The 72,089-nt window shown below is 35.4% G+C and overlaps 1 protein-coding gene across 1 annotated transcript; it reads left to right on the forward strand.

Annotated features, from left to right (window-relative positions):
* Positions 1-29,091: 29,091 nt before the first annotated feature.
* Positions 29,092-34,818, forward strand: LOC131806267 (odorant receptor 30a-like). The gene is made up of 5 exons (XM_059130233.1): positions 29,092-29,341; positions 33,980-34,124; positions 34,185-34,284; positions 34,362-34,571; positions 34,717-34,818. The coding sequence occupies exons 1-5, from the start codon at positions 29,092-29,094 to the stop codon at positions 34,816-34,818; spliced, it is 807 nt and encodes a 268-aa protein (XP_058986216.1).
* Positions 34,819-72,089: the final 37,271 nt, after the last annotated feature.

A 72,089-nucleotide genomic window follows, 5' to 3' on the forward strand; every position in this document is an offset into this window, starting at 1 on the left:
TCATATTTCACACATCACAATATTCTTATCCTGGTGTAAAATTGATATATATCGATCCACTTCATCTGGTATCTCCCCCACAAAGGGTCAAGTTTTTGAGTATCCATTAAGCTCATAAAACGCGAAATTAACATTCGATTCCATTCAGATTTGGTATATCTCAATATTTCCATTAACACAAGATTTTTTATAAAAATGGTATAGATCGAACCATTTCTTCTGATACTTCCCCCACATATGGTTCAAGATTTTTTGAAAACAAAACGCTCAAAGAAAGCAAAATGAGCATCTAACTCTCTTCAAATTTCACACATCCAAATATTTTTGCTAACTTAAGATCTGTTGTGAAGATTATATATATCTGCCAACCCCTTCTGGTATCTCTCCCTCAAAGTGTCACAATTTCCAATACTTATATCTGTCATAACTTGCAAAATAAGTCGACGATTCTTTTCAACTTGCTATATCTAAATATTTATCTTACTCAGAAATATGATATGAATATGTAATTTATCGAAATGTATGATCTCGCATAGAATTGGATATAAAAGTTCGATTTCCTTCAAATTTTGCATATACCAATATTTTTATCTGTCCTCTTATCCTTTTATCTGTTCGGTCCTCTATATCTGTTACCTCACGTATATTTTCACATTTTCCAAAAATTTGAACACATTTCATGTAAAGTATAGGAAATAGTCAATATGGTCCAAATCTGGCACGTTGTAATATTTATATCAGTCTTTGGCCAGATACGAATTGGTCAATATTGGCCAACTGATTCGGAACTTCCCCCAGAAAAGGTGAACAGTTTGAATAATCATAAGGCAAGGCTGGGGGTATACATCTTTCGGCAAAACCGACTGATACTTTTTAATTTGTTAAGATTAGGATTTTATGATATAATATTTGTCCTCCTTGTGACGTTTCTAGTTTTGTGCAGTTTTTTACTTAAACGTTGTACTTCTTAATTATACCATACACCAAATAGTGGTAAGGGTATTATGTCTTTGTGCATTTGTTTGTAACATGGAGAAGGCAGCGAGATAGACCCATAGTTACTTTTGAGGATCTCCATAGAATCACTTTCTGAGTTGATTTATGCATGCCAGTCCGTCGGTCCGTCTGTCCATGTATTCTTGTGAACAAAATGCAGGTCGCATTTATTAACCGATTGAGATAAAATTTTCCAAACAACATTTGTTTGGCCCAAGGACGAACCCTATTGAAATCGGAGATAATCGGTAAAAATTTAGATATAGCTGCCATATATATCTTGTAATATCAGCCCGAATAGTATGCAATTTTGTACATGCAAATAAGTATGCCAAATTTGATCGAAATCGGTTTAGATATAGCTATAGCTCCCATATATATTGTTCATCCGAATTGTTATTTTAGTCCTCCGCAGCAGTAATATGCACTCTGTAACAACAATATTTGGGGAAATATATCAAATGCAGCTCAGAAATACCTTTGCTAAATTTTATCGAGATCGGCTCAGATTTGGATATAGCTCCCATAAATAACTTCTTCCGATTTACCTTTTATTGTGCACCAAACATCTAATATTTTTCCAAATGGGATGGAATTTGGCACATACGACCGATGTGAGTCTAGAAGGTAGTATGCCAAATTTGGTGAAGATCGGTTCAGATATAGCTATAGCTCCCACAGCCGTAATATGCACTCCGTAACAACGATACTCAGGGAAATATATGAAATACAACTCAGAAATATCTTTGACAAATTTTATGGAGATCGGTTCAGATTTGGATTCAGATTAATCAAGGTGGTGTAGGGTATCATAAAGTCTGCCCCGCCCGACTTTAGTACTTTCTTTTCTGGTTCTCTTTATGTTTCAGTTATTTTATTAAATATTAAATCGTCTCTTCCATAGAGATGCATGATTATGTCCAATTCCAATATCAAACTCCTTCCGGCACCTGCACTAATACACACTTTGCCAAACGTTATCAGTGTTCGATGGGAATTGTGTAAACACACGAAACAGCCATCTACACCAACAGCGACATACCAATAATACATGTCCGCCGTTCAATTGGGTTTGTTTTTGTTTCAATTGATCCTTGAAGTGATGCCTCATTGGGGACATTTATGCGAATCACACATTTTTATGAAATTGTAACCGAATGACGGTTTTTACTCGCACATATGAATCGGAAAACCTTTTCTTCTCCATAGAAGCGTGCTGCAAATGACAATTCAGCGATTTTGTTTGTCTTTTGGTTACGTTTATTTAACTTGTCTCCTTTGACTTGTGTTTCGTGACATAGTGGACCGGTGTTGGCGTGGTTTCAACTTCCGCTAAAACGTCGGAGTAAACGTAAACAAACGGAACGGAAACGTTGCTACATGTAATGTGTCTTTATTGTTTTTATTTGTTTCAGCCAAAGGCTTCCTTCAACATTCCCGTAAAAACTACAAAACTTGATGACACACCGTGACACTAGTCCGTGACCTAGAATGAAGCAATAAAAAATCGCAATGAAATGCCATGAATGGCATGAGTTTTGCAATAAAACCCAAGGAGAGTTCGTTGTAGAGGTCCATGGTGATGTGGGTTGAAATGGGGGGAAATTGTGAAACGTAAAAGGATGTCAATGACTCGTTGAATGACAACGCTGTGTACGTGTGTTTGTGTCTCAACAACCAAATTATGTTTTAGTAGTGCAAACAAATGCTAAAAATAGGTCATTTACTTTTTTTGCGAGGGGTGTTTGTGTCATTGACACGAAAAGAAACAAAGAAGTTGTGGAGACATGTTAAGTCACAAGTTCGCAAGAGGTTATTTTAGTTTTGGTATTGGGAAAATGATAAAAAATAATGTTAAGATATTAAATGCAATATCTTTTGGTCTAATAGAACTTACGTATCATTTGAGCCAGTATCAAATTATTTTAATGTACCTTGCAGCACATAGTCTGTTGTCATTCTTTTTGTGACAATAAACTAATTTTCAACATGTAATCATCACATTCATATCTGGTCCTTGGTCGGAAAATCAAAAAGAGTAAAGTAATTAACTGACTGATTAACTTAACCATTCTTCAAGGCCCAGACGAAAGGGCTGAAACTAGAATCTTGAAATTTTGTGTGAGGGTTATTCTTGGTCCGAAGGTGTAATACAAGGTTGCCCATATTCGACGGACCCATGTTTTTTTTTTTAAATCAAAGAAAAAAATAACCAGTAAAGAAAGTCTTAAAGTCGGGCGGGGCCGACTTTATGATACCCTACACCACTTTGCTAATTTAGTAGAGCTGCGCAAAACAATTAAAAGTTTTTATGGGAGATTTCAATCATACACGCTATGATTATAATTATAATTTAAAATTCAAAGGACTAAATATGCCGAAGAATTTGTAGCTTTTAAATTCGGACTTGTATTACCCATTTGGTGCACAATTAATTTGAAATCGGATAAAGATATATATGGGAGCTATATCCAAATCGGAACCGATCTCGATAAAATTTGGCAAAGATATTTCTGAGCTGTATTTGATATATTTCCCTGAATATCGTTGTTACGGAGTGCATATTACGGCTGTGGGTAACAAATACAACAAATCGGATGAACAATATATATGGGAGCTATAGCTATATCTGAACCGATCTTCACCAAATTTGACACACTTCTAGACTCAATTCGGTCGTAAGTGCCAAGTTTCATCCCATTTGGGCAAATATTAGACGTTTGGTGCACAATCAAAAGTAAATGGGACGAAGTTATATATGGGAGCTATATCCAAATCTGAACCGATCTCGATAAAATTTAGCAAAGGTATTTCTGAGCTGCATTTAATATATTTCCCCAAATATTGTTGTTTCAGAGTGCATATTACGGCTGCGGAGGATGAACAATATATATGGGAGCTATAGCTATATCTAAACCGATTTCGATCAAATTTGGCATACTTATTTTCAGGCCTAATTTGGGAGTATATGCAAAAATTCCATACAATTCGGGCTGATATTACGCGTTTGGTGCACAATAAAAAGCAAATCGGACGAAGATATATATCGGAGCTATATCTAAATTTTGACCTGTTATCTCCAATTTCAATAGGGTTCGTCCTTGGGCCAAACAAAAGATCATTGCAAAATTTCATCTGGATCGGGCAATAAATGCGACCTGTACTTTGTTTACAAAAATACATGGACAGACGGACGGACGGACAGACGGACGGACGGACAGACGGACGGACAGACATGCATAAATCGACTCAGAATGTGATTCTATGCAGATCATCAAAAGGAACTATGGGTCTATCTCGTTTTGCTGCCTGTTACAAACAAATGCACAAAGACATAATACCCTGACCACCTTGTGGTGTAGGGTATAAACATTTGGCGGTTGGCAATGTTAATCATTTAATTTGTCCCAAGTAGATTTTTTTACATCAATTTTTGAATATGACATCTCTCAAATGGCCGCCTCTGGCGTTGATGACGTATTGTGCCCTTTTTGCTGCCCTTTCCATCGTTTTTGCCAATATTTCAGCCGGAATAGCGGCTATTTCTTCACGAATGTTGTCCTTGAGCTCTTCTACGGTCCTTGGCTTGTTAACGTAAACCTTTGGCTTTTTCTTTGACTTCTTCTGTTGAATGTAAATTTCAACTATTTGAGAGCGCTCGCGTGGCGTGTATTGGTTCATGGTAAAAATCTGCTTGGACTGACGCTTCAAACGCGGTATGTCATTAAGCGATGTGACATCTCTGTCAAAAGTTATGTCGTTGCCAGATGGGTCCGTCGAATATGGGCAACCCTGTATAACGCTGGGAACGAGAACCAAAAGGTACTAAATATGGTACCCTATATTAAATTTGGAATGATGATCACAGATGAAGCGTACGATGGGTGAATTTCGGACTTTAGGTGTACAAAAAGCACTGAAATATATTACTTTTAGTACTATTTCGTATCATATAAATGGTTAGAGCTTAAAACTTAAAAAATTGGAATGGGTTGAATAGGACATAAGGAGATTGTTTTGGAAGTGTCTACACATGTATACGAATAGTACTAAGAGGTACAAAATTTGACAATTCGAAATTGGAGGAACGGATGGAGCTGGAATCCTGAACTTTGAATTCAACATTACTGGCGGAGAGTAGGTCTGGGATGTGAAAGAAGTTTTCCAAATTTGTACATATGTGCACGAAAATTACTAAGTGGCACTAAATTTAGTTCAACTTAAAATTTGGGAGAACCGGTAGACTTCGAATCCTGAAATTTAAAAAATAACATTTCTATCGGATTGTTTACATATGTACAAATTTGTACTTATGTTAACCACATTGTACTAAATTTGGTTCAATTTGGATTTGGGTAAACCAATAGAGCCGGCATCCTGAAATTTGAAAATAAAATGACTGTCGGTGTATAGAATGGGAATATGGGGTTAGTTTTTGGAAATTGGTACTTATGTGTACTAAAATGTAATAAATTTTGTACAATTTTGATAAGCCGACTTAGCTGAAATCCTGAAATTTGTAATTAAGATTACTTTTGGAGTTTTGGATTGAGTTATATAGGAAGATTTGGAATTTCGTACTAATGTGTACTAATTTGCACTAAGTTTGGTACAATTTGGTTTTGTGATGAATATAGGATGGGAGTATGGGGTTAGTTTTTGGAAATTGGTACTTATGTGTACTAAAATGTACTAAATTTGGTACAATTTTGATAAGCCGACATAGCTGGAATCCTGAAATTTGTAATTAAGATTACTTTTGGAGTTTTGGATTGAGTTATATAGGAAGATTTGGAAATTCGTACTAATGTGTACTAAGTTTGGTACAATTTGGTTTTGTGGAGAACCAATAGAGTTCAATTTCAGAAATTTGAAAATAAAATTTCTACGCGATTCGATTAAAGTATGCAGGTAGTTTTGGAAATTCGCACTTATGTAAACTAAATTTGGTACAATCTGGATTTGTGTAAGTCGATTGGGCTGGAATCATGAAATTTTGAATTAGGAGGGTATATTAAGTTAGACATTCCCTTGGTAACACCTAGGAGTATACATTTTAGATCACACAAAGTATATAGATTATTCATCGGAATAAAAGTCTATGTCTATTTAGCTATGTCCGTCCGTCTGTCTGTCAGTCAGTGGAAATCGCTCTAGCTTCCTCCCAATATTTGGTATATTGATGACATTAGCCACATATCTCAAAAGAATAATCTCAAACTTAGTATTTGCAGTTCATAATAGGCACCACCTTATCTGGCAGATAATTTGCTGTAGAGGTCGACGGTTTAGTTCAGACCTCCAGAAATTCATAATTCTGATGATTTGTGTCACAGTTTTCACCACACCTTCTACCTTCTATGATAGAAATTTGCCTACACAAGCCAACATTTTCGCATAGCTCACATATAATTGAACTTATATTTATTCAGTATTTTAACACCTTTCACCGGAATTATTTTAAATTCGAAATTTTGGGCACTGCTTCCTATCACAGAGAATTTCACATACAAATTCAATTCTTCGTGTAGCCCTCATATTATGGTACCTCCCAATATTCAGTATTTTGTTGATAATATTTGGAGGGTATATTAAGTTTGTCATTCCGTTTGTAACACGTCGAAATATACATTTTAGACCCCACAAAGAATATATATATATATATATATATATATATATATATATATATATATATATATATATATATATATATAAATATATATATATATATATATATATATATATATATATATATATATATATATATATATATATATATATATATATATATATATATTCTTGATCAGCATAAATTCTATGTCGATTTAGCAACGTCCGTACTTCTGTCCGTCTATCTGACTGTCCGTCTGTGGAAATCATTCTAGCTTCCGAACAAAATGAATTACGTTGATAAAATTTTACTCAAATGTGTATTATGCGTGCAGGATTTTTGGTATCGAAATGGGTGATTTAGGTCCACGTTTTGGTATAGCCCCTATATAACGGTACCTCCTTTTTTCGGTATTTTGGTGATTTAAGCTACATTATTCACCGGAAATATTTCAAATTTGGCATTTGAAGTTCGTAATAGGTACTACAGCCTAAGACAGAACATTATCTGTGCAGGTCTAGGTCTTCTTGAAGTTTTAAAGCGAAAATACAGCCTGTGACAGAAAATTGTCTGTTCAGGTACACGTCTTCATATAGCCCCATATGAAGCTACCTCCCAATATTCGGTATTTTGACGATTTTAGGTACAATACTCACCGAAATTGTTTGTGATGTCGTATTATAAGTTCGTAATGGATGCTACAGCCTATGACAGAACATTGTCTATGGTCTTCGCACAGCTCCGATATAAAAGTACCTCCCTATATACGATATTTTGTTGATTTTAGCTACATTATTCACCGTTTATTTCAAGTCTCGAATTTGAATATGGTAATGGCTTATGGCAAACAAAGCCTATGTAGTTTCATGTCGTAGAGACCCCAATGTAACGGCTATATTCGGTGTTTTTAAGATTTTAACAGAATTTTTAACGGATTTTATTTTTTTTTTGAAAATTTCCAAATTCGTTCCAAATGGTGGAGGGCATTCAAAGTTCGGCCCGGCCGAACTTACTGGTTTTTCCTCCTTTTTTTGGTAGGTACAGTTCAACATCTGTGCCCCATGCATACTATTGAATACCCTATTCAGAAAGCTTAGTGGATCCAATGAATTTTTTTATATTATATTCCTACAGATATACCCAAATTGATTCAACAATAATAACCAGTAAAGAAAGTCTTAAAGTCGGGCGGGGCCGACTTTATGATACCCTACACCACTTTGCTAATTTAGTAGAGCTGCGCATATTATAATTTAAAGTTCAAAGGACTAAATATGCCGAAGCATTTGTATCTTTTAAATTTGGACTTGTATTGCCCATTTGGTGCACAACTAATTTGAAATCGGATAAAAATATATATGGGAGCTATATCCAAATCAGAACCGATCTCGATAAAATTTGGCAAAGATATTTCTGAGCTGTATTTGATATATTTCCCTGAATATCGTTGTTACGAAGTGCATATTACGGCTGTGGGGAATAAATATAACAAATCGATGAACAGTATATATGGGAGCTATAGCTATATCTGAACCGATCTTCACCAAATTTGACATACTAGCTTCTAGACTCAATTCGGTCGTAAGTACCAAATTTCATCCAATTTGGGCAAATATTAGACGTTTGGTGCACAACCAAATTTAAATCGGACGAAGTTATATATGGGAGCTATATCCAAATCTGAACCGATCTCGATAAAATTTAGCAAAGGTATTTCTGAGCTGTATTTGATATATTTCCCCAAATATTGTTTTTACAGAGTGCATATTACGGCTGCGGAGGACAAAAATAACAAATCGGATGAACAAGATATATGGGAGCTATAGCTATATCTGAACTGATATCGATCAAATTTGCCATACTTATTTTCAGGCCTAATTTGGTTGTATGTGCAAAATTCCATACTATTCGGGCTTATATTACATGTTTGGTGCACAATAAAAGGCAAATCGGACGAAGATATATATGGGAGCTATATCTAAATTTTGACCGATTATCTCCAATTTTAATAGGGTTCGTCCTTGAGCCAAACAAATGATTTGTGCAAAATTTCATCTGGATCGGATAATAAATGCGAACTGTACTTTGTTCACAAAAATACATGGACAGAAGGAAGGACGGACATACATAAATCAACTCAGAATGCGATTCTATGCAGATCATCAAAAGGATCTATGGGTCTATCTCGTTTTATTTAGCTTGTTGCAAACAAATGCACAAAGACATAATACCCTGACCACCTTGTGGTGTAGGATATAAAATCGGTGAATAATATAGCTAAAATCATGAAAATACCGAATATAGGGAGGTACTATTATATGGGGGCTATATCAAAACGTGGACCTGCACTGAAAATTTTCTGTCATAGGCTGTAGTATCTATTACGAACTTAAAAATGACAAATTTGAAACAATTCCGGAGTCGCTAAAATCATCAAAATACCGAATATTGGGAGGTTCCGTTAAATGGAGGTTATGCGAAGGTGTGGACCTGAACGGACAGTATTTCTGTAATAGGCTGTACTAACACTTTGGTATTTTTTAGTGCCAACCTTACTTTGCAAAATGCTCCAGACACAATAGTCCAACGGATTGGTATCCGGAGATTTTGGTGTTCATTGCGCTTAAGACCGAGTTGTATTATTCAATGTAGCTTTTCCATATCGTATATTAAAAGTAGCAAATACTTTCGAAATATTCAATATCACATGGAACCCTTTATGGTATCTATGAGAAAGTATGGATCTATACTCAGTTTGTGATGATAATTTCGGTGGGATACAAATGTGGAGATTCATTTAATATACCTTTTTCCATTTAACTGGCTATAACAGTGAATTGTTTAAAGGTCAGAGTCTAAAAATTTAATCACAGAGAAATCCTCTGACTTTATATCGTTTTGCCAAAATATAATTTTCGCTATTGCATTTTAACTCTCATAAGTTTGTATGCATTATTCATTAAGTTAAATTCCAACATTTGTACTCCTTATTTTCAGTAATTTATCATCACTCCCGAACAATATATTTCTATTTTGCAATGCATGCTCAAGCAACAGAAAACAAATGGTGAGCAGAGGAAGAATAAAGCATCCTCTAGCTAAGTAAACATGGAATTGCATGCGTGCCTTGTGGCATGAATTTGGGATTTCAAGAGAGAGAGAAAAATATTAACTCATGTTTCCAGAGAAAGGATGTTGATGCAACATCCACAGAAGTTTTAAGCTTTCATAATACAATCGCTGCTGTTGTTTTTCTTGCTGCTGCTTTCGCCATATCATGTGCATCGTTAAGACAGCAAGGCAAAGTTCTGGCATGTGTGTGTGTGTATTTTCACAAATTTGCAATCAGCAAGGACTTAGATTTTCTTTGTGAAGATTTGCTCCAAAAAAACGTTGAAGAAAACAACATCGAAATATCCTTGAAAATGGGGAAATAAAAAAAATTAAGTTTTTGTTTGCGCTTGTGGCAAATGTCATGTTGGGAAAATGCAATACTTTCTGTGTTCCTTGTTTGCAGTATATTTATGGAGAAGTAGAGATATTGGAAAGGATTTTCACAGGGCTGATAAGGATAAGTAAACTAAAAATGCAAATAACAAACTGACACGAGTTTGAGTGTTTGTATGTATTTTTTGTGAGATATGGTGTTATTGCTGTCCGTAAGCTATGTGTGTCTTAAAATTATGAGTTATAACAAGTTAGTAAAGTAAATATTTACTCCTTTTTAGATGAAAATCCATGGATGTAATTTGCATCTTATAAAACAAACGAATTTAGATATGAATCAAAAAATGGAAAGGGGAAATATAAAAACTTGTATAATAATTTTAAACTACACAATTATGTGGGAATGGTATTTATACCCTACACCACAAGGTGGTCAGGGTATTATGTCTTTGTGCATTTGTTTGTAACAAAAGGAAACGAGATAGACCCAGAGTTCCTTTTGATGATCTGCATAGAATCACATTCTGAGTCTGTCCATGTATTTTTGTAAACAAAGTAGAGGTCGCATTTATTTCCCGACTCAGATGAAATTTTGCACAGATCATTTGCTTGGCCCAAGGACGAACCCTATTGAAATTGGTGATAATCGGTCAAAATTTAGATATAGCTTCCATATATATTTTCGTCCGATTTACTTTTATTGTGCACCAAACGTGTAATATCTGCCCGAATTGTATGGAATTTTTCGTATACACCCAAATTAGGCCTGAAAATAAGTATGCCAAATTTGATCGAAATCGTTTCAGATATAGCTATAGCTTCCATATATATTGTTCATCCGATTTGTTGTATTTGTTACACACAACCGTAATATGCACTCCGTAACAACGATATTCAGGGAAATATATCAAATACAACTCAGAAATATCTTTGCCAAATTTTATCGAGATCGGTTCAGATTTGGATATAGCTTCCATATATATTTTTATCCGATTTTAAATTATTTGTGCACCAAATGGGCAACACAAGTTCGAATTTAAAAGATACAAATGCTTCGACATATTTAGTCCTTTGAACATTAAATTATAATTATAATCCTAGCTTGTATGATTGAATTCTCCCATAAAAACTTTAAATTGTTATGTGGAGCTCTACTAAATTAGCAAAGTTATGTAGGGTATCATAAAATCGGCCCCGCCCGACTTTAAGACTTTCTTTACTGGTTAATAATTGGTTTTGGCTTAAAAGCTTTTAACACATGACAATATTTGCGTAGATGAATTTTTATAAAACAAGCTAAAAAGTATCAGTCGGTTTTGCCAACACATGAACTCCCCCAGCCAATATCTACTTGTTTACATATATATTGTCTTGTGCTATAATTATACATGCTACTGACCCTTTCTGTGGGAAGTTCTAATATTGTTAATTTCGGGTCTGACCTAAGTCAAATATAAATATATTAACATATTTGGCCTATATCGATTATTTCCTATACTTTATATGAGATATGTAATAATATTTGAAAAAAAGTTGAAATGAGCGCGATGTACCAGATACAGTGGACCGATATATTCCACTTTATTTAATGCTAATAAAAATATTGAGATATATTACACCAACGTATGTAGTAGAGCTCCCGTAACAAAAAAGTTTATATTGGGAATTTATGTAAAGCAGATCATACCGACTTCGAACCTCATTTGAATGCTTATCATGGTTTTAGAGTAGTTACAATTTGAGTAATATATCAAACTTTGTACCTGCAGTACTAAATGACATTGCTTTACTGTGCGTGATAAGACTTCGATAAGAATTATATTACACAATATTTATAAGGGCGACAGATATACCGAGTTTTATCAAATTGAAATATTCGGCTGAACATGAAACAAGTAAGCAAAGGCTATAGTAGTGCGGGGCCGACCATGTGATACCCTACAACACTACAATATATTAGAAGCCCCCTTATGTCCAAATCCATTTTCGAAGATTTCGCTTTTGAAATTATGCACTGCCCAATTATTACACTTAGAATTTTGGCCAGGGATATTTGCCCAATATTTACGCACTTCGTCGTGCTGTTAGTTGTTGTGGTCCGTTTTCAGCTAAATATAATCCAATGATCATCTAAAATGCTAGTATTCTTCCCTGTCTTTTTCACTTTTTGGTTCATTTGAACCCCTTAATATTTTGCGATCATCTCCAAAAGCAAGAGGTCCCTTTGTATTTCCAAATTTAGTCTTATATATATGATTTTCTTGTCTTCGATATTTGGCAATATTCGTCAACGAAATCAGCATAAAATAGCCAGAAGTTCACTTTTTGTGTATTTCGGATGTCGCCTGTAAGTAATGTTGGTATTTTTTCACACAAAAGTAGTGGTCCATTCTACTCACTGTCCTAAACTAACTTAATGCAAGATTTCGTGTCCTATGGTTTCTTTTTGTTACCTTTATAACGGCTTCAAAATCAGGAGTATTTTTAGTTGTTGGTCTATTTCAACCTCTAAATATATTGCAGACATCTTTAAAAACAATAGGCCTAGCCCTTCTGAGCTTAACCCTACCCTTGTGAAAATTTTTCATGAGAATCGGACGATATTTGCAATACTTATATTATATCCACAACCTGTATTGTAAGGTGAAAAAATATTACAAAGTATTAAAAGTCAAATTGAAAAAAATCGCATGCGATAAAAATATGAAAATATAAAAAAATGTCACAAAATACTACAAAATCTATATTAACATCATTATTGGCATCTTTTAATGCGATTTTTTCAGATTTTATACTTTTATGCTAAGAGGGCATTTTGAATTGACAAATTTCGTCAACATCGGTCCATCCATTCTTGAGATATAAGCATTTTAACTAACATCCCCTTCCCTTGTATATACACATTTCGCTATATATAACCGATATATTTACTATCGGCATCTACGTAACGGACAGAATTGACCCGTTCGTCTATTTGTGATTTCGCCGGGATTAAAAATATTCGCAGTTTAATGGAAAATTTGACTTTTATTTAACACAAACGTCATGGTCTATTTCATCCACTAAATATTACCCGATGACCATCCAAGTTGGAAGGCTTCTGCCCAGCCCTAAGCTCTAGCCCCATGCTAACTTCCGCTTTGATTGGTATATAATTGCGACCTGTAAAGCAACTGAAAAATCAGGAAAATTTTCAGATTTTGGTCCATGTCAATCCCTAAATTTTATGCGATCATCTCCATCATCAATAGGCTTCTATTCTGGCCCTAGCCCCACCTCCATTCTAAAGATCGGGCCATAATTGCGACCTGTAGAGTGATTACAAATTAAAATGGATGGACGGACGGATGGACTAACATAGCTAGGTCGACTCAGCTCGGCGAGATTGGAAGATCCATATATACTTTCCTATGTGGGAAACCAATATTTCGAGGTGTTACATAATTGTTGGCCCAATCAAACTTATAAAAACATAGTGTTGTAGGGTATAATTAGAAAGTACTGTTATAGTGGCTCTTTTTACATGAATGTTAGAAAATCTGGTAAGGGTATTTAAAATGGCTATAATCGATCAGGCACTGAGTAAAATTGTGAAAATACGAAATGTGATAGCGTTTTCTAATTATCTGCCTATTCAGAACCCAAATTTTCTGACTGCAGTTAACTGAAATGAAGAATGTGGCTAAAACCTTTAAATTCTTAAAATTAACCTGTATCATTTTATGGAAACTCGAAAATTTAAAGAACACAGAAAACTTTAATTTTAAAACTTACTTTTTCTAGTGAGCAGACTTTTATTTTAATTATCAACTATGGAGTTGCTGTGTATTTTAGAACCCTAAAAATAAAAGGATATGATACAGATTAAGTTTCATTTATACACAATGTAAAAGTTTTCTTAAGCCAATATTTGAAAACTTTTTTTATTAAAATTTTCATCCCCAATTCGACTAACTCCATTTAAACCTTAAAAAAACATCTTCGTATACATTTTTATGTTTTATGAGAAAATCACCTATTCTGAGTGACACACACACGTAAAAAGGTGACAAAGTAACGTCACACACTAAAAACATTTTAAAATGTTTTAAAACTCAAAACTTGTTCGCACGTCTGGGGACACATTTAATGAAAAGATGGTGAAGTGGTTTACAGCTGAGTTAAATTTTAAATATTTACTCATACGAAAATTTTACTTTACTTCAGTTTACAGCAGCATTTGAGATGCTTAAAGGCACATTAATTGAATAATACATTGATGACGTGCAGTGACGGAGCTAATAAAACGAAATCTTTTACAAATACAAAATACACCGACGGCAGGAGAGAGTCAACGATGACGTTAGATGTCATGGTGGCATTTTTTACGACTAACGTGTTTATCTCTGATTTTAAAAACAAACCTCAGGGAATATAAAAATAGGTGTTAAATCTTGACATTGATGCGTTAATACGTTAATAAACAGTCTATGTAAGACGAAATATAAAATTGTTGTAATACTGAGTGTGTTAACATAATTAAATGAAATATATAAATTGCTAAGATTTGTAGACAGCAATGAGCAAAAAATAAATAAATAAATACATAAAAAAGTAAAAAAGTTGTAAGTTCGGCCGGGCCGAACTTTTAATACCCTCCGCCATTTTGTACAAATTTGGCAATTTCCAAAAAAAATGAAATAAAATCCGTTTAAAATTCTGTTAAAATCTTAAAAATACCGAATGCCTATACGACCTGCATAGGCAACTTTTGTCATAAGTTATTACAATATTTAAATGCGAAACTTGAAGAAAAATTTGTTTATAATGTAGCTAAAATCATCAAAATACCGAATATAGGGGGTACAGTTATATGAGGGCTATACGAAGGCCTGGACCTGCACAGACAATTTTCTGGTATGGGCTGAAGTATCCATTACGAACTTCACATGCGAAATTTTAAACAATCCCGGTAAATAATGTCGCTAAAATCATCAAAATACCGAATATGGGGGGGTACCGTTATATCGGGGCTATATGAAGACGTGGACCTGTACAGATAATTTTTTGTCTTAGGCTGTAGTATCCATTACGAACTTCAAATGCCAAATTGGAAACAATTCCGGTGAATAATGTCGCTAAAATCATCAAAATACCGAATATCGGGAGGTGCCGTTATATGGGGGCTATATGATAGCTTGGACCTACATGGCCCATTTACGAACTTAACCTGCCTACTGGCAAAATATATACATGTGTGCAAATTTTTAGTCTTCTATCTCAATTTATTGGAAAGATAGCGTGATTACAACAGACAGACAGACAGACATGGCTAAATCATCTTAGAATTTTACGCTGATCAAGAATATATATACTTTGTTGGGTCTGACATGAGTATTTCAAGGAGTTACAAACGGAATGACAAAATTAATATACCCTCCAAAGTATGGTGGAGGGTATAAGAATAATTGAAGTATTCAGCAGATTATGAGAGTAGAGCTAAAAATAGAAGACTTTGGTGCCGGCGTTTCGAAAGTTTATCTGTCAAAGTAACTTAAATAGATGGAGCAAGTTCCCACCTTTCCACAATTTCTGAAATTTTTGGATTAATATTTCTTGGAATCCGTTGATTTAAGGTATGTGGTGTTTTCGGCCGCATTACATATAACAATGGAAGAATTGATTTCGTCGGAAATTGTTTCCATTCTAAATCAAAATATCCCTCACTTCTTCATTTTTTGGGGAAAGAAATAAGAGAAGAAATATTCTAGATGAATTTTCAATGTGAATCTCTGAACAATAAGAAGTAAAAAAGCAGCTAAGCTCCACCATTTGAAAGGAACTTGAAAATTAAAAAAAAAAAAACTTGAAGACGTAATCTGCTTACGAAATTTTGTCATAGGCTATAGTACCCATTATGAACTTTAAATACGAAATTTGTTACAATTCCGGTGAATAATGTCGCAAAAATCATGAAAATACCGAATACTCGTATTTGGAGGTACCGTCATATGGGGGCTATAAGAAGACATGGACCTGCATACAAAATTTTTTCCCATAGGTTGTAGTAACCATTAACATCTCCCAATACGAGATTTGAAACGGTTGCTGAAATCATCAACATACCAAATATCGGGAGGTAACGTTACATAGGCTTATACGAAGACGTGGGCCTGCAAAGACAATCTCTTGTCATAAGCTGTATTACCCATTACGAAATTCAAATATGAAATTTGAAACTAATCCGGTAAATAATGTGTCTGAAATCAAGAAAATACCGATTATCGGGAGGTGCCGTTATATGGGGCTATACGAAAACGTGGACCGACTTACGAACTTAACCTGCCTACTGGTAAACTATGCTTGTATGCAAAATTTTAGCCTTCTATCTCAATTCGTTCGAAAGACGGCGTGATTACAACAGACAGACGGACATCCCTAGATCGTCTTAGAATTCTACGCTGATCCAGAATATATATACTTTGTAAGGTTTATTATAAATATTTCGAGGAGTTACAAACGGAATGACAACGTTAAAATATCCTCCACAGAATGGTGGATGTCATAAAAATGTGTATACCTTAATATTACTTAACTTACAAAGAAACTTGTTATACCCTCAGCCGTACGGCAAGAGATATATATCATTTGGTATGCCCAAAATGTGCCTCATTGAAATAACGGTTTTAGACCCCAGGTCCCTTCGAACCAAATCCGTTTCAGGACATTTGGAGACGCTCTTGAGGCGTCCGTCCGTCCGATTGGCTGGCTGGTGCGTACGATAACTCTCAAAGGAAGTTGTCGTCCAGTCATCTGTCATAAGTTGCGAAACAAGTCAGCGATTCTTTACAACTTTGCTATTTCTAAATATTTCCAATTTTCCAATAATCGAATATTGGCTGAGGGTAAACATCTGTCGGCAGAACTGACTGATATTTTTTAACTAGTTAAATTAAAGAAAAGCCAGACAATCCATCCCTTATTAAGCATTGATTACAATCTGTTAAAACTCCTTCGTTTTATTTCCAATTTCCCGACAATTGCTTACTTAATCTCTGAACAATGATTCTAGCTTCCTCGCCGTGAAGCTATGCGAGCATATGCCCCACGATTTCCTCTTTAAAAGATTTATTTTCAACTTTAACGAGAAGTTATGTGACTGGAACGTGTTAGGAATTCCGAAGCAATTGTGATGCCCCCCGGCAGCAGTGCTAGAAAATGCTCGCATTCACTTGCGGTTTGAAATTCATTCACATTACAATTGGTTTTGGATTTTTTTTTTTTCAACGGAACCATTGGTCAGGGCGGTTTAGCCGCAAACCACCCAGAAAGTTGCCATAGTCGGACAATTGCATAGACGAAATTTTAAGCTCGTCTAGCCATAATTGTTGCATGGGAGAGTAGGACTTGGTTATTTTGTAATATTGTGTCTACATGACTGGGTGTTTCATACATATTTACAATGGCTTTGCTAATTCGTAATATTTAGCATTTCAACGTGGAATTTTGTACAATTCTGGCCTGAGAAGAGAAGTTGAATAACATGTGCCCATTTAAAATAAAAATGAATGCATTGCTATTTAGGCAGTCTGGAATCGATGGTATGAAATATTGCATAAATTGTCAACATACCGAATATCGGAAGACTACTATATAAAGGCTACACTTAAATGTGAATCGAGATAATCGTAGACACAATGTCTAAGCTCTAGGTCAAATATTGTAGAATGTATCTTGATTTCAATAAAAAACTGCAACAAAGTCAAAAGCCATAATTGTTACATTTTTTACCCTCCACCATAGTATGGAGGGTATATTAAGTTTGTCATTCCGTTTGTAACACCTCGAAATATACATTTTAGACCCCACGAAGTATATACATTCTTGATCAGCATAAAATTCTATGTCGATTTAGCGATGTCCGTCCGTGTAAGTTTTTAAGCCAATAAAACCGTCACACGCTGCCCGAATGTTGCTCTCCAGTATTTTGGCCCATTCCCGCCGAAGCGATTGCTTGAGGTGATCGACACTTTGGTATCTTTTAGTGCCAACCTTACTTTTCAAAATACTCCAGACACAATAGTCCAATGGATTGGTATCCGGAGATTTTGGTGGCTATTGTGAGCTGGAAATGAAGCGAGGGACCTCATTTTGTAACCATTTTTAGGTGGCGCGTGTTGAGTGCGATGTTACTGAGTCCTGTTCGAATGACCAAGGTCTGCGTCCAAAATGTTCGGTTGCCCAAGGCTTTAATACACCCTCCCGAATATCCGGCATTTATTCTGATGCGGAGAGCGACAATTCATTGTTATGCCGGCCACACCATCACCATGGCCGGCGCTTGAGTTCTGATGGCCAATCGAAGGTGCACAATTTCAGCTGACCTCTTCGGCAAGTAAACACGATCATTTTGTTTGTTTCCAAACTGCTGAACAACGAATGTTTTCTCATCGGAGAAAACCAAATTCGGTAGATCACCGATTTCGGCCAAGCGAAGCAACTCTTTAGCTCTTTTGAGTCTATTTTCTTTCGGTTGCGGTGTAAGTTCTTTCACTTTTTGGAATTTCACTGGCTTTACCCCGAGCTCATTTTTCAATATTTGCCGAATGGAATATTGCGATATATTCAGCTCACGAGCAATTTTTCGGCCAATGCGACGCGGGTTTCGATCAAGTCGCTTCTCTACTTTTCGAGCCATTTCTGCTGATGTTGATGTTGACGTCGGGCTACGCTTCCAGTATCACGGTAACGAGCGATGGTACGAGTCACAAAAGGTTTATTCACATTTAAATGCTGGAGTGCTCTAACGATAGCCACTTGTGGGTTTCCAGCCAAATATAAAGAAATCACACTCACGCTTGAATTCCATCACGAATAACTTTTTTCTGGAAAATTCTCAATAAAATGCTTCAGTACGCTTGTAAACAATATAATGAGCTGTCACTGGAATAAGTTTAACATCTGTCGGACGAGGGGCTTAGAAATTACAGCGGTCTGAAGTTGGTTGCAGTTTTTTCATCTCACACTCTATATGTAAGAAGTATGGCATAAACATGCTGAATATCAGAAGGTACCTCCATATGGGGGCTTCTCGAAATCGAGGATCTAGGTCATCCTTTACAAAATACAAAATATTTTGTGAAAATTCAAAGCTATGAGTCCAATAATAGAGTAATATCTGATGTCCACATACAAACGGACATCACTTAGTCAACTAAATTAGAATTCTTAACCGTCATTCTTAATGACATTCAAGAGTTCAAGAGAAGACTTTTATTCGTCCTGGGAGAACTTTTTCTCTTTAAGAACATTTATCCACTTTGCTGCTCGATTTTATATTATGGAATGACGAATGACCATAATATTCGTCCTTGTTTGTTTATACATTCAATACCCATTCCCTTGCCTTCCTTCCTTCGACCAACATCTCTTATTCTTCTTTACACAATTGCTTATTTTGAAAACCGTATTTCTCATTGTGACATTATCCTTATGTTTACCATCGATTGTCCAGACCATGGCTTGTGGTGTGGGAGAATATCCATGCCATGGCTTTAATAATTCACAAGAATATTTATTCTCATCCGTTTGTGAATATTAAATTGAGTGCTTAAATAAAGGAAGACAAATGTGGGAGGGTATATTGACCAGGAAAACACTCAACCTTGGTGGTGGTAAGTCAATTTTGTTGAACGCCTAGCAGAGTCTAGACAAATATTATGTGAATATTTTAAGGCAAGGGATTACTGAATTTGTTGGACAATCATTGATAAGTTCCTTCGAAAAAAGGAAGTTCATTAATACCGAAAACCAGTAAATCATTTGCCTCAAGGAGGGACAAGTGGCGACAAAGTTAATTTATTCTAAATTTTTTTGGGGAGGTATTGATATTTTACCACGAATAATAGTCTATATATGGTTAGGATAGGTTAGGTTAGAGGATGCGCTCTACTCAGAGACCTGCTGGTCCATTGTCATCCTAATTTAGAGAGAAGGCAAAAGGAAGAAGAGAAGTAAAGAGATAGTCTTATCAAAAATATTGTATGGAAGTAAGGAGTATTCACGAAGAGATTATCGTGTCGTCTTTAGCCATTTTAGTCTTCTGGCAAGCTGAAGAATTACTGGTGGCTAAATTTCGGAGAGTGAAGACAAATCATGGAGAATTTGCTTATCCCTGAGCCTCTGCCTGACTCCAAAAAGAGTTGGACAATGGCAGAGTAAGTGCTCCACAGTTTCTATCTCCTCCTCGTCTTAACAAAGCCTACAATAGTCAGTATCGTCGCTCTCTATCTAGAAGTCATGACCTTAATAATACAATAACCTGTGATTAAGCCTACCACAATTTTTAGGTCCGATTTCGCCATGAAATTCAGTGCTGGTCATCTTCTTTCAGAGATCAGCGGCCAAATTCTCTTGGATGCCTTACAGCCCCTTACATTTAGCCAGTTATATTTAAATTTCCCTGAGTAATATTTGTGTATTTCCTTCACCGAGCTTTCAATCTTTAGATCAGTTGACTCGGACCAACGTTTTGCCAATTAATTTGTTGATTCATTGCCAGAAGTATTACTGTAGCCAGAAACCCAACAAAGCTGGATAAAGGACTTTACTTTTTCCTGAATATTTCTGCACTCCAGATGTGCCATAGATTTAATGGTGGATGTATTTAGCGCTTATAGGATCGCTTGACTATCAACTATCGACATATATAGTCACCGATCCGTTCAGTTCAACTGTTCTATCCATCAAAAATTCTACGGCATTCCTGATAGCGTAGATCTCTTCTTAGAATGCGCTAAAGTCTTTATTAAATTCAGGCTTTCGCAGAAATATTCGCAAAATGTTCCTGCAGCGGCCGTTCCACTTTCCATCTTAGATCCATCGGTAAAATAGCTATACCTCTGAAAGGAGGAGTATTCCGGGTCCAAATGTCCCTGCTAGGTATGTGGATGTCCAGTCATTGAAAGACATAGTCTATATTAAACAAGTAAAAATGTTGTAAGTTCGGCCGGGCCGAACTTTGAATACCCTCTACCATACTAAAATACTGCTAAAAACTTAAAAATACCGAATGTAGCCGTATATTAGGGTCTATACGACGACGTGGAACTGCATAGGCAACTTTTGTCATAAGCTATTGCAATATTCAAATGCGAAACTTGAAAAAAAAATCTGTTTATGATGTAGCTAAAATCATCAAAATAACCGAATATAGGGAGGTACCGTGGGTGTTATAAAACGTGGACATGTACAGACAGTTTTCTGTCTTAGGATATAGTATCCATTACGTACTTCAAATACCAAATTTGAAAGAGTTCCGGTAAAAAATGTCTCTAAAATCTTCAAAATACCTAATATCGGAGGTACCGTTATATGTGGGTTATACAAAGACGTGGACCTGCACAGACAATTTTCTCTCTTATGCTGTAGTATCCATTACGAACTTCAAATAACAAATTTGCAACAATTCCGGTAAATAATGTCCCTAAAATCGTAAAAATATCTCGATTCGTTCGAAAGATAGCGTGATTACATCAGACAGCGAGACGGACATCGCTAAATCGACATAGAATTGTATGTTGATCAAGAAAATATATGCTTTTTTGGGTCTTACATGAGTATTTCGAGGAGTTACTAACGGAATGACAAACCTCCATAGTATGGTGGAGGGTATAAACACAGAGTAAAGTAATTGACTGACTGGCTCAGCAACGCCTAGACGAAACGGCTGAAGCTAGAATTTTGAAATGTTGTGTGTGGGTGTCAGATTTTGATCCGAATGTGTCAGAAAGGGTTGGAATTTGGGAAATTCGTACTAGAACGGTACGAAAAGTACCAAAAGGTACTTTTCCCTGAGGAAAGTGTACGAAATGTACTAAAAGGTACTAAATTTGGTTCAATTCTAACGAATGGAGCTGGAATCCTGAAATTTGATATTAAAACTACTGGTGGAGAATATAATTGGGATCTGGAGATAATTTTCGAAATTTGTACTTATGTGCAGGAAAAGTGCTTAATGGTATAAAATGTTGTAAAAATTCGATTTGGGCGAACCGATGGAGATGGAATACTGAAATTTTGAAAATAAGATTACAATTGTATTCTAGAACTGAGAAATTTAGGTAGTTTTGAAAATTTGTACTTTGTACAGGTTTTTGAAAAACCTGACTAGAAGCGTACTAAAAGTACTAAAAACCATTAAATTTTTTGAAGGCATACAACTAAAATCTTGAGATATGGTATGTGGTATGTGTTTTTGGAAAAGCTGGACTAAGTGGAGCAACTGTACTAAATGTTACTTAATTCAGTACAATTTTGTTTTGGTTGAATGGATTGATTTGGAAACTTAAAATGTTGGTTTTGGGGTCTCTGCTGGTGCGTAGGGTTAAGATAAAAAGTAGTGTTCGGAAATGAGTGCAGCAGCTTACGAAAAGTACAAAATAGTACTAAATTAGGTATTACATGAACGGATGCAGCTTGAAATCTGAAATATGGTATTAGGATTACTGTCAGTGTGTGGAGTTGACATGTGGAGATGTTTTGTAAATACGAACTCAAAAATATTAAATGGTACAAAATTTTATATTTGGGTAGTGGATTCTGTTGATACATGGCGGGGAATTTGAAAATACATTCTAAAAAGTACGAAAAGTACTAAATGATATTATCTCTGGTATTTTTGAGGGAATAGAGCTGAAAATCTGAAATTTGGAGTGAGAGTCTTTGATGTTATGTTGGATTGACAAACTAAAGGGGTTTTCATATTCTAACAATACATGTACCAAAAGTACTTAAATTCACAAAATTTGGTACAATTTGGAAATATGTGAACGGGTAGTGGTAAAATCCTAAAACATGGGTAGAGAATCAATTCTTATAAATCGGATTGATTTAATTAAGGAAGTGGTTTTGGAAGTGTGTACCATGTGTAAAAACTGTACTAAATGGCACTAATTTTGGCACAATTCCATTTTGGCATATTGGTATTTGCGTCATTGCTGGCGGGCAGGGTTAGGATAAAGAGTTGGGATTGAAAATTTGTTTAGTAAGCTTACGAAAGGTGCTAAATTGTACTGATATTGTTTGAAATCTGAAATTTGGCATTAAGGTCATTGTTAATGTGTAGGATTATAAATTAAAGTTGGTCTTGCAAATGTATACTACAAGTGTACGAAAAGTACTAAATAGTATGATATTTGCTTCAATTTGGTATTAGAAATCTAAAATTTGGTATTAAGGTCAAAATTCATGTTTATCCTGTGGAGGTGGTTTCGGAAATCGGTACTATGATTGTACGAAAAGTACCAATCGGTACTATATTTGGTATTGGAATAGAAATAAAATTCTGCAATTTGCTATTTAGATTACTAATAGTACCTGTGTTTGAGATTTGGCTGCGGTTTGGAAATCCTAATCGTCCTATATTTGTACGAAAAGTATAGATGGTACTAAATTTTGTATTGGGTGAAGGGATAGAAATGAAATCCTCAAATTTTATATTGAGGTCTCTGTTTATATCTTGAATTGGGTGAAGGGATAGGGAATCATCAAAGTTGATATTGGTATTTGTTGGTCTCAGTGAGAGTTGGAGGTAGTTTAAAATTGTGTCTTATATTTGTGGAAAAAATACTAAATGTTACTAAGCTATTGAGAAATCATTTTAAACTGGAATCCTCAAATGTAATATTGAGGTCTCTTTTGATATCTGGGAATGAGATATATAGTTGGTTTTGGAAGATTGACTATTATCGCTCGAAAAGTACTAATTGGTGTCTAGCATGGTGAGATGTGAATTGTTTTATATTTAAGTACTATATGTTACTAAATACAGTGTTAGGTGAATTTGAAATTCTCAAATTTTGTGTTAAGGTCATTTTCGGTTCCTGTTGTTTATATTTGAAGACGTTCAAATAGTTTTAGAACGAAAAATTGAATGTGGGTACGTTATGCAATGGTTTTACTAATGTCCTCCTCGTTAAATTTAACAAGTGAAAAAACATTTAGTTCGGCAGGGCCAAACTTTTAATACCCTCCACCTTAGGATAAAGGAAACATAAGAGCCCATTTGGCCCCCATATACCAATTTTTAGTCATATTCATGGGAAAATGTGCCAAAAATCATTAAAATACCGAATATGGTAGCTAGCTCGTAAAAAAATGTGTCAAAAATCATCAAAATACCGAATATCGGGAGGTACCTTTATATGGGGGCTATACCAAATCGTGGACCCATACATGCAATGTTTCGCCACCGGTGCTGGAATCCATTATGACCAACAAATACCAATTTTTAGACAAATCTGTGAAAAAATGTGGAAAAAATAATCAAAATACCGAATATCGGGAATTACCGTTATATGGGGACTATACCAAAACGTGGACCGATATATGTCATTTTCAACACCATTCCTAGACACAATACAAATCATTCTGCTAAATTTTGACGCTCTACGTCAAATAATGTGGCCTGTATCATGATTTCAACAGACAGACGGACATCGTTAAATCGACTTAGAATTTTATGCTGATTATGAATATATTACATTATGGGGTCTACCTTTCCAAGGTGGAGGGTATAAAAAGTCCTAACACTTGATGGACTTTTTGCAGTACCAGGCACTTGTTAGTAAGGTATGACAGTTTTATAAATTTTAAGGAATGTTTTCCTCTGAAAATGGCTGTCAAAATAAATTTTTAAAGATTAAAGAGCTCTGTAAATTTTAAACGAAATCGCTTTTAAATATAACAGTTATGTAGGTATTTTTCCACGATTCTAGAACACAATTTTCTACGATTTCCCCGAAATAAATATGTTTTTAATAAATCTTTTTTCCCCACCCCAAATGCGTATTATTTACAACCAACATTTATAAATATTTATCTCCCTCCGAGGTATTAACACCAACTTTGCTAACTACATTGTCTTATTGGACTTTATTAAAAACTAAACTATTTAAATATTTATGACAAACAACGTGATTCAGATGTTTACGAATGATAATAACATTATGCCGGGAAGAAATACTCCTTAGCTTCTCTGCTCCCCAAGCAACAGAAAAACAACAACAAAAAGAAACAACTAAAACCAGGTGTGCCAGGTATCCTGCAAAATGTTCCACTTACATTGTAAATTATTTATAAATATGAAATAACCTAAGGAGAGAAAGGAGAAGAGAAGAAAATCCGAGATTTATTATAACCAAAAAACATGGAAAGACACGACCGCTAAGGAAGAAATTGCAAGATGTTGTGGTAGTTGTTCTAAACAAGATTTAGGTATCGGATTATAGCATATTTTTTGCAGGGGATTGTCTTATGTATAAATAAACGCTATCAAGATTTCGGGTAGTTTATTGCGATAGGTAATATGTTGCCAAACTACATGACTTCATGGCAAGGAAGGATGGAGCCACTAGAAGGAATCCAATTAAAATGTAAAGACAACAAGGAAAATATGTTGCTTACATGGAAAAATTAAATAAAATAAATTAAGGGAATATTTAATGTAAGTCTAGTCTGGACTTAAAAAATCGTAATACACCAACAATCGTGGTTATAATTACGATTTTTTATTGAATTATTTATTTTTATATTCAAACAAGTATAAGGATATGTAATTTGCAGTAAAAATGGAAATCCAGAAAGCTAACTAACATCTACCTATATGGAACGTGTGTTGTTAGGCGGCCCTTCAGGCATATTTTCTAGGCTATGGATTTGAGCTCAACTGAATATTGAAAATACCACGATTGGAAATTTCTTTAGCTTACAAGTAGATTGAAACAAGAAAAAAAACAGTAGATAAAAGACAAAGTCGGCTGGGCCAAAGGCTTAAATCGTCAAATTACCCAATATCCGAAGGTACTGTTTTATGAGGGCTATAAGCGACAGCGACAGCTAAAAAACTCTAAATACAAAAAAGAAAACAAGTAAAAAACAAAACTTTGAATACCATCAAACATTTGGAACGAATTTGGCAATACTCAAAAACAATAAAATCCGTTAAAAATTCGGAAGCTAGATTGATTTCCACAGACGGACAGACGTATAGACGGACATCGCTAATGTTTTATGCTGATGAAGAATATATACTTTGTGGGGTCTAAAGGTTCCCTTGCGGGAGATTCACTATAATTCGGTGGGCCTGTACAGACCATGTTCTGTCACTGAAGGTAGAAACCGTTGCAAACTCTGAATACCAAATGTGGAACAATTTCCTAAAAAAATACAGATTATCGAAAGGTGTCGTTATAGGGGGTTATACGAAGGAGTAGACACAAATCTCCTTGATTTCTACAGACAGACGGACATTATTAATTCGAGTTAGAATTTTACACTGACCACCTATATCTACAAAAGAGGAAAATGTTTGCACGTTTGATTGTTTGTCAGTCCAATATCAGTCCAAATGATGTTAATTATGGCACAGTCTGATGTGTAGAAACATGTGCTTTACATTTTGTAAAAATCGATTCAGGTATAGCTATAGCTCCCATATATATGTTTCATCCGTTTTAGGGTTTTAAATCCCTCAGATGCATAATATGCAAAATTTAGTGAAAATCGGTTCAGATATAGCTATAGATCCCATATATATGTTTCATTCGATTTCATCCTAAAGTCCCTCACATGCGTAATATACACTCCTCAACAATGATATTTGATACCGTACATCACTTGCAGCTCGAAAATACTCTCCTAAAATTTCACATTTTCAGCTGACCTCTTTGGCAAGTAAACACGATTATTTTGGTTGTTTACAAACTGCTGGACAACGAATGTTTTCTCATCGGAGAAACCCAAATTCGACAGTTCACCATTTTCGGCCAAGCGAAGCAACTTTTTAGCTCTTTTAAGTTTTCTGTTGCGGTGTATGTTCTTGCACTTTTTGGAATTCAATGGCTTTACTCCGAGCTCATTTTTCAATATTTGCCGAATGGAATATTGCAATATGTTCAGCTTACGGGCCATTTTTTTACCACTGCAACGCGGGTTTCGATGAAGTCGCTTCTTTACTTTTCGAACAATTTCTGCTGATGTTTCTGTTTTCTTCCGTCCACTTACTTGACGTCGGGCTACGCTACCAGTATCACCGACCGAGTAACAAGCGGTGGTACGAGACACAAAAGATTTCTTCACTTTTAAATGCTGGAGTGCTTGTGCCAAAAAAAGAAGTCAAACTGTCACGCTTGAATTCCATCACGAATAACTTTTTTCTGTAAAATTCTCACCCAAATGCTTTTGTACACAATATCCCTGGAATAATTTGAACAGCTCTCGGACGAGTGGTTTAGTAATGACAGCAGTCTTAAGTTGGTTGCAGTTTTTTCATCTCACCTTGTATATCAAATTTCAGAATCTCACCCAGTGCCTATGTTAGTAACTCTTTTCGTACAATTATAGAACATATTTCCACAAATACCTCCAGATGCGAATTCCAGATACCAACAGAAACCTCAATATTGAATTTCAGGATTCCAGCTACAACCTTCCTTTTATACCTAATTATGTACTACTTTGTTATTTTCGAACCTTAATCACAGACCCCAGCACTGACATCTATATCAAATTTCAAATTTTAGATTCTACCCCTTCACCCAGTACCAAATTTAGTTCTGTTTAGTGCTTTCGAATAATTATAGAACACATTTCAAAAACCATCTCTATATCTTAATTCCAGATTCCAACAGAGACCTCAATATGAAGTTTGAGGATTTGAACCCTATCCCTTTATCCAATACCAAATTTAGTACCATTTAGTACTTTTCGTACAAATATAGGACACAATTTCAAACATCCTCCGAATCTCAAATACAGATACCATCAGTGTTTGTACTAAATAGTACTAAATTTGCAACAATTGGTATTTAGGCTAGATGATAAGAATGGAATACTGAGGTTTAGACTTGGGATTACTGTGGGAGTGTAGGATTATGGTATGTAGGAAGCTTTGGAAATTCGTACTTATGTGTACTTAATAGTGCTAAATTTAGAACATTTAGGATTTGGTTGAACAGATAGGCCTGGAATCCTGAATTTGGGAAAAAAGATTTCTATTGGATTATATGATACAGGTTATTATGGAAATTTGTACTTATCTGTACTTAATGGTATTAAATTTGGTACAAATAAGAATTCAATTGAACTGATACGGTTGAAATTCTAAGATTTGGAAATAAATTAGTTTTGGAAATGTGTAGAAAATGTAGAATGGGGTTCTGTAGAAAGTTTTGGAAAATAGAACTTATGTGAACGAAATTTGGTTCAATTTGGATTTGTGTGAACCGATTGAGCTTGAATAACGAAATTCTATATTAATGTCACTGTTGGTGTCTGTGGTTATGATATGGAGATGGTACTGGAAATATGTACTTAATTTGTACGAAAAGTACTAAATGATAATAAATTTAGTGATGGTATACATTTCCAGATTCTAAATGGAATAAGTAACGAATAAAAAAAACAGTAATTAACGGAGGTATTTTCAACTTGCATAGTAGGGCGTATTGGTATTATCACTACGTATACGCATTTAATCAAAATATTGTCGCCCTTTTTTATGCCTTCTTTTTTGTTTGAAACTTTTGAAATTTCATGTTTTTCTGGTAATTAAAAACACCGGAGGAAGTTAAAGTTTGGTGAGAACTTTTCAAATTTTTAAAATAACTTATTCAAATGATAAATAATTTAAACACAACACACCATGTGTCGAAATACTAACAACAAAGTAGTGATTGGGCAACAATATTCTACCAAACCTCCAAGTGGACAGTAACAGAACAAAAATTACCTCTCTTCTAAACGAGAAAAACAATATGAGAATTTCCATACAACAAAAAGACCAACAAATTTCAAAATACTCTAACAAAATTAAAAATATTGAAGATGTTCCAATGTTGTGGTTCAATGTGAGAATTCTGAAATTTTGGTCAGTCCTCATCGATGATAATTGGCGGCAATATTTTACCTACATTCCCTTCTTCATTTTGAATGTCTTTCAATTGATGGATTTGTGTTTAACGCAAAAAGAACTGAATGACAAAATACACGACATCTACATGACCATGCTGATGTTCAATACATTTTTGAGAACTGTGGTGATGGTAACGAATCGCAAGAAATTCTGTAAATTATTGGAGCATATCAGGCAGATGTATGAGGAGTTGATGATGGAACGTGATGCGGAAATATGTCGAATAATGGAAGACCATACGGCGATGGTTTTGAAAATATCGAAAATAAATCTCATCATGGGCATGCTGACAACGGTGGGATTTACAGTGTTTCCCATCATTTCGGAGGAGAGGGGTGAGTATAGGAAAAAATATTGATTTTTGAAAATAATTCTAAATATAGCATTTAAAATGAAAGTTTTGACTACAACGGGTCCTTTAAAAATCCGGGATTTGAAATATACAATCCGCCGGCCCTTTAATAAGTCCACAATAAAGGCTGGTCTTTTACAAAAACACAATTATATGTGGTCCTTTAAACAACCCCCTATTATAGCTGCTCCCTTTAATAATTCAATATAATAGATGGTTTTTTAAAAAAATTCAATTGTAGGTGGTTCTTTCAAAAATCCTCTATATAGGTATTCTGCAAAAAAATCCTCAATTAAAGGTGGTCTTTAAAATCATATTATTATAGACGGTTCTATAATAATCCAATGTTTTTTATAAATTCCACAATTATTGCTGTTCCTTTGAAAAATCCACAAGTATAGGGGTCCTTTAAAATCCAACTATTATAACTGGTCATTTAAACATTCTTTTTAAAAATTCTCAATTTTAGCTGGTCTTTAAAAAAATCAACAATAGTGGCTGATCCTATGACGAATTTATAAGTATATCTGGTAATTTAAATACTTTACTAGTTGGTCTTAAAAAAAAAAAAACTAAATTGTAGCTGTTTCTTGTAATGACAAGATTTCTTGGTCTGGAATAGCTCGCCGGACACCAGGGGTTCGTATAGGAATTTTATGTGTTGAGACAGAAAGAGAAAGACATTAGTTTGAACTTGATATTAGGGATTGGAAGTCGTTCTTCAACTCGACACCTGGAAAAATACTCGAGAAACGAGACAGGAAATAAGTGCTAAGAATTCAGGATGGATTCAGTGCGAGAGACATGGATAGGTACTCAAGCAGGCTACAGGATATTCAAGTACAATAATCAGTACAATAAGTACTCAAGCAGACTACTGGCTATTCAAGGATACGGTTGCAAGTGACCTTAATAGGTACTCAAGCAGACTACAAGGATCTAGGATACGGTTGCAAGATACCTTTATAAGTACTCAAGCACTACAAGGATATCCAAGTGTGTTTTCTCGCAAGAATTCGGATGGACAAATTGCATTTTATCATAGCGTTTTGTGTAGGCAAAAATGACAAAGGATTTTTGCCGTCACATTCTTTATTTAATTTGCACAATTCAAAATCACCCGAATTTTGAAATGTTGCATTGGGGTCCCTTTTGGTGGTAGGTTTGTGATAAATATATCGTTTTGGAAATGTGTGCAATAATTGTACGAAAATTACTAAATAGTACTATATTAGGCACAATTTAGTATTGGGTGAACAGATAGTGCTTGAAATCTGAAATTTGGTTTTAGGGTCGCTGTTCATGTGTAGCTCGAGGTTGTTTCGGCAATGTGTACAACAATTGTACGAAAAGTAATGACTGTTACTATATTTGGTACAATTTAGAATTGGATGAAGTAATAGGGCTGGAATCCTCAAATTTGGTATAGGTCTCTGTTGATATCTAGGTTTAAGATATGGAGGTGGTTTTAAAAATATGTACTATAATTGTACGAAAAGTACTAAATAGTACAACATTTTGTATTGGGTGACTATATAGTGCTTAAAATCTAAAATTTTATATTAGGGTCGCTGTTCATGTGTAGCTTGGAGGTGATTTCGAAAATGTGAACAATGCTTGTACGAAAAATACTGAATGGTATTTGGTATTGGATGAAGGATAGAGATAAATTTTTGAAATTTGATTCTTGGATTACTGATAGGATCTGTGTCTGAGATTTGGCGTTGGTTTAGAAATTCGTACTATATCTGTACGAAAAATACTAAATGGTAATATAATTGTTATTAATTGAAGGGATAGGACTGAAATCATTAAATTTTGATATTAAGGTCTATATTGGTATTTGAAATTGAGACATAGGGGTGGTTTTGGAAATGGGCACTAAATCGTACGAATCGTACTAAGTAGTGATAATTTTGGTATTGGGTGAAGGAACATAGCTAAATTCAGAAATTTTATACATATGTCACTGTCACTAGGATATTGATACTATGTGTACTAAACAGTCCGGAAAGTACTTAGTGATACTAAAATTGGTATTGGATGAAAGGATAGGGTTGGAATCCTAAAATGTTATATTGAGGTCTCTGTTGGTATCTGAAATTGAGAGATGAAGGTGGTTTGTGAAATGGGTACTATAATTGTATGAAAAATACTAAAAAGTACAAAATTCACTATTGGGTGAAAATATCGAGTTGAAATCCTGAAATTTAATATAAATGTCACTGTTGGTGTGTGTGGTTAAGATACATAAGTGGAACTAAATTGGGTATGAAGTGAATGTTTAGAGCTGGAATCTTGCAATTCAATATTAACTCCTCTGTTTGTAACTAGTTTTGAAATCTGGTGGTGATTTTCCAAATTTTCCACCTGACCTTGCACTGATACAAATATTAGAATTTGCAAAGTTTGATCGAAACATTATGATCCTTCCTCTTTCTTTAAAAAAAATACTTAGAGAATTTGGAATTTACTGCCCGATCTAACTTTGATAATAATATTACGATATACCAAGTTTGGTCCAAATCGGATGCTCCCTGATTTGGATTTGGTCCAAAGAGATCTAGGACTTAAATCGTTATTTCGATGAGACACGTCTTGTTCTTTTCATATGATATATACCCTCTCTAGCCATATCGGTGAGAGTATAATTAATAATGCTTTGTTGGAGATTTTGGCACAAACTTACTCAATGACGACTCTACTTCTAATTCCTAGGTAAGATTTAGACCTTATAGGTCTTTTGGAACCTATAGTTGAAGTTTATGAAAGACAATTCCGTTTAAAGGGAGTTTTTAAACATATTATGAAACAAGTTAGCAAAGGCTATAGTCGTGCTGGACCGACCATGTTATACCCTACAACACTACAATATGTTAGAAGCCCCCTTATGTCCAAATCCATTTTGGAAGATTTCGCTTTTGAAACTATGTCATGAAGCACTGCCCAGATAATAGGTTTAGCATTTTGACCAGGAACATTTCCAGTTTATAGCTAAATATAATCCAATGGTCATCCCAACAAAATTTTTAGTTGTTGGTCCATTTGAACGCCTAAACATATTGCGGACATCTTTAACAAAACAGGCCTAGACTTTCTGAGCCTAACCCTACCCTTGTGAAAATTTTCGTGAGGATCGGACGATAATTGCTATCTGTTATATAATAATAACCCCAACTTGTGTTGTAAGGTGAACAAATATTACAAAATGTACACTTCCATATTATGTCAAATTGAAAAAATCGTATGCGATAAAAAATATCACAAAATACTACAAAATCTATATTAACATACTTTTAGATTTTATTCTTTTATGTCAAGATGTCATTCTGAATTGACAAAATTTGTCAAAAGCTTTCCAGCCATTCTGGAGATATAAGCATTCTAGCTAACATCCCCTCCTTTTGCATATACACATTATATATATTTCGCTATATATATCCGATATATTTACTACCGGCGTTATCGGACATAATTGACCTTTTCGTCCATTTGTGATTTCGCCGAGATTAAAAATGTTCGCATTTTAATAAAATTTTTTTTATTAACCAATTATGGTCTAAATATTAGCAGATGACCATCAAAGTTGGAAGGCTTCTAGTAATCCCTCGGCTCTAGCCCCATGCTAACTTCCGCTTCGCTTGCTAACTTCCGATAATTGTGTCCTGTAGAGCAATTGCAAAATCAGGATATTTTTCAGTTTTTGGTCCATTTCAACACCTAAATATTATGCGATCATCTCCAAAAACAATAGGGTTCTATTCTGGCTCTAGCCCCTCCTCAGTTCTAAATTTCGTATACATAGCAAGATCGACTCAGCTCGGCGAGATAGGAATATCATATATACTTTCCTATGTGGAAAACCAATCTTTCGAGGTGTTACATAATGCTTGGCCCAATCACATAGTGTTGTTGGGTATAAAAAAGGACTAAGAAGACCCCTTTGTTGAATCGCTTGAGAGTTAAAATTTTCTACCAAAATAATCCTCGTTTTTTTGTCTTCTAAAGTCAACAGATTCCAAGAAATCTTAATTCGAAAATTTCCAAAAAAAATGTGGGAGAGGAGGTTAGGTCATATGTGGACTACATATATTAAAACTTCGGCTTATGTAGACAATTGTATGTAGGGATATTGCCTACTTGCTGGGAACACAAAGTGCCAATTTACAGCAAATTCAGTTTTAAATTGTGACATCAACAACCAAAACACCTTAAATCTGGTGGTACACTTATGTGGGGGCTATAACAAACCGTGGACCTACATGGCCCATTTTCAGTATCAATAGTCCTGCGAACACAAAATACATTTGAGTAAAATGTTATCAAGCAATTTTATTTCCTTCAGAAGGTAAAGTGATTTCCACAGATAGACATACGAACGGACGGTCATCACTAAATCGACTGATGCTGATCTAGAACTTGTGGGATTTGAAATTTATGTTTCCACCCATACTATGGTGGAGAGTATAAAAATGTAATATTTTGTATATCTTTTCAGAATTTATTTTTGGAATATATGTACCCTATCTGGAAGAGTATCAAAGTCCCTGGTATGAAATACTACTAACGGGCCAAAGTATCTTAAACCTCTCGGCGATGTGTATTTTTATAGCGTTTACAGCAATGTTTATATCGTATTTCATGTTTGCAATAGCCATTTCAAAGGTTCTACAGTATAAGCTGAGTAGAACTTGTACGGAGGTTTCTTCGAAAATTGTTGAGGGGAAAATTGTCGAGTGCATTAAGTTGCATTTGAGATTAATAAGGTATAAAGTATATAATTTAATAAATTTAAATAAAATATTTAATTTATTATATTTTTTCAGTTTCATTGAACAAATCAATGAGTTGTGTGGTTTTATTGCCCTGATGGACTTTTTGTTATTTGTTATTGTGCTGTGCATTATGCTCTTGTCATTTGTCTTGGTAATGAATTATTCAAAAATTATGAAAACAAATATACAAAATAATTATTTTATTAATTTATTTATATTATTTTCCAGGTTAAAACTGTAACCCAAAAATGCATTATAACAGTTTATATCACCATGGTGTTTACCCAAGCTTTTCTGTTATACTACTTTTCCAATGAGGTGTTCTATGAAAGCTTGGAGATTTCAACGGCCGCTTATGATATCAACTGGTTTGATTACGACGTACATACGCAAGAGGTCTTGAAGTTGTTGCTCTTGAGATCCCAGAAACCATGTGCAGTAAGTCGATTGCCATGTTCCAGAATTGCAAGAATGTCGGTCGAAGAAAATTGCAAAACTAGTATATTCTTGCAGGTTCTGGAACAGAGCATACATGATTTGAGGTCCTTTGAAAAATTATTTTACATTGTTTTCCAAATTTTAGATTTTAATTGTCAAATCGTATCCAGTTAATTTGCGAAGGCTACAGGTACTGATAAAGATTACCTACAGCGTTTTTACTTTGTTGGAAAAAGTTTATGGTTAATATTTTATGAAAATTATTGAAAATAAATCGGATTCGTTTCGTGGGTTGAATAAACTGTTTTTGATTAAATATTCAAATGAGAGAACATTGGTATTTTTTGAAGTAACATCGTTCAAAGATTTTTCCCATGGGTAAATTCAGGGGTGGAGGAGACTGAGGTAGAACAGAATGTTCCCACAAGTGAGGTAGGACTGTTGCATACGATAGCACCTCTAATAAAATAGCCGTAGAAAACCAGAGTCAGAACGACTGCACTACATAGTGGTAAGACTATTATGTATTTGTGAATTTGTTTGAAACATGGAGCGAGATAGACCCATAGTTACTTTAGAGGATCTTCACTGAATCACTTTCTGAGTCGATTTTTGCATGTCAGTTCGTCCGTTCGTCCATATGTTCTTGAGAACAAAATGCAGATTGCATTTATTATTCGACTGAAATGAATTTTCCAAACAGCATTTGTTTGGCCCAAGGGTGAGATAAAGAAAACTGCAACAATGTCAAACGCCTTAATTGTTACTTTATTTTTTTTTAATTTGATTAAATGAAAGCAAACAAGTTAAAAAGCAGGCCGGGCCAAACTTTGAATACCCTCCACTATTTGGAACGAATTTGGAAATTAAAAAAAAAAAAAATAAAATCCTTAAAAAATTCTGTTAAATTTTAAAAATACGAAATATTGCCGTTATATTGGGGTCTATACGACGTGGACGTACGTAGGCATTGTTTGCCGTTAACCATTACGATATTCAAATTCGAAACTTGAAATAAACGGTGAAAAATGTAGATAAAATCATCAAAATATCGTATATAGGGAGGTACCATTATATCGGAGCTGTCCGAACACCTGGACCAGCATAGACAATTTTCTGTCAGAGGCTATAGCATCCATTACTAACGTCAAATACGATATCTCAAACAATTTCGGTGATTATGGTACCTAAACTCGTCAAAATACCGAATATAGGGAGGTACTGATATATGGGGCCTATACAAAAACCTGGACCTGCGTAGGCAATTTTCTGTCACAGACTGTAGTTCCCATTATGAACTCTAATTACGTAATTTGAAACGATTCCGGTAAATAATGACGCTAAAATCATCAAAATACCGAATTTTGGGAGGTAAAGTTATGTGGGGGCTATACGAAGACGTGAACCTGCCCAGACAATTTTCTGTCATAGGCTGTAGTATCCATTTCGAACTTCAAATACCAAAGTTGAAACAATTCCGATGAATAATGAATTTTACGCTGATCAAGAATATATATACTTTGTTGGGTCTGGCATGAGTATTTCGAGGAGTTATAAACGGAATGACAAAGTTAATGTACCCTCCATGGTATGGTGGAGGGTATAAAAATGTCGGAAATAGCATCAAATTTCAGAATAAGTTTAGATTTATTCGAATTGGTCACCTCTGGCACGAATTATGGCCTTCAAACGGCCAATGAAACCGTCACACACTGCTCGAATGTTGTTCTGCGGTATTTTGACCCATTTCCGGCGAAGCGCTTGCTTTAAGTGATCGACAATTTCGTATTTTTTAGCGCCAACCTTGCTTTGCAAAATACTCCAGACACAATAGTCCAACGGATTAGAAATGAAGCGAGGTACTTTATTTTGTAACCATTCTTGGGTGGCGCATGCTGAGTGCAATGTTTGCTGAGTCCTGTTGGAATGTCCAAGGTCTGCGGCCAAAATGTGTGCGTGCCCAAGGCTTTAATACACACTTCAGAATATTTTCGCGATAATATTCGGCATTTATTCTGATGTCTCGGTCACTTAATACGAGCGGAGAGCGTCATCGGCTGTTATGGCGGCCTACACCATCACCATGGCCGGCGCTTGAGTTCTGGTGGCCAAACGAAGGTGCACATTTTCAGCTGACCTCTTTGGCAAGTAAACACGATCATTTTGTTTGTTTACAAACTGCTGGGCAACGAATGTTTTCTCATCGGAGAAAACCAAATTCGGCAGTTCACCACTTTCGGCCAAGCGAAGTAACTCTTTAGTTCTTCTGAGTCTATTTTCTTTCTTTATGTGGCGGTGTAAGTTCTTGCACTCTTTGGAATTGCAAAGGCTTTGCCCCGAGCCCATTTTTCAATTTTTGCCGAATGGAATAATGCGATAGGTTCCGCTCGCGAGCCATTTTTCGGGCACTGCGACACGGGTTTCGATCAAGTCGCTTCTTCACTTTTCACACCATTTCACCATTGCTGATGTTGTTGTTTTCTTCTGTCCACTTCCTTGACGTCGGGCTAAGCTACCAGTATCACGGTAACCGGCGATGGTACGAGACACAAAAGGTTTATTGAAATTTAAATGCTAGAGTTCTCTAACGATAGCCGCTTTTGTTTTTCTAGCTAAATAAAAAGAAATTACACTATCACGCTTTCATCAGGAATATTTTTTTTTTTTTTTTGGAAAATTCCCACCAAAATGCTTTTGTACTCTTACAATAATATAATGAGCTGTCACTGGAATAATCTTAACAGCTGTCGAACGAGTGGCTTAGAAATGACAGCTGTCTGAAGTTGGTTGCATTTTTTCATCTCACCCTGTTTATAAACAATTTTGTGGATTAAGGAAACTGTCTGTCCTACCCTCCTTCCGTCTGTCCATGTATTCTCGTTAACAAAATTCAGGTCACATTTATTTTTCGATTGAAATGCATATTTCCCTATTGAAATTAGTGATGGATTCAGATATAGCTCCAATATATCTTCAACCGATTTCGGGGTAATTGTGCACCAAAAGAGAAAATTATATATGCTTAATCCGATTTGGTGTTTAAGTCCCTCATATTCATAATATTCATTCGATAACAATATTTGGTACTAGATATCATATAGTGCTCGGAAATACCTTTGCCAAATTTTATCGAGAACGGCTAAGATTTGGATATAGCTCCCATATATATTGTGCAAATAGTGGCTAATATCAACCCAAATGGTTTGAATTTCGGGACGTACGTTTCCACTTAGTGCAACTCGGCTGCGATTTATTTATTTATTTAATATAATACTCCTCCGTGATATCATGCACTCTATAGCAAACAATAACTGCTCTAAAGCCAAATGTTGATAGGTGGTATGATCTACTTGAAATAAATTCTTTTGTTACGGGAGCTCTACTAAATATGCATAATGGTGTAGGGTATCATATAGTCGGCCCCGCCCGACTTTTGACTTTTCCTTGCTGGTTTCTTATTTTTTTTGTATGTTTATTTATTTCCTATTTATTTATATTGATAAACATATCTATAATTTGCTTAATTAAACATGTAAATTAATGTTTGTGATTAAAAAAAATAGAAAATATATTCTCAAATAAAGGGAAATATAATATTAGTTTGCCTTTAATACCGCCTTTTAAGGTCTTGCTTATTTCTGGTACAGATTTTTGTGGGCCGTTGCACAGTGGTCGAGGTCGTATGGGAACAGCGGCCAAAAATACTTTTAGTGCAGATATCAATATGATTCTTTGGTTATGGTACCTTGATGGGATAAAAATAAAAAAATGTGACAAAATGGATATGGTCGATGCATGTTTTGGCATGGTCCCCTTACAACATAAGGGTTATTTGCCCAATTTTTGTCACATTTCTACACTAGATTGTTCTGTTATTTGACATTTTACGTTTTAAAGAGCTAAAAAATAGTCTTACTGAAAATTATTGGTACGGCCTGCCTTCAGGTAGAGTCCCCCTGTAAAGGTACCTCCAAAAATAGAAGAATTTTTTATACAAATCCCCCTGTAAAGGTACCTCCAAAAATAGAAGAATTTTTTATACAAATCAAAATTCCAAATTTGATTACTTTTTTGTAAACAAAATAGACATTTTTTTTGTAAACAAAATAAACAATTCAATATAAAATTAAATGAAAGTTACTAATGGATATTTATAAATTTCAGTGTTATTCAAGTAAATCAAATTTAGATTTTAATAATATAGATTTTTTATTGATTGGTAACGTTCGCTGTCCCGTTATAAAAGGGTCAGAGCTCAGAAGAAGACGATTAATAATTTTTTCGGGTATGATTTAGTCGAAACTTTTTTATATCTTTGTTTCTAGACTCCACGGCCACCTCCTATAATTCTCCAATCGATACAATGACAAATTTATATGTATTAAAATTTTATTAGCTGCGGGTGGAAGATAGTGCCATGGATATTTATTTAACTCTTTAGCCGTTTCCAGTGCAAAGGCCTTAAATTTTTGGACATTAATATTATACCCAGAAGACAATGCAGGCAACATTATTAAACACCCCTCAATTACATCCTTATCAATACCAAACAACAAAAACATATTCTATGTCACTAGCACCATAGAACTGACAAAATTGGAGCGAAGTCACTTCAGTATATTGGGCATAGCATACAAATCTGACAAAATCTGAAAGTTAAATTAGCACTTCTAGAATCTTAGGACCATTACTAATGGCGTGAAAAAAATCACATTGGAGGATTCAGTGGGGAAAACAATTAAAACTTTAACTAAAATTAAATTTTATTTTCAAAATTAATCTTAAAGGCAACTCAGAACACTCACATCGTCTATATTATACACAATTACTAAACACACAAATTACTGCATTAAAAATAAGTCAATACCTTGCTTTTCAATAATTATGCCAAGAATTGTCATTTTAAAATGTATTTAATTTTGTAATACAGACCTATTTTTACTCCACTCTTTCTCTGATCACACTGAAAAAAGCAACTAACTACATTTTCTCTTTTTTGATGCTATTTTCGAAGTGTCCCGTTAGAATGAATCCAAGATTATTATGTTTTCTAAAAAGCTTAACCTCTTAAGAGTTCATGTGTACACATTTGACAATAAATATCTGATTTTAATTTTTTGAATTTTGGCCAATGGCAGCGTCCAATGTGCGTTGGTCGTATGATAATTAAAATTTTCGCATATGTATCATACGCCCACTTGTACAGATATGGCTTGCGCTACATTGAAATACTACCAAAACACTGATAGTCTTCTATGTTCATTTGTAAAATAGCAATGCCAAATTGAAACATTTTAATAACAATTATCTCCCCAACTATCCATAGCAATGATTCTAATAGTGCACCTATATACATACAACTCACAAACCATTTATATGAGTAACATTGTGGACACTGTAATGAAATGAAAACTTATTAATTGTGATATTGTTGGCGAACAATATTAACAAACTTCTATCTCTTTTATTATTTTTTCTAAAAACTCCAGCAAACTATAAACTTAATTAAAAGTTTTCAACATAATGCCGAGATAATTGTGTTCGGAAAACAATTATCCACAGCAAAGGGTGTAAATGTTAATTGTGACAGAGCATTGGTAAGAAATCATAAAAATGTGTAATTTTCTTCAGATTAAAAGGAATAGTATTATTATAATAGAGCTTACGTAAGATGAAAACAAAGGCACTATTGGAAAAATGAAAGCCAGTGCAAGGAATATTTTTACTGCAGTAACCAAGGCCATAATCAAGACATTGTCACAAAAAAAAAAAACATTATCTTCGCCGGGAAGAAATCTAGATATTGGTAGCGATCATCAAATATTGCAAACCTGTTCCGTTTTGAAAAACATTCTTGAGGGCTTCTTTCATTCCAGTCAGAGGGTTTCAGCTCTACAGAAGCATAGTTACAGAAAATTGTGATGGAAAGAATTGTCTATATAGATCCACGTTTTCAGGTAGGCCCAATATAACGGTATTTTTCGAAAACACAATTGCTTAAAATTCGATACTTGGACTTACTTACTTAGCCCCCATGGACTTACTTACTTAGCCCCTTCTGATATTCGGTATTCTGATGATTTATGACTCATTATACCTTTAAACATATGGCTACAGAGGGTATATATTGTTTGATAAGGCCAAAACGCGCCTCATCGAAATAATGGTTTTAGACCCTAGGTCTATTTGGATCAAATCCGTTTCAGGATATTTGGAGTCGATCTAGCGATGTCCGTTTGTCTGGCTGGCTGATGCGCACGATAACTCTCGAAAGGAGTATTCGATTTGGTCCAAACTTGGTATATCGTAATATTTTTGTCAAACTAGGATTGAGTTCGGAGACGGGCAATATCGGTCCACTCCTTCTGGTACCTCCCACACAAAATGTCGAAAATTTCAAAGAAAATATTATATTTGAATAATTATAACTCTTACAAAATGTAATGTAAGAGTCCGATTATCCTCAAATATCACACATCCCAATATTTTTATTAACTCGAGATCTGGTGTGAAGATGTAATATGTCGGTCCACTCCTTCTGGTACATCCCCCACAAAATGTCGAAAATTTCAAAGAAACTATTATATTGCACAGAAAGAGAAAGAATAATCCGATTTTGCTCTCACTTTGCAAATCCTATTATCACCATCAGTGCTACGTTAGGTGCGAAAATGGACAATATCGGTCCACTCCATCAAGTAACTCCCCCACAAAGGGTCAAAATTTTGAATAATTACAACTCTCATAAAATGTGACGAAATAGTCCGATTGTCTTAAAATTTCCCACATCCTAATATTTATATTAACCCAATGTTTGGTGGGAAGATGGAATATATCGGTCGCCTCCTTCTGGTACCTCCCCAACAAAGGGTCAAAGTTTTGAAAAACCAAAACTATAATAAAATCCGAAATAAGCATCGGGTTCTCTTCAGATTACACACATTAAAATTTTTTAGTTAAGCCAAAGTCTGGTGTGAAATTGGGATGTCTTGGTACCTCCCAAACAAGGGTTAAAATTTTGAGTATCCATAAAGTTCACGCGAAAATACGACAGACTTGGTATATATCAATATTCCCATCAATACAAGATCTGTTATAAAGATGGTACTGATGGGACCATTTCTTATGGTACCTCCCCCATATAGGGTTCAAGATTTTTGAAAAACAAAACGCTCAGAGAAAGCAAAATAAGCATCAAACTCTCTTCAATTTTTTTTTTGTTAATGCAAGATCTCTTGTGAAAATGATATATATCTGCGAACCCCTTCTTGTATATAACCCACAAAGAATCACAATTTTCAATACTTTTTATGTCATAACTTGTGAAATACGTCAGCGATTCTTTACAAATTGCTATATCTAAATATATTTCTTAACTAGAAATATGATATGAATATGTAAGTAATCGGAATTTTTGATTTTGCATAAAAATGGATATAAATGATCGATTTTCTTCAAATTTTACACATACCAATATTTTTATCTGTATTAGATGAATTATGAAAATGGAATACTTCGGTCCGCTATGTCTGTTACCTCACGTATATTTCCACATTTTCCCAAAATTTGCACATATCTCATATAAAGAAAGGAAGTAGCTAATATAGTCCAAACATAGCACCTCGCAATATTTATATCATGTTTATTTAGATCCGATACGAAATGGACAATATTGGTCCATTCCTTTGGGACCTACTTCATAGAGGGTCAACACTTTAATTCAAAACTCAAGGCTGGGGATATAAATCTGTCTGCAAAACCGACTGATACTTTTTAACTTGTTTAAGTTTCAATAAATTGAAAATAACGTCATAATATGTTAATGTACGTGCATATATTGGTATAACTCTCTCTCTCTCTCTCTCTCTTTGTATAAGTAGTCCTAAATTTTACAGGTTTTTATACAACTAATTTCATGATATTTAAGCGTTTATGTGGTAGATATAATAAAAAAATGCCTACCCGAAGGTGGTGCCGTTTTTACTTTTTTATTTTCCATACTCGTAGTGTTTAAGTATTATTCTTACTTTATATTACCATAACCAGTACCCTTTAGCACATTCACATTACGCAAAACTCTTATTCAATGGAATCATTGAAAGACATGTGTTTGGATTTTAGTCGTTTTTCTCTTTACCAATTCTCTAAGGTAGAAATTCAGTCTTTCATTAATAATAAGAGAGAAAAGAGCAGAAAACTATTTGTGATCTGATAAAAAGTGTCATTCACACACAAACACATGTACTTCTACTCCTATCGCAATAGACGAGTTCAGCTGAGACTTGGTTTATAAGTAATGAAAACTTAAAGAATTACACATTGAGGGGAGGGGTTAGGGGTTGAAATGAACTAACAACTGAAAAATTTCCTGATTTTGCAGTTGCTCTACAGATCGCAGTTATAGTCCAATCGACGCGGAAGTTAACATGGTGTTACAGCTTAGGGCTGGGCAAATGTTTTCCAATTTTGATGGTCTTCGGGTAATATTTAGTGGATGAAATAGACCATAACATTAATTCCGGCGAGTCACAAATAGACGAACAAATCAATTCTGACCGTTACGTAGATGCCGATACTAAATATATTGAATATATATAGCGAAATATATACAATATGTATATACAAAGGAAATTGATGTTAGCTAGAAAGCTCATATCTCAAGAACGGCTGGACCGATTTGAGAAATTTCAATTCAGAATGCCCTCTTGGCATAAAAGTATAAAATCTAAAAAAATTGCTTAAAAAGATGGCATTAATGATATTAATAGAGATTTTGTAGTATTTTGTGTCATTATTTTTATTTTTTCAAGTTTTTTATCGCATGTGATTTTTTCAATTTGACATAATATTGAAGAGGATATTTTTTCATCTTACAACTCAGGTTGGGGTTATTATGGACAGATTTCAATTATCGTCCGATCCTCACGAAAATTTACATAATTGTAGGGTTATGCCTATTATTTTCAAAGATGTCCGCAATATATTTTGGGGGTTGAAATGGACCAACAACTAAAAATGTTCCTGATTTTGCAGCCATTATAAAGGTCGGAAATAGAAACCATAGGACACGGAATCTCGCATGAAGTCAGAGTTTAGGACTGCGGTCAAATGGACCACCACTTTTGTGTGAAAAAATACCAATATTACTTACAGGCGATATTCGAAATACACAAAAGGCGAACTTCTGGCTTTTTTATGCTGATTTCATTGAAGATTATAGCCAAATTTCGTAGACAAGCAAATCATATAGATGAGTATAAATTTGGAGAAACAGAGGGGCCTCATGTTTTTGGAGATGATTGCAAAATATTTAGGGGTTCAAATGAACCAAAAACGAAAAAAAAATTCTGATCACACAACTGAAGCCAATCGACACGCCTGAGAAGAGAGTTAAGAACAGGGAAGATTTCTAACATTTTGGATGACCATTGGATGGTCATGGACCACAGCAACTAACAGCACGACGGAGTGCGTAAATATTGGGCAAATATTCCTGATCAAAAAGCTAAGGGTAATATCTGGGCAGTGCTCCATGACATTATTTCAAAAACGAAATCTTCCAAAATATATTTGGACATAAGGGGGCTTCTAACATATTGTAGTGTCGTAGGGTATCACATAGTCGGCCTCGCACTGCTATAGCCTTTGCTTACTTGTTTAAATATATTTTGACATCTGTTGTGATTATTCAAATTCTTGAAACTTTTGGCGTTGGTTCTTAAGGATCGGCCCAAAATTGTATATTTCGTATCGGACCTAAAAATATATGATATAAATATTGCGATATGAAATAAATATTGGTCCATATCGAGTACTTCCTTCATATTATATGAGAAATGTGATAATTTTTAGAGAATGTTAAAATGTGTGTGAGATATCAGATATAGTCGACCGAAGTTTTTAATTTTCATTCTTTATCTAATACAGATAAAAATATTGGCATCGGCAAAATTACAAGAAAATCGATATGTTATATACAATTTCATCCGAAACCATAAATTCCATATTCCTCCCAGGTTTCTGGCTCAAAGAAATATTTAGATACAGGTTGAGAAACAAGTTAAAATGCAGTAAGTTCGGCCGGGCCGAACATTAAATAACCTCCACCTTTTGCAACGAACTTGGAAATTTTCTAAAAATAAAATCCTTAAAACATTTTGTTCTAATTTTAAAAATACCGAATATAGCCGTTATATTGGGGTCTATTCGACGTGGACTTACATAGGCAATTTCGGTGGGTATTGTACCTAAACTCGTCAGAATACCGAATATAGGAAGGTACTGATATATGGGGCCTATATGGGGCTATACGAAGACGTGGACCTACACATATAATTTTCTGTCATAAACTGTAGTATCCATTTCGAACTTCATGGCCCATTTACGAACTTAACCTGCCTACTGGAAAAATAAACACGTGTACAAAATTTTAGCCTTCTATCTCAATTCGTTCGAAAGACGGCGGGATTACAACAGACAGACGGACAGACAGACAGACATGGCTAATCGACAAGAATATATATACTTTGCTGGGTCTGACATGAGTATTTGGAGGAGTTACAAACGGAAAACGACGAAGTTAACATACCCTCCATAGTATGGTGGAGGGTATAAAAACTGCAACCAACTTCGGACTGCTGTCAATTTTAAGCTACTCATTGTTTACAAAAGCATTTTGGTGAGAATTTCCCAGAAAAAGTTATTCGTGATGAAATTCAAGCGTGAATTCTTTATATTTGGCTGGAAAACCATAAGTGGCTACAGTTTGAGCACTCCAGCACTTAAATGTGAATAAATCTTTTGTGTCTCGTACCATTGCCCGTTACCGTGATAAGGGTAGGTTACAACAGCAACATCAGCGGAAATGGTTCGAAAAGTAATAAAGCGACTTGATCGAAACCCGCGTCGTAGTGGCCGAAAAATGGCTCGTAAGCTGAACATATCGCAATATTCCATTCGGCAAATATTGAAAAATTAGATAGGGGTGAAGCCATTCTAATTCCAAAAAGTGCAAGAACTTGCACCGCTACAGAAAGAAAATAGACTCAAAAGAGCTAAAGAGTTGCTTCGCTTGGCCGAAAGTGGTGAACTGCCGAATTTGGTTTTCTCCGATGAGAAAACATTCGTTGTCCAGCAGTTTGTAAACAAACAAAATGGTCGTGTTTACTGCTAAAGAGGTCAGCTGAAAATGTGCAGCAGAACTCAAGCGCCGGCCATTGTGATGGTGTGGGCCACCATAACAGCCGATGGTCGCTCTCCGCTCGTCTTAATCGACCGTGGCATCAGAATAATTGTCGAATATTATTACATTCGGGCAGCGTGTGACGGTTTCATTGGGCGTTTGAAGGCCATAATTCGTGCCAAAGGTGATCAATTCCAACAAATCTAAACATTTTCTAAATTTTGATGCTATTTCCGGCATTTTTTGCATTAATGCAATGAAGTTAAAAAAAAAAAATTTATGTCTTTTGACTTTGTTGCAGTTTTTTTATCTCACCTTATATACCTCTGGGTCTCGTTTCTCAATCAATTAGTCGTATTCGAACAGGCGGAGAATTCTGGGTAAATTTATCCATTGAAAGCTAATCTTCAGTCTTCGTTAATTGTTTTCCACTCTTGGTGCATTTTGAAGCCCATGACCCAATCTTATTATATATATATGTTTGTTATATTTGTCTAATTGTTACTAATTTTTTAATTTCCTCGACGGTTTCCAATTTAACTTTGGCCATAAGAAAGGTTCTCATACCCTTCTTCATTCTCCTTTTTCGGTCTTGTCACTTTTTCCATGCCACGTTTTGAAATGAATAATAGTATTAAAGAGCAATGAATACTTAAATCTTAAAAAACCCACCATCGGCAGACTTTGATTCTGTCATCATCATCTCTTGATATGAACTATGTTAATAATTCCAGAATGTCGCCAACCACAATATTTTAAATTATGCAAAGTATTTACCAGTCATGGTTACTGTAACCAACATTTCAGTTTTTTTTTCAAAGACTACTGGTCCATCATTATCATGGCGAATAGCTAGACATCACACAGACGCTACTGCTGACAGAAACCTACAGCAACATTTCAACGTATTTTATAACCTAAAAAACAAGGCTATAAGACGAGACTACAGACCGACAGACACCAGCTGGCTACAACGTTTTTACTATCAACATAAATTTGCATGTCCTTTACGAAATTGGACGGCACAAAAAAGTGTGATGAAAATGGCCGAAGACGCGTAGGAGCAAAACAAAAATCTATTTTACATTACAAATCATCAAAGTCATCAACACCGAAAATGGAATATATTTTTATGTTTATGGTGTGTGGGGTTTGGAATACCAGAAAATGGAAAAAGGAAAGAGGCGTTAAATATTATACAAAAGTTTGTATTTCCCATTTCATTAGACAACAATAGTGGTGACGGGACGGTAAGTCATTGGATGATGTGTCTGATTTGATAAGGGATGTCTAAATATGTCTGGCCGGAAATTTACAATCAAGTTTAAGCTTATTAACTATTATTTCTCCCGAACATTTAAATAAAGTATTACTAGCAAGTGCCCGCTATTTTGTCACAAAAATTCTACTAAAAATTTAGATTCGTTCCAAAAGTTCAGTATTAGGCCTTTTATACCCTCCACAATACATTGTATGAAGGGTAGATTAAGTTCGTCATTCCGTTTTTAACTCATCGAAATAGTAATTTTAGACCCAACAAAGTATATATATTCTTAATCAGCGTAAAATTGTAAAACGATTTAGCCCTATACGTCCGTCCGTCTGTCTGCCCGTCTGTTGTAATCACGATAGAGTCAAAACGAATCTAAACAGGAAGCCTTTTGTCTGAGGGCAGGCCAATTTGGAAGACGGACTATCGGTCCATATCTCCCATAACGGTATATATCTCCCATATAACGGTACCTCCATATATTCTGTATTTTAATAGATTTAGATCTCTTTTTAATGGAATTGTCTGGAAATCCATCCAAGAGAATTCTATATATAGGTGCACCACACAACGGTACCTTCCTATATTCGGTATTTGGATGATTTTGGCTACATTGTTCACCGGATTTTTTCAAGTTTCGTATTTGAGTATTGTAAGAGCCTATGTCAAAAGTTGCCTAAGCAAGTAAACGTCTTCGTATAGTCCCCAATAAGAATTTAATAGAATGTTTACCGGATTTTATTTATTTATTTATTTTTTTTTTAAATTTCCAAATTTGTTCCATATGGTGGAGGGTACTAAAAGTTCGCCCGGCCGAACTTACTGCTTTTTTAATTGTTTTGTACTCAATATGCATAATATTTTCCAAATACCAACAGAGACCTCAATATCAAATTAGAGTCTACCAACCTTTTTTTTACTACTTTTCGAATATTTATGGTCCACATTTTCAAAATAATCTCCATATCACAACCTCAGATGCCGCCAGTCTTAATATCAAATTTCATTTATTATATTTATATTTATATATATTTATATATATATATATATATATATATATATATATATATATTCAAAACAATTGCCATTTCTCAAATCCAGATACCAACACAGATTACAACATCAAATTTGAGGATGCCAGCACTATCTTTTAATCCAATACAAAATTTAGTACCATTTAGTAATTTTCGTACAAATATATAATGCCAACAGTGATAGTACACATCTGCAAAACCACCAACAGATCCTAACATCGGACACAATTAGAAGTCTCAACACAAATTTAAGAATTTTAGCCCTGTCCTCTCACTCAATACCACATTTAGGACCATTTAGTACTTTTGGTACAAATATAGGACGCACTTCAAATACAGATACCGTCAGAAATCTAAATATCAAGTTTCAGAATTGCATCTCTATCCCGATACCCACTCCCAAATACAGGGTGAGATAAAAAAAACACAAAGTCAAACGCAATAATTTTTACATTTTTTAAATGTTATTGAATCCAAGCAAAAATTTTTGGAAATTGCATCAAATTTTAGAATAAGTTTAGATTTGTTCGAATTGGTCACCTTTGGCAGATTTATGGCCATCAAACGGCCAAAGAAACCATCACACGCTGCCCGAATGTTGCTCTGCGGTATTTTGGCCCATTCCCGGAGAAGCGCTTGCTTGATGTGATCGACACGTTGGTATTTTTTAGTGCCAACCTTGCTTTCCAAAATACTCCAGACACAATGGTCCAACGAATTGGTATCAGGAGATTTTGGTGGTCATTCTGCTCTGGAAAAGAAGCGATGAACCTCATTTTGTGAACATTCTTGAGTGGTGCGTGCTGAGTGCGATGTTGCTGAGTCCTGTTGGAATGTCCAAGGTCTGCGGCCAATATGTTTGCGTGTCCAAGGCTTTATTACACCCTCCAGAATATTTTCGCGATAATATTCGGCATTTATTCTGACTCTTTAGCTCTTTTGAGTCTATTTTCTTTCTGTTGTGGTGTAAGTAAGTTCCGCTGTTTTCTTGCGTCCATTTGACGTTGGGCTACGCTACCAGTATCACGGTATCGAGAGATGGTACGAGACACAAAATATTTATTCAGATTTCAATGCTGGAGTGCTCTAACGATAGCCACTTGTGGTTTTCAAACCAAATATAAAGAAGTCACACTATCACGCTAGAATTCCATCACGAATAACTTTGGTTCTGGAAAATTCTCACTAAAATTCTTTTGTACGCTTGTAAACAATAGAATGTGCTGCCACTGGAATAATTTTAAGAGCTGTTGGACTTAGTGTCTTTGAAATGACAGCAGTCTGAAGTTGGTTGCAGTTTTTATACCCTGCACAACATAGTGGTAAGGGTATTATGTCTTTGTGCATTTGTTTATAACATGGAGAAGGAAGCGAGATAGACCAATAGTTACTTTTGAAGATCTCCATAGAATCACTTTCTGAGTTGATTTATGCATGTCAGTCCGTCTGTCCATGTATTCTTGCGAACAAAATGCAGGTCGCATTTATTATCCGATTGAGATAAAATTTTTCAAACAACATTTTTTTGGCCCAAGGACGAACCCTATTGAAATTGGAGATAATCGGTAAAAATTTAGATATAGCTCCCATATATATCTTCGTCCGATTTGCCTTTTATTGTGCACCAAACGTGTAATATCAGCCCGAATACTATGGAATTTTGCACGTACAACCAAATTAGGCCTGAAAATAAGTATGCAATATTTTATCGAAATCGGTTCAGATATAGATATAGCCCCCATATATATTGTTCATCCGATTTGTTATTTTTGTCCTCCGCAGCCGTAATATGCACTCTGTAACAACAATATTTGGGGAAATATATCAAATGCAGCTCAGAAATACCTTTGCTAAGTTTTATGGAGATCGGTTCAGATTTGGATATAGCTATCATATATAACTTCGTCCGATTAATATGAAATTTGGCACTTACGACCGAATTTAGTCTAGAAGATAGTATACCAAATTTGGTGAAGATCGGTTCAGATATAGCTATAGCTTCCATATATATATATATATATATATATTGTTCATCCGATTTGTTATCCACAACAGTAATATGCAAAATTTTATCGAGATCGGTTCAGATTTGGATATAGCTCACATATATATCTTTATCTGATTTCAAATTAATTTCGCACCAAATGGGCAATACAAGTCCGACTTTAAAAGATACAAATGCTTCGGCATATTTAGTCCGTTGAATTTTAAATTATAATTATAATCATAGGGTGTATGATTGAATTCTCCCATAAAAACTTTTAGTTGTTATATGGAGCTCAACTAAATTAGAAAAGTGGTGTAGGGTATCATAAAATCGGCCCCGCCCGACTTTAGGACTTTCTTTACAAGTTAATTTAAAATTCGTGTTGTAGGAGTATCACAGGGTCGGCCCTACCTGTTACAGTCCTTTTCATTTACTTCTGTATTCCTATTTCACACTAATTCCATTATTAGCTAATTAAAAAAGAAGCTAAAGTCACTATTAACGAAACACATTCCAAAGTATCAGAACTTTTCGGAAATCGTAACAAAAACTGTCAAACTCTTTACTTTTGCCATTGTTTATAACAAGAATGTCACAATGAAAGGATAACTTTCATTAACACCCTTTTTTGTCATACCCTCAAACACTTCAGTATGGTTTCTTTCAATGTGTGAGTAAAAAGATCAGAAAACATTTTCAATGGCATCAGGATAAGAATAATAAAATTTAAACACGCTTTCCCTTTTTTTGTGAATTTGCGAATTCCTTAGAGATTTCTTATCTGTCGAGAAAAAAAAAAACCTCATGGATTGTCGTGTCAAGAAAAGTGACTGAATGAGTGAGTGACTTACTGACTGTTGAAACACAACCTTATCATGACAGGGATAATGATTTGCCAAACATGTTCACAAGGTTGCTACAAACGTGTAAATGAAGGAAAAAGTAATGGATGAATTGAAAAATGAAAGGTCATGAAGCAAAACAAACAACTTAAAGGCAAACAATACTTATTTGAGATATGAGAGAAAGTAAGGAATTTGAAGCATTTAATTTTGATTTGGAATGACTTGTAATTATGTGGTTGAAAATCATCATGGAAGCAGATATACCAAACTTCGTGGTTATATCACGAAAACTCTTGGTGATTCCATTTAAAATATTAGGAAATAAATACATATATACAAAAACATTTAAAAATAGCTTTAAACATGTAACCTTAAAAGCAATGTAGGCTAGATTCGGATACAAGACAATCTGTCCAGTATATCCATTTAAAAGGAGAATATACGGCCGGCCGAATGCCCTGCACAATTTGGAAGGAATTTGCTAATTTAAAAAATCATAAAAATACCGAATATAGGGAATTACCGTTATATTGGGAACTATAACAAAACATGGATCTGTATATGCAATTTTTGTCATAGGTCATTGTGATATTAAAATACGAAACCAGAAACAATTCCTGTGAATAATGTAGCTTAAATCATCAAAATACCGAAAACTGGGAGGTACCGTTATATGGGGGCTATACAAAGAGGTGGACCTGCATACGAAACTTTTTCATATAGGTAGTACACATTAGGATCTTGTAGTAAGAAATTTGAAAGGATTCCGGTATATGGGGCCTATACTCAGGCGTGGACCTGCGTAGGCAATTTTCGGTCACAGACTGTAGCATATGTTAGCAACTTATAACAACTTATAAGCAAAATTTGAAACAATTCCGGTGAATGATGCCGTTTAAATCATCAAAATGTCGAATAATGGGAGGTAGAGTTTTAGGGGACCTATACAAAAATTTAGACTAATATTGACAGTTATATGCAAAGATGTTTCTTGCATAATGGGAACACATGTTTCCATGTGAAATTTCGGGTTAAAACTGTGACTAAAACAACCAAAAAACCTCAAATCTGTCGGTACAGCAATATGGCGGTCATACCAAAAGCAGGACCTAAAGGGTGAGATGAAAAAACTGCAACCAACTTCAGACTGCTGGAATTTCTAAGCCACTCGTCCGACAGCTGTTAAAATTACTCCAGCTCTTTATATTGTTTGCAAGCGTACAAAAGCATTTTGGTGAGAATTTTCCAGAAAAAAAGTTATTCGTGATGGAAAAAGTCAAGCGTGATAGTGTGATTTCTTTATCGAGCCCTCCAGCATATAAATGTGAATAAATCGTTTGTGTTTCGTACCATCGCACGTTACCATGATACTGGTAGCGTAACCCGACGTCAAGGAGGTGGACGGAAGAAAACAGCAACATCAGCAAAAATGGTTCGAAAAGTAAGGAAGCGACTTGATCGACAAACGCGACGCAGTGGCCAAAAATGGCTCGTTAACTGAACATATCGCAATATTCCATTTGGCAAATATTGAACAATGAGCTCGGGGTGAAGCCATTCTAATTCCAAAAAGTGCAAGAACTTGCACCGCTACAGAAAGAAAATCGACTCAAAAGACCTAAAGAGTTGCTTCGCTTGGCCGAAAGTGGTGAACTGCCGAATTTGGTTTTCTCCGAAATTCGTTGTCAAGCAGTTTGTAAACAAACAAAATGATCGCGTTTACTTGCCAAAGAGGTCAGCTGAAAATGTGCACCTTCGCTTGGCCACCAGAACTCAAACCCGACCATGGTGATGGTGTGGGCTGCCATAACAGCCGATGGTCGCTCTCCGCTCTAAAAAATACTAAAGTGTGGATCACCTCGAGCAAGCAATGGGCCAAAATACCGCAGAGTAACATTCAGGCAGCGTGTGACGGTTTCATTGGCCGTTGGAAGGCCATAATTCGTGCCAAAGGCGATCAATTCGAACAAATCTGAACCCTTTCTAAAATTTGATGCCATTTGCGACATTTTTTGTTTTCATTCAATAAAATTTAATAAAAAAAATTCAGGCCCAAATGTACTGAATTTTGGCAATTCCGGCTAGAAACAGGAACTTAAAATATGCTGAAAGTCACTTCAGATATAGCAATAGCTCCCATATGTATGCCTCATTCGATTTGGTGTTAATTTGTTGAAAATCGATGCAGAGTTGGATATAGTTCCCGAATTGTGGATTCTCTAAAACTATAATACCCGTTCAAAAAAGGTTCATACTTGGTATGATCTACTTCACATAAATTCCGAATAATTTGTATTTTGTTACGGGAGCTCTACTTATACGCATAGTGGTGTAGGGTATAATATTGGCTTTTGGCCATCCTTACCGGTTAATTTATTGGTATATTCCCTTTTAAAAGACTCAGTTTAATGTGAACCTCTTCTTGTCTTATATTTCTAGTTGTCTTCTCAAACTTTTCGAATTTATCATAAATTGGATGTTGTTTTTCTTTTCATTTGTTTTGATATTCATCATAAATTGGATTTTCGGAGAAAACAAGTAAACGTGTATTTTCCTCTACCTAACTACACATCCCCAATAGTCTACATGAGAGACTTCAAAATTTCTTAGATGTTTAACGTTCACAATCCTATTTGTAAGAAATTGTGCTGCCAAGCATTAAAATTGCAATTTCGTTTTTAAATTGATGTTCCAACAGACGGCTGGCATTATGTGATCCGTTGCTAAGAAAGGAAAATTGAAGAAATTGTTGAAACAAACTTCTATTGACTTCAAAAATTGTTTTCTTCAATTTTTATTTAATTAAAAAAAAAAATAAAATAAACAAGAATTGAATCTTTGCCTGCTGAGAAGATAGTATCATACAAAGGTTTAACTTTCAGTTTCGTTGAAAAAATAATATGGTGCTTCATATAAATTCGACTATCAATATAGGAGCTATGACAAACCGGAATTGTTTTTTTATGCAAACGATAACACCTAATACCAACCTAAATCTATCTCACGGCAGGTTCTACGACACTGGATTGACCTGAAACAACAACATTCCAGTTTCGGCCAGCGGCTGCCAACCCAGTATATACAGAATTGGGAGCAGTATATCCGGGAATGCTTGCTCCGGATTTAATTGGTTCGTGCCGGAATTGAGGAAAACGCCAGACCTTGGTTCTGCTCGGTTTGTCAGAACGTCATCCACCACAGATCTGTTTCGGTGCAATGTAATGGATGCAGAGATAGGTGCACTTTAAGAACTGTTCCGGCGTTCTGAGGCGTTTGCAAGACTACATCGAAAGGGATTATGTTACGACGTGCTGCAGTAGCGCAGTCCCCAGCGAGTCGGAGTATGAAACTCCACCGCAGTCTCCAGAACAGCAACCAACACCGCAGCATCTAACGCCACATATTGCTGTTCCATCTCCGGATTATGCATCGTTCTTGCAATTCAATTACAACGGACTCCGAGGCAAAATAGATGAGATAGTGGAATTTGTGAATCGGAGGAATATTAAGATGAGAGATGAGATGGCTGAATGATAATTGCTGCCTACAACTTTGTTATGGTTACGACGGAAGGATCGCAGCAGAAATGGAGGTGAGGAATTAGCGTTCCTGTTACACCATTCTGTTCAGTACAGACCTATCTCGCTTGCGCTAGTCTCTAGTGACCCATATATGGAATGTATGGGGTTAGAAGTCAAGTGTGGAACTGCCGAGGTAGGCTGTGGACCGCGTTATTTTTCAGATATTAGCCCATTGTTGGTAGGCAATAACCGCCTGGTACTAGGGAATTTTATTTGCCCACCATGACTTGTGGCATTCCGTCATTGGTAATGGCCAGAGGGGATCAGCGCTGGCAGAGCAGATTGACTGTTCCACGAGGATGCCCTCATCCGAGGATGCCCTCATCCGAACAATAGTAGAGTCTCACAGTTCGCCAGACTTAACCATAGTGTCACCCGGTCTGATAAATGACGTTACTTGGCAACCCGTCATTTCTCTTGGCTCAAACCATCTCCCGATTATCATATCCATAAGCAGGTTGTCCGATTTCATAAACTCTGAACACCGGACATTCCTTAACATTCTTTAACGCGAAAGCTCACTGGCTAGAGTTCAGAGAATTCATCGTCGTTTCAGAGAACTGCCCAACCTTTCTGATGTTCGGTTAGCAGAAAGGATTTTCCAAAACAGCTTCAGCCCCCCTCTATATACCAGCTGCTCGAATACCCGAGATAAGAGCAAATTTCCCAGCAGAGGCAGCAGGATTAGCAAGTGAGCGTAATGACCTCCGTCGTACCAATCCTATTGATCCTAGAGTCAGTGATTCGGCAGTGGATGTCAACCGCTTGGTACAGGAACATAAGCGTGGCTAGACCATCTGAGGTGTTGCAACATTGGAACTATTTAAGTAAAATGTAGGTAACGGTAAAGTCACTTTCGAACCTTAAAAAAAGGATGATAGGACCTCAGCCACTTTTAACGACGTAACGGTGACTGATCCGAAGAGGTGCGCTGAGTATTTTAACCGACGATATGTCGAGCAGCGACAGGGTGAAGCGAAGAGTACTACGTCGTATCAGATCTCTTCCTGCCGAGGAGGGACCACCACAGTTTACGATGGGTGATATTGTAAATGTCATGCGGAACGCTAACATCCAAAGCTTTGGGCCCAGACGGAATCTCATTGCTGAAACTGCTGGATATGCCGGGAGTCGAGTTGCTAACGGAAGTTCTCAACCTGTCGCTAGCCATCTACATAGTGCCCGAAGCCTAGAAAATGGGCAGGGTGGTCTCGCTACTGAAGCCAGCAAGGAGTACAGCGAAGGAGAATCGTACAGGCCAGTCGCCAGTAGCTAAGACTCTTGTGGCTTTACTCCTCCCCAGCATTAGAGGAAGCTATCCAGTTGCCAACCATCAGCACGGATTCCGTCCACAACAGCATTACACGCCATTTCCACACATATTAGTAGAGGATCGAACCAGCATAAGCTGTGTGCCAGATTAGTGTTGGTAGCCCTTCACCTATCAAAGACATTCGATACGGTCAATCATGCCATACTGTTTGAGGACGTGCAGAGAACTACCCTCCGGCCAAGTTTAAAACGTTGGATAATCAAATATACATATGTATGGATGCCAGTCGTACGTAGAATTCGGGAAAAATAAGTCCAAAGCCCGTAGAGTACTACGGGGAGTTCCCAAAGGTGGGGTGATATCTCCGGAGGTGTTTAACCTCTACCTTTCCGGAATTCCTCGCCCTCCAGACGGCGTAGAGATCGTAATGTATGCACATGATTGTACGATCATAGCGTAGGGCCCAGTGGTCGATGACATATGTGAAAGGCTGAACCCCTATCTCACGAAGCTATCCGCATAGTTCCACGCGTGGAATATGAAATTATCCGCCACGAAATCAACGGCCACACTCTTTACCTCATGGTCTGCGAAGATGAAAATGCAGCTGAAAGTGCAGGTCGAGATAAATTTAATACCGACCACGAACTACCCCAAGATTCTAGGGGTCACATTTGACAGTATGTTTAAGCCACAACTGTAAGCGACAAGATGAAAAGTAGGAACAAGGTCCTCAATGCGCTAGCCTGCAGCACTTGGGGTGCGGACAAGGAAACCTTGTTGACCTCTTATAATGCGATAGGTCGGTCTGTTATCAGCTATGCGGCTCCAGTGTGGTCTGCGAATACTACTGCTAGAATGCTGCCCTGAGAATTGCGACAAGGTGCCTCCTCATGGCAGCAGTGACGCATCTACATGAGGAGGCGAAAGTCCTTCCCTTACGTCAGCATAATCATATGTTTCCGTGAGCAACCATCATATGATGGATACAACTCCCCCACGCAGGCGTGTCAGGAAGGACACATACGATCTCGAGAGGGAGGTCTAACGCTATAAGAGAGAACAGCTAGATCAAGAAGCCTAACAGGCTCGGAGTGGCATTAATACCGATGCAGTCGCGGATGCTATCAGCAGTTGCAGCATGAGTGCTGTCCTCGGAGTACACCCCCCATCCATTGCAGTTGAAGAACGCCAGCTGCCCACATAAACCAGGGTAGTTTTGGCGCAATTACGTTCAAGATAGTATAGTCGTCTCGATTCGCATTGGGCATGAATTTACGAAGATGCGCGTGACGTCTACCCGGCTAGTGATACGCCCGCTCAATACGCTACACCTCTTAAATTGCACAGCTAAACCTACCCAACTCAATCCAGAAGATCTCTGGCTACAGCCCATTAATATAGCCGAATTTTTAAACCTGGAGCTTGAATCAGATTAGCAGAATGCAAACACTCACATGTACTACTGCTAGAACAACAACCAACTTAAACTTTATTCCGTGTGAATACAGGGTTAATTCATTTAAAATATCTGAAATCAGGCTGTACTTTTGGATAAAGGCCATTCCAATTTGTGGCTAAAATAAATGTTCATGTTCTTATGAACGAGCTTTTAATATCTAATCTCTGGACAAATTTAAAAATTGATAAACCTCAAGTTGACTTTGAAAAATTCTTTAATAATTCAAATTTTATTAGATATAATAAAATTTTGTTGTTGTTTTTTTCTATATTTGGTTTTAATGGTAGCATAATGATTCCCAATTCCTAAACCCCACATAATAATAATTGCCCCCACAACTTAAATATTGGCAAAAGCAGACAAGTACTTCAAATGCCAATAGAAGTATTACCAAAAAAGTTTAGGATAATGAACGAGATTCAATAACATTGTGAGGGAGTATCAACCCACATTCAAACTTGTAACGACTATAAAAATAACAAAAACACTAATAGCTTTATTTTTGAGACTGTTATGACGTTTATGATGTTTATAACTAAGCCAATCTAGCCCAAAGACTGCAATAATAAACATGAAAACTTGGCTATGATATTCAAACATGAGCCGTTTCCTATGTTCACTAAGTATTTATTTTAATGTTTTACCCACTATACCATTATGCCTAATGGGGGCGGCAGTGTTGAGACGGTCGATTTCACAACAAATTTTATGTAGAAAAGATTTTCGAGAAATATGAATTATTTTGAATAAAAGTTTGCCAACTAATAGACAGAAGATTATTGTTCAGTAAAGTTAAGAGCAAACAAAACAACTCCATTGGCGTTATTGGCACGAGACTTAAATTTTGTTATGAATATATAAAAATAATATTCGCTGATATATTATAATTTAAACAAGTAAATTAAGTAAGTTCGACCGGGCCGAACTTTAAATGCCTTCCACCATTTGGAACGAATTCGGCAATTAAAAAAAAAAATAAAACCCGTTAAAATCTTAAAAATACCAAATTTAGCCGTCATTAGGTTCTAAACTTAGGTTCTGTCTTAGGCTGTAGTATTCATTACGAACTTCAAATACCAAATTTCAAACAATTCCGGTAAATAATGTCGCTAAAATCATCAAAATACCGAATATCGGGAGGTACTGTTACAGACAATTTTCAATTTTCATTTTTCATAGGCTGCAGCATTCATTACGAATTTCAAATACCGAATTTGAAACATTTCCGGTGAATAATATCGCTTAAATGACCAAAATATCGGAAATAGGGAGGTACCATTATATGGGGGCTATACCAAAACATGGCCCATTTTCAATACCAAAAGTCCTGCAGACATATTATACATTTGAGAACAGTTTTATCAACCTACTTCATTTCGTTATACCCTCCACCATACTATGGTGGAGGGTATAAAAAAATAATTTAAAAAGTATCAGTCTGTTTTGCCGACAGAGTATACCCTCAGCCAATATTCGATTATTTAAATTTAGTTCCACTTCTGTTATGATTATTCAAATATTTGACCCTATATGGAGTGAGTTTCGAAAGAGTAGGCCAATATTATCCATTATCCGTATCATATCTAACTAAATATGATATAAATATTGCGACGTGACAGGATTGGAGTATATGAGTTACTTCCTTATCTTTATATGAGATACATAGAAAGCGTAAAGAATCCCTGACTGATTTCGGCAGTTACGACAAATAAAAATACTGAAAATTGTGACCCTTTGTGGGTGAGATACTAGAAGGTGTTCGAAGATATTTATGATATTCACAACAGATTTTATATTAGCAAAAATGTTTGTGTGTGTGAAATTTGAAGAGAATTGAATATGTGAGGGAGGTACCAGAAAAAGGATCCGATCTCTATAATCTTTCTAACAGACCGTTTGTTTCTAGAAATATTAAGATGTGCCAAGTCTGAATGGAATCGATAGTTAATTTCGCGTGTTATGAGCTTCAAGGCTGGGGGGAGGGGGAAATATTGAGATGTACCAAGTCTGAATCTGAAATCTGATGCTAATTTCGTATCTTATGAGCTTCATAATTTTGACCCTTGGATATTCAAAAATTTGACCCTTGGTGAGGGAGGTACCTGAAGGAGTGATTCCATATATTCCATCTTCATAGGAGATCTTGTGTTAGTTTAAATAATGGGATGTGTGAAATATGACGAGAACCGGAGAGAATATCCTTCGCAATCGTAGCGCATTAAAGTAGTGTCTATAAAAGAGTTAAGAACTCTTGAAGAACTCCGTGAAGCTTATTACGGGTTTTCGTCTCACGTAGTGAAATCTTTGAATTATTTAAGTGCAGATTTTGATAAAATCCTCTATGTGGTACAGAGCGATTCCATGTAAATTTGGATGTATTCATCGAAAAAGCGGTTAATTTCGGCCAGGAAGAATTTGTAATACCCTGCACCATTTGAAAAGCACTAGAAACATTTTAGAGAATTGCTTTGAAAAAAAAACGCTAAAATTTTTAAAATACCGAATATCTGGTGGTTATATGAAGGTGGGCATCTTTAGCCAATCATATATCAGAGAAGGTGGTTATTATTTCGAATTTTGTGTTCCTAATTCGCGGGAGGTAACCTCCTACCTATATCTGTAAAAGAGGAAAATATTTCTATATTTATTTGTCTGTAATTTACGGACTTGAAATTAGCTGCAGATTTTCCTGAAAATTTCCAAGTAACAACTTCGCCTGAAAGTAACATGGGCTACATAATTTTTTGAAATTCCACTTGAAACTGGATATATAGCATTAGAATCGAAGGTACCTCTCAGAAATTTAGATTTTATATGCACGTATCTATTGATTGATTACAGATACAATATCCGATTTGGAATGCGTAACGGAAGTTGAAACAAAAATAAATATGGCAAATTATATTGAAATCGGTTCAGATTTGGATATAGCTCCCATATAGATTTTCAGCCGATTTCATCTATTTGATGCAGTAAATACGTTGCGTAAGCCACATTTCAATGGACCTTGGGAGTGTGTGATGGAATTTGTCCAAAAAATTTGTTTGCCAAATTATATGGAAATCGGTTCAGATTTGAATATAGCTCCCATATATATTTCCGTCTGATTTCATGTATTTGAATCACAAAACACGCTATGTATCCCCAATTTAAAATGAGTAACAGAATTTGGTCTGTGAATAAATTTCCAAAATATATTTATATCGGTTCAGATTTGAATATAGCTCACATATATATTGTCGGTCGATTTCACATTTTTTTATTTTATATATGCCCGATTCCAATGAAATTCGGAATGAGTGCCGGAATTTGGAACAAAAATAAATTTGCCAATTTATATTGAAATCGATTAAGATTTGTACGTAGATCCCATATATAATTTCGACCAATTTCATGTATTTTAAGCACCAAGCATGATATGTATGTCCAATTTCAATAAAATTTTAAATAAGTGACGCAATTTGGTACAATAATAAACTTGCAAATTATGAAAAAATCGGTTCAGATTTGAATATAGCTTTCATATGTATTTCAAATTATATTGAAATCGGTTTAAATTTGGATCTAGTACTTTTTGGATCTTTACTTTATTTTCACGCGTTGGTAAACCGATCAAATTGTTTTTCATGGGCTCCTCAACGAGAAACATAAAACATTGTTTATCCTAAACCATTACAATAAATGCATTTTTATACCCTCCACCATAGTATGGAGGGTATAGGTTTGTCATTCCATTTGTAACACCTCGAAATATACATTTTAGACCCCACAAAGTACATATATTATTGATCAGCATAAAATTCTATATCGATTTAGCAATGTCCGTCCGTCTATACGTCTGTGGAAATCACTCTAGCTTCTGAAAGAAATAAATAGGTTGATAAAATTTTACTGAAATGTGTATTATGTCTGCAGGACTTTTGGTGCCATGTAGGTCCAAGTCTTCGTATAGCCCCCATATAACGGTACCCAATATGAGATATTTTGATGATTTTATCGACATTATTTACCGGAATTGTTTCAAAATTAATATTAAAGGTTCGTAATAGATACTACGGCTTAAGACAGAAAATGGGTCATGTAGGTCCACGTCTTCGTATAGCCCCCATATAACGGTACCTCCCGATATTCGGTATTTTGCCATATTTAAGCGACATTATTTACCGGAATTGTTTCAAATTTGGTGTTTGAAGTTCGAAATAAATACTACAGCCTAAGGCAGAAAATTGTCTATGCAGGTCCACGTCGTCGTATAGCCCCCATATAACGGTATCTCCCAATATTCGGTATTTTGATGATTTTAGCGTCATTATTCACCGTAGTAGTTTCAAATTATGTATTAATTATGTATTCGTAATGAGATCTACAGTCTGTGACAGAAAATTGCCTATGCAGGTCCAGGTCTTCGTATAGGCCCCATATATCAGTACCCCTTTATATTCGGTATTTTGGCGATTATAGGTACAATACTCACCAAAATTGTTTGAGATGTCGTATTTGAAGTTCGTAATGGAAGCTACAGCCTGTGATAGAAAATTGTCTATACAGGTCCAGGTCTTCGTATAGCTCCTATATAACGGTACCTCCCTATGATGATGATTAGATGATTTTGGCTACATTATTCACCGTTTTTTTCAAGTTTCGAATTTGAATATGTAGGTGCACGTCGTACAGGCCCTAATATAACGGCTATATTCGGTATTTTTAAAATGTTAACAGAATTTTTGGCGAATGTTATCTCATTCGAAAATTTTCAAATTCGTTCTAAATGGTCGAGGGTATTCAAAGTTCGGCCCGGCAGAACTTACTGTTTTTTTCACTTGTTAGTTTTATTGGATGAAAGCAAAAATATCGTAAATAGCATCAAATTTTAGAATAAGTTAAGATTTGTGTGAATTGGTCACCTTTGGCACGAATTAATGCCTTCGAACGACCAATGAAACCGTCACAAGCTGCCTGAATGTTGCTCTGCGGTATTTTGGCCCATTCCCGGGGAAGCGCTTGCTTGAGGTGATCGACACTTTGGTATTTTTTAGTGTCAACCTTGCTTTCCAAAATACTCCGGACACAATAGTCCAACGAATTGGTATCCGCAGATTTTGGTGGCCATTGTGGGCTGGAAATGAAGCGAGGAACCTCATTTTGTTGCCATACTTGGGTGGCGCGTGCTGAGTGCGATGTTGCTGAGTCCTGTTGGAATGTCCAAGGTCTGCGGCCAAAATGCTCCACAATATTTTCGCGATTATATTCGGCATTTATTCTGATGCCATGGTCGATTAATACGACCGGAGAGCGACCATCGGCTGTCACTATGGCCGGTGCTTGAGTTGTGGTGCCCAACCGAAGGTGTACATTTTCAGCTGACTTCTTTGGCAAGTAAACACGATCATTTTGTTGGTTTACAAACTGCTGGACAACGAATGTTTTCTCATCAGAGAAAACCAAATTCGGCAGTTCACCACTTTCGACCAAGCGAAGCAACTCTTTAACTCTTTTGAGTCTATTTTCTTTTTGTTGCGGTGTAAGTTCTTGCACTTTTTTGGAATTTCAATGAGTCTACCCCGAGATAATTTTTCAATATATTTTATGTGAAATTTTTACAATCCTATCTTGAAAATATAAAAAATATGTCATTGGTCTTTACCAGATCAATTTGGTTTCAATTATTTTATCTTCCAAACCTTTATTGACTATGTAACCAAATCTTCCCTCAGTAATTGTAGTTTGGTTACTACATCTATATTATATAGCCTTTATTTATAGACACATCAACACACATATATAAATTGTCATAGGAATCACATTATTACAAATGTTCAACACCACTGGACCGCAAATCAAATACACAGTTCAATAACTTTATTAATGATTCGGCAAATAAACGGAAAAATCAAATATTATTTCCTTAATTGATTTGTCTTTTCTTCTATTTAATTAATTTTAATTGTTTAGTTTAACAATGTGTATCTTCAATGCAATTAATTGTTGATGGGAATAATGCAAAAACAAAATTACGCACACACACAGAAGTTTTTTGTAATAATTCACTTGCATTTAATTATCGCTACTTGTGTTCGCTGCGTTGACATTTTGTGTATTTAAATAATTGAACTTTGCAAAATAAATTTAATTTGCATTTGATACTGTATAAATATTGAAGGTAATAATTATTGTAATAAAATATTAATATGAAAGAAAAAATATATATTAAAAATGATTAAAAAAATGTAGCTTCGTTTTTTTCTCTATAGTCACACCCCTACCTTGCATTTTTCAAACCACAAATTATTTGTTTTATTTTTTTCAGTTTTTTTTTTGCCTGGCTTCTGTGGTTATGCTGATGTCGCATATTTTAATAAAGGGTATCGAATTGCCATAATTTATATAATAAAACGCATTTAATTTACATAATGGTTAGTAGAGGGCGTGCTTTAATTTCATCCCAACATTATTTCTGTATTAAATTACAAATATTTAACAATAACTATTATATTGTAATATATAATACAGATTAATTTGCAGAAATAATAAAAAGGGTACTAAAAATACTAAAATGTTCAAAATGACGTGATATTGTATGTAGAGAAGATTGGAATTCTAGAATTCTGAAAATCAAAATAATGAGATGTGCCAAGTCTGAATGGAATTGGATTTTAATTTCTCGTTTTATGAGCCTTCTGTTATTCAAAATTTTGACCCTTTGTGAGGAAGGTACCAGAAGGAGTAGATCGATATATTCCATCTTTCCACCAGACCTTGTGTTAATAAAACTATGTGATTTGTGTAACTGGAAGACAAATGAACTCTAACATCACATTTAATAATTACTCAAAATGGGAAGACTTGATGGAGTGGACCGATATTGTTCATTTTCTCACTTGGCCTAGCACAGATGGAAATATTAGGATTCGCAAAATTGGAGCAAAATCGGCTTACCCTTTCTCTTTCTGTGCAGTAAAATATTTTTTTATACCCTCCATCATAGTATGGAGTGTACATTAAGTTTGCCATTCCGTTTGAAACACCTCGAAATGTACATTTTAGACCCCACAAGGTATATATATTCTTGATCAGGATAAAATTCTATGTCGACTTATCAATGTCCGTCCGTCTGTCCGTCTGTGGAAAACACTCTAGCTTCCGAACGAAATGAAGTAGGTTGATAAAATTTTACTCAAATGTATACTTTGTCTGCAGGACTTTTGGTATTGAAAATGGGCCATGTAGGTCCACGTCTTCGTGTACGCCCATATAACGGTACCTCCAGATGTTCGGTATTTTGATGATTTTTCCGACATTATTTACCGGAATTGTTTCAAATTTGGTATTTGAAGTTCGTAATAGATACTACAGAATAAAACAGAAAATGGGTCATATAGGTCCACGTCTTCGTATAACCCCCATATAACGGTACCTCCCGATATTGGGTATTCTGATGATTTTAGAGACATTATTTACCGGAACTATTTCAAATTTTGTATTTGAAGTTCGTAATGAATACTACAGCTTATGACCGACAATTGTCTGTGCAGATCCACGTCTTTGTATAGCCGCCATATAACGGAACCCCTGATATTCGGTATTTTAATGATTTTAGCGACATTCTTAAGCGGAATTATTTCAAATTTTGTATTTGAAGTTCGTAATGGATACTACAGCCTATGACAGAAAATTTTCTGTGCATGTCCACTTTATATAACCCCCATGGTCCTTCCTTATATTCGGTATTTTGATGATTTTAGCTACATTATAAACAGATTTTTTTCAAGTTTCGCATTTGAATATATTTAATGGCTTGTGACAAAAGTTGCTACGGCTACATTCGGTATTTTTACAATTTTTAAAGAATTTTTAACGGATTTTATTTTTTGAAAATTGTTAAATTTGCACCAAATGGTGGAGGGTATTCAAAGTTCGGCCCGGCTGAACTTACAGATTTTTCACTTGTTTTTTTTTTTTTTTGTTTTTTTTTGTTTTTTTTTTTTTTTAAGTTTTATCTATTGAGGGACTCGATGTAAGTCTGATAATAATAATAGGATGTACCAATACCATATCCCCCCTTCGAGAATTATCGTGCACACCAGCCAGACAGACGGACGGACGGACATCGCTAGATCGACTCCATATGTCCTGAAACGGATTTGGTCCAAAGAGACATAGGGTCTAAACCCGTTATTTCCATGAGACACATTTTAGCCGTATAAAATGATATACAGGGAGAGGTAAAAAAAGTGCAACAAAGTCAAACGCCATAATTCGTACATTTTTAAAATTTTATTGAACTAAAGCAAAAAATGTCGGAAATAGCATCAAATTTATGAATATGTTTAGATTTGTTCGAATTGGTTACCTTTGGCACGAATTATGGCCTTGAAACGGGCAATGAAACCGTCACACTCTGCCCGAATGTTGCTCAGCGGTATTTATGCCCATTCCCGGCGAAGCGCTTGCTTGAGGTGATCGACACTTTGGTATTTTTTAGTGCCAACCTTGCTTTCCAAAATACTCCAGACACAATAGTTCAACTGAGTGGTATACGGAAAGTGTGGTGGCCATTGAGCGATGGAAATGAAGCGAGGAAACTCATTCTTGTGTGGCGCGTGCTGAGTGCGATGGTGCTGAGTCCTGTTGCAATGTCCAAGGGGTGCGGCCAAAATGTTTGCATGCCTAAGGTTTTAGTACATCCTCCAGAATATTTTCGCAATACTATTCGGCATTTATTCTAATGCCACGGTTGATTAATACGAGCGGAGAGCGACCATCGGCTGTTATGGCGGCCCACACCATCACCATGGCCGGCGCTTGAGTTCTGGTAGCCAAGCGAAGGTGCACATTTTCAGTTTTCAGCTGAAGTTGCCGATTTCAGAAAGCGTCACAAAATTTCACTTTTGGTGTATAAATGGAATATGTCGGTCAAATTTTTTGGGTATCATTCCTAATAAATTTTAAGTTTTTCATTGACCTTTGCAAGCTGCGAAAAATGACGATGTTGGGTCATCCCTTTCCCGCATTTCCATTACAAAAGTTAAATATCCTCTACCATAGTATAACCTAACAACATCTCAAAGTATACATTTTTGACCCACATCTTTACCAGAATAGAATTCTGTGCCAATATATCCATGTCTGTCTAAAGTTGCTCTCAGATGTGTTTTAGATTTGCAACACTTCCTGTACTGAATGGCAAAATGGTATTTGGAATGGCTATATAGATCTACGATGTCTACCGGCACAGACAATCTCCTGTCTTAGGCTGTAGTATCCATTACGAAGTTCAAATACCAAATTTGAAACAATTTCGGTGAATAATGTCGCTAAAATCATCAAAATACCGAATATAGGGAGGTACCTTTATATGGGGGCTACACGACCTATATGGACGCTTTATGTGCAAATTTCTGTCGTAAGATGTGTTAGGTATTTAAAATTACAAATTCAAAAATTGAAAAAGAAGAAGGAAAAATAAGAAGGATTTATTGCACGTACAGAGCGGCTTTGGGCTGAAGAACTTCGCGGTGTACCATCAACATTGAAATAGATATTTTTTACTTCTCCAAGTTATTTTACTTATTTTCTGCACCCGGATAACAAGTCAGCCATGCATTAATCAAGTGGAAAGCCATTTTGCAATCTGATAGCAAATTTCTAGCGCAAAGATGCCAACATATTCTTTGGCAATGCAGACACCTTTAGCAGCATGTGAGCATAAACCGCGATATACATAGGTGAGTAAATGTAAGTCTTAATGTAGTTGGCAGAAGTGGTAGAGATACATTAAGTTGTATCACACAGACGCAAAAACTAATATTTGAGTATGGCTTCAAGGAAATTAGAAACAAAATAGATGAAGAGTTGATAAGTGCAGGGAGTAAAAGGAAGAAATTATAGTCAGACGACACAGTTAATTAGTCTAGAGGACAAACGACATTAAATTTATTATGAAAGTGAGTAATAGGTTGTTAAAACTATACTATGTTTAGACAGGTACATAAACTAATAATAAATAATTAATACAATAATAATAAATAATTATATATCGTATCTATAGCCTTATTTAGTATTTTGTTGATTTTAGCTACATTATTCACCGATTTTTTTTTTTTGTAAAGTTTGGCATTTTAATATTGTACTGGCTTATCACAAAAGTTTTAAGGTTTTAACAGAATTTTCGGATTTTTTTAATTGCCAATTTCGTTCCCAATGGTGGAGGGTATTCAAAGTTCGGCCCGGCTTAAGTTACAGTTTTTTATTTATTTTTTTTAAATTTCCAAATTCGTTCCAAATTGTGGAGTGTATTCAAATATCTGCCCGGCCCCACTTACAGCTTGTTCACTTGTTGTTATTTGTGTTTTACAGATAAAATAAAATAAAGGTAACGGGGGTCAAAAGCTTTGCCCAACCAAACAATACTATTTGATATTCGCAGATCAAAAGAAGAGGTCATTCTAAAGACCTATACTTATTTACCTATTCACAGGTATACACTTGAAGTCGTGTCCACCACCATCCACCATTTGGAACGAATTTAGAAATTTTCAAAAAATTAAATCCTTAAACAATTCTGTTTAAATTTTAAAAATATCGAATATACCCGTTTTATTGGGTGAATAATGTAGCTAAAATCATCAAAACACCGTATATAGGGAGGTACGGTATATCGGAGCTGTGTGAAGACCTGGACCAGTCAGACAATTTTCTTTGTAGCATCCATTACGAAGTTTAAATACGACATATCAAACAATATCGGTGGGTATTGTACCTAAACTCGTCAAAATACTGAATATAGGGAGGAACTGATATATGGGGCCTATACGAAGACGTGGACCTGCACAGAAAATTTTCTGCCATAGGCTGTAGTATCCATTTCAAACTTTAAATGCCAAATTTGAAACAATTCCGGTGAATAATGACGCTAAAATCATCAAAATATCGAATATAGGTATGTACCGATATATGGGAGCTATACGAAGACCTGGACAACAATTTTCTGTGCTAGGCTGTACTATCCATTACGAACTTCAAATACCAAGTTTGAAACAATTCCGGTGAATAACGTCGCTTAAATCATCAAAATACCGAATATGGGGAGGTACCGTTATATGTGGGTTTTAACAAAACGTGGACCTATATATCCCATTTTCCATTCCAGACGTCCTGCAGACGAATCACATATTTGAGCAAAATTTCATCAACCTACTTAAATTTGCTCGGAAGCTAGAGTCACAGACGGACGATCATCGTTAAATCGACATAAGATTTTGTGTTGATGAGGAATATATGTGCTTTGTGGGGTCTAAAATACATATTTCGAGGTGTTACAAACGGAATGACAAATTTAATATACTCTCCATACTTTAGTGAAGGGAATAGAAAAGCAGCTAACTTTTGCCGGGCCGAACTTTTAATACTCTACGCTCAAAGGATATCATTATAGGGGGGATAGATAAAAACGTGGTCCTGCATATACAGATCATAAGCTGTAGTACCTATTAGGAATTTCAAATGAGAAATTTGAAACAATTCCGGTGAACAATGTCGCGATATCAAAAATACCTAAACGTGGACCTGTATAGCCCATTTCAATACCATTACGAGCTTCAAATATGAAATTTGAAACAATTCCGGTGAATAATTGTTTTTAAATAATTAAAATACCGAACGTCAGGAAGTATTGGGCTATACGAAGATGTTAAACTGCATACGCAATTTTTTGTTCTTGGCTGTAATACCAGTGACGAGTTTTTGATATAAAATTTGAAACAATTCCGGTGAATAATGTCCCTAAAATCATTAAAATACCTAATAACGGAATATACCACTATATGGTTGATGTACGACATCGTAGACCTTTATAGGCATTTATCTTCAATGTCGCACTCACAGAGAAGTCCTTATATAGAATTTGAGACAATTCCATTGAAAAAATGTATCTAAAATCATCAAAATACTGAAAATCGGGGGAACCGTTATATGGCGGCTATACGATATCGTGGACCGATATAGTCCATCTTCGAACTTATCCTGCCTGCAGACAAAAGACTGATTGTGCAAAAATTTGCTTGCTATCTTAATTCCTGTATGGTAGAGGATAAGAAATAAAATGAGTGGGAGCAACGAAATGCTTCCTTCGAATTTATCTCCGTGTTTGGTGATCTAACCCCATTGGGCTCTACAGAGACCTACTTTAAAAGGTGGTTCTTTATTGACAGTTTTTGTAGTTTTTATCCACTGAGGAAACAAAATACCAAATTATAACTTTTAAAAAAAATTCTCAAAATACCTAAAATTAGGACGTACCATTGCATATAATATTGGACTTATCACAAAATGTTGCGGGAAGATATTCAAAATATCTAAAATTTGGAAGTGCCTTGAAATATGGCCAATACATATTAGTGGAAGGAAAGATATATTATGTAAGCCAAAATTTCAAGTTACTTATAATTAGGTTTATAATTGTGGTCGAGAACTTTAAAAATCCGAAAATTAGGAGGTACAGTTATATAGGATCAATGTCAAATACTGGGGCAACTTTGACATTTTTTTAGCATGGAGAGTTTAAATCTACTCAGAACTCTAAACGCCAAGTTACACATGATATGGTTTAAAATTGTGGTCAAAACATTAAAAATACCGAAAATAGGGAAGTAACGCTATGCGAGGGCACTACCGAAATGTGGACCGATTTTTTAAACCAAACATACTAGTGGTATTTAAATGTCTGAGCAATTTTTTAAAGCGGTAGATTTCTTCCCTAAATTAATCTCGGTTTTTGAGGATCTCACCCCATTGTGCGTCGTTTTGCTTCTTCTTTTTCAATTTTTGATAAGCAACTATATTTATTTATCCAAGGATAAATTGGGAACTACGAAAAATAATCTGCTATGGTATAAACTAGGTTTTTTTCTTTTGCTATTTTCGTCACTGTTTCATTGTCTTCTATTGAAAAAGAAAATTGTAGTCGGTAGTATCCCGATTTTATTCTATTTCTTCCTTGGATTCTTTGTCAGCCAACTAGTTAGGTTGTTGGCACAATTTGCTTTAGGGAATAATTGCACTTATTTCCGCTGAGAACACTAGAATTTTTGATTGTCTAATGCCTGTCTTATTTTTGGTTTATATGTAAGTGCTCCCTCGTATGAAAACTGTAGAATTTATTCCTTAATTTTTGTTTAGAAATTTCCACAGACATTCTGGTATTCCTTAATTCCTTTGCCGCTCGTCCCAGCCGGGTTTATCTGATAATAATCGTCAATTTTTGTTTTCATTTAGCTTGTTTTTTGTTTTTGTCAAATATCTGTAATGAGTGAAAAAAGTTCATCCTTATCCTTTTCAAAACAATCAAGACAAGTGTCATTTCTCTCCCACCATATCCACTCTTTGTTTTTGGTAATGTCATTTCCATTATTGTTGAGTGTAAGTAACATTTTCCACTCTTTTTCTTCCGAAACACAAAAGTTTCAATGAATGCAAGTACCAATGAAAGGAAAAACTTTTATTGCTTCTGTTTTTTGTCGTCGTCGTCTTATTCTTATTATTCTTTGACACCAGTAATTACTCGAGAAAGTTAATGTGTAAAGGATATCCAAAGTGATGCATTTGTAAAAGGAAAAGAACGGAGATACTTGACATACAACGATGATTTGTAATTTTTATTGAAGGCCTGAAGATACAAGAAAATGGACTAAACTTTTCAATTTTTAAATTTCGCATAAATTGAATAGATGTGAATTCAAGTAAGTGAAAAAAAGAGTACAATGTATAGGATACACCGTTCAAGCTGAAGATAACGAATACCTCATTAGTAGATATTTTTCTTCCGTCTAATTAGCGGAAGAATTAATGTGCGATTTGGGATACATGAAGGACCTATGCCTTAGGCTGGTATAATGATTCAAAACTCAATTAACTTGCCAAACCCCGTTTTCCTCATCACCGATATTTTAAACTATTTTTGGATTCCATATTAAACTAGAAGACAAAAGGGTGAGATGAAAAACCTGCAACCAACTTCAGACTGCTGTCACTTCTAAGCCACTAGTCCGACAGCTGTTAAAATTATTCCAGTGACAGCTTATTATATTGTTCACAAGGGTACGAAAGCATTTTGGTGAGAATTTTCCAGAAAAAAGGTTATTCGTGATAGAATTCAAGCGTGATAGTGTGATTTCTTTAAATTTGGCTGGAAAACCACAAGTGGCTATCGTTAGAGTAATCCAGCATGTAAATGTGAATAAATCTTTTTGTCTCGTACCATCGCTTGTTACCGTGATACTGGTAGCGTAGCCTGACGTCACGGAAGTGGACGGAAGTAAACAGCAACATCAGCAGAAATGGTTCGAAAAGTATAGAAGCGACTTGATCGAAACCCGCTTCGCAGTGGCCGAAAAACGGCTAGTGAGCTGAACATATCGCAATATTCCATACGGCAAATATTGAAAAATGAGCTCTGGGTAAAGCCATTGAAATTCCAAAAAGTGCAAGAACTCACCCCGCAACAGAAAGAAAATAGACTAAAAAAAGCTAAAGAGTTGCTTCACTTGGCCGAAAGTGGTGAAGTGCCGAATTTGGTTTTCTCCGATGAGAAAACTTTCGTTGTCCAGGTCAACTCTGATGGTTATTAAATACAAATAACGTCAAAATTATGTTAACTTATATATTTTTTAAGGACATTTATATTATTTTTTAATACCCTCCACCATAATATGGAAGGTAAATTAAGTTTGTCGTTCTGTTTGTAACACCTCGAAATATACATTTTAGATCCTACAAAGTATATATAATCATGATCAGCATAAAATTCTATTTCGATTTTGCGATGTCCGTCCGTCTGTGGAAATCGCTCTAGCTTCCGAACGAATTGAAGTAGATTAATAAAATTTTT

The sequence above is a fragment of the Musca domestica genome, unplaced genomic scaffold, assembly GCF_030504385.1.
Source record: "Musca domestica strain aabys unplaced genomic scaffold, Musca_domestica.polishedcontigs.V.1.1 7, whole genome shotgun sequence".
Lineage (NCBI taxonomy): Eukaryota > Metazoa > Arthropoda > Insecta > Diptera > Muscidae > Musca > Musca domestica.

Excerpts from the sequence above, each read along its gene's own strand:
- LOC131806267 (XM_059130233.1), top strand. The coding sequence starts at position 29,092 with ATGACCATGCTGATGTTCAATACATTTTTGAGAACTGTGGTGATGGTA. Across the intron at positions 29,342-33,979 it reads CATCATTTCGGAGGAGAGGG|CAATGTTTATATCGTATTTC; the intron begins GTGAGTATAGGA and ends TAGCGTTTACAG. Across the intron at positions 34,125-34,184 it reads TTGCATTTGAGATTAATAAG|TTTCATTGAACAAATCAATG; the intron begins GTATAAAGTATA and ends ATATTTTTTCAG.